Source organism: Rhopalosiphum maidis, chromosome 1 (genome assembly GCF_003676215.2).
Source record: "Rhopalosiphum maidis isolate BTI-1 chromosome 1, ASM367621v3, whole genome shotgun sequence".
In the NCBI taxonomy this organism is placed as follows: domain Eukaryota; kingdom Metazoa; phylum Arthropoda; class Insecta; order Hemiptera; family Aphididae; genus Rhopalosiphum; species Rhopalosiphum maidis.
The window spans coordinates 78,972,615-79,044,703 of record NC_040877.1 but is presented as its reverse complement, the minus strand read 5'-3'; the positions used below and the strand labels follow the sequence as shown (position 1 = coordinate 79,044,703).

At 27.8% G+C, this 72,089-nt stretch overlaps 1 protein-coding gene, 1 long non-coding RNA gene and 1 pseudogene across 2 annotated transcripts; all 3 read left to right on the top strand.

The window, feature by feature from the left end:
- Window positions 1-8,621: 8,621 nt before the first annotated feature.
- On the top strand, window positions 8,622-11,114 carry LOC113556898 (annotated as a pseudogene).
- Window positions 11,115-28,563: 17,449 nt separating this feature from the next.
- LOC114253644 lies at window positions 28,564-63,847 on the top strand. The gene is made up of 3 exons (XR_003625196.1): window positions 28,564-28,861; window positions 30,864-30,951; window positions 63,669-63,847. It is a non-coding gene; the product is annotated as an uncharacterized LOC114253644 (long non-coding RNA).
- LOC113557731 lies at window positions 58,844-59,502 on the top strand. Its single transcript, XM_028188581.1, has one exon. The coding sequence runs from the start codon at window positions 59,105-59,107 to the stop codon at window positions 59,297-59,299; it is 195 nt and encodes a 64-aa protein (XP_028044382.1). The 5' UTR covers window positions 58,844-59,104; the 3' UTR covers window positions 59,300-59,502.
- Window positions 63,848-72,089: the final 8,242 nt, after the last annotated feature.

The window sequence follows — 72,089 nt, the reverse complement described above, 5'->3', positions numbered from 1 at the left end:
ACGTTTGTCTATATTCTAAATGATGTTAGTATTATATACTTATATACAGGCAATGAAATGAATGAACAGCTGAAAATGTATTTAACGCTAAAACACATCTCTTAATCACGAAATGTGTTTTTATTGACTCAATTTGTGTATGTGTGTATATATTTATACATTCTTACTTCTTAGGTAGGAAAATCGATGTAAGATATCATGTTCCATCTATCATAGAATTATACATCGTACATTATGTATATCTAATACATAAAATATCTATTCACATACACTTAAAAAAATTGTTGCAAAGTTGTAATTATTTTAACTTACTAAAATTATGTATATTTATGAATTCCAAAATAAATATAATATAATATTATTGACTATTGTACCTATATGTGTCAAAAATTAATTTTCCGCTTTAATACGTACCTACGCTGTTATATAATATAAAAATACCTATAATTACTAGCATCTCTCATTATAATACCATATGTGCATATATATTATAAACAAGCTGTATAAAACCTACTCGACTGTACCGAGTTGGGTTTAAAATTTTCGAATTTATAATGAGCGTCGAGATAAATAAACAATATTATCAAAAGTTTAGTGGATTTTACATGAATACTATATAATACCTTTGTTATCGGAATACAATCCCCCGAATATCGAATGGTCAACAAAACGACTGCAGTCCTACATATAGTTAATAGAAAACTAAAATAATAATAATAAATTGTCTAGCGTCAAATGGTCCTAGATAACGCGCATTCTATTGACTCTCCGTGATTAAATAAATATGAAAGAAATATATTTTTAAGTGTTCTTAAATCATTATAGGTACACATTTTTGATAGATTTAGTTAATTAACAATAGTGTTTTTTCATTCATAAATGTATTACAGTTGTGAATGAAGTAGATTGACTGAATGAGTATAAAATTATCATTATTGAACATAATACGTTATACATAATAAATGATAATATAAAATATTTGATATTATGCCTAGTGCACCAAATACATTAAATTAAAATTGAACATTTTATATTTTTAAAATTAATACTATGAATTTTATAGTAGATTATCAAAATATGTATTTAATTAAATACATTCGAGATACGATGAAAATAAAATTATATTACTACAATTAATAGTAAATAAATACAATTTAAGTGCAAATAAAATCATTAATTTATAATAAATGCAAAATATTTGTCATCAAATTTTCGAACCTCAAAAACAGACCAGTGCTTTAACCTATAATCCTATTGAACAAAATGGATGTATAACAAAAATAATTTGATGTTGCACTGCATTTTTCACTTTTATGTATTTTTTATTTACATTTCGTGTTTTGTATATTTAAAATAATTTTTATTTAAAAAAAAAATACTTAAATACTAAATGTATTATTATTAATAGACTACAAACAAAAAAAAAAAAAATATTGTAATTAATCTACAGTCAATATAATTTAATAATTATATTAACATTATACAATACCCGACTTTAATAATAACTTGATAAATAATAATCAATAAGTAACTCTCTACTGTCACGGCGAGCATATTTAGGAGGTGAATGATTCTTATTTACATTCGTTATTACATAATGATTAATGAGTACAATAATATACTTGCTATTAAGACATTGAACTAACTGTTAAAAATATATGTTAGAATGCGTAAAAAAAATTATGATAATACCATGTATTATTAATTAAAATTAATTTACGGATGGTCATATCAAATCGAGTATACTTCACTGTTTTAATCTTAACTAGTGAACATAATTTTAATGTATAATATTAAATAGTTTTGTAGTAATAAGACTGCAAGGGTGCGTTATCCGTTTATTATACCACACGCGGTAGCTATAACATAAATTACATTTTATAATATATAAGGTCGTATCGTCGCGTTACAATGGAAATAATCTTAGGAACTTATCTTGGCCCTAATGCGTCGCATGTGCTGTTGTATACGTATACATGTGTGGGGTGGGGGTGAGCGATCGATATCATTGCTGAACACAAAAGGACCCCGAAGGTTTTATCGCGTTCTAAAAGGGGTGGTGGCAGCGTTGGCGGCGGTGTCCGGTGTGATGGCGAAGTTGGTCATGTCCGAAAAAGGAACAACAAAATCCTTCGGCCCTCTCCCCCTTCGTCTGCCGTCCGCAAATGTCCTCCTCCTTTCGTACGTGGCCCATACCAAGAGGGAAGCCATTTTCCTAATCTGTTTCGCTTCACTCTCAGGACTTTCAACCCCACACCCTCACCCATCACCACTAACACTACAATAACGTGCCAGACGCACACACACACACGAACGCACGTTTGTCCTCGTGTATTGTGTACGTGTGCTGCAAAGTATGTATACACCTATTAGTATTACATATATATGTATATATACCTATAGTGTGAGAATGTGTGTTTACGTGCAGTGCGGTATGGTTAAGTTAGGTATATACCAAACTATTATTATATATGTGTGCAGTATACCCTTCACTCGTTTACCCACCAATAGCGTCGTTTCATGGCGGCGAGCAAAACTAAAACTTTTTGATTAATTTCCGCGTAGTAAACGTGTTGGAATTTCGTTTCAGTATATTTCGAGAACATATTATGTATAATTTACAACAAATATAATTATTACTGTTTTGATTAAATATTTTTGTCGACTCATTAAAATGAAAATTATAATGATAAAACATACTTAAAAGAAAAAAATAACTCATAGAAATAATATCTATCATAATGTATATTTTATATTTGAATATAATATAGTATAATATTTAATTTAAATGAGCCAATCGTTTTAATACATACAAAATTATTATATAGTATTTGAATGAAATAAAATGTTTTATGTTATTAAAAATTATTATTTGATCAATTTACATGAACAAATATTTTATAAAAACGCGTATGTTTTCCTAATTTAATAGTTTGATCTCATAAGCACGGAAACTTTAAAATTTGATATTTCATAGAACCAATAATTTTTTCGTTTTAATCTAGCCCACATTTTATTCAAAATATCTAATGTATTTTTATAGTATATTTGAGAAGAGGTAGTCAGTAGGTATTACTATACTATTAATATTAATATCTAAAGAAGTTCGAACAAATACTGTACCGCAATATTAACCGCGAAAATTTATATGCAAATTATTTTTATGAAAGTATTAAAAAAAAAAATAGAGAATTTATTACACTGATTTTTTAACGTGGTTATACGGAAACGAAGATGTTTGCAGACGTTTTAATATAATACGTAATACCTTGGTACAAGATATTGTTGCTGTGTGCATATACAGAGCGATGTGTAACCAAAAATGGTATATAATTAAAGCAACAAATGCAAATGGAAAAAAAAACTTTCGCTTGAAAAAAACCAACAAGTTTTCATTAATCCCGTGTTGGTCGTTCATGTCTGACTCTGTAAACGACCCCGGCCGGGGATTACACCGTAGACGGCGCCGGACAATAAATACGTACACAGTAATAATAATGATAAAAAAAAAAAACAAAACAATAATACCCGCGATTTTATTTTTATTATTTTTTTTTTTTTGAAAAATGATAATCGTCATACTTCTTATTATATTATAATATGTATAACAACAATTTGATTTTATTACTATCTGGCGTATCGATTTATTTATATTTTTGTATATTGTATCATAAAAAACTTGGAAAATTCTAATCATATAATTAGTCTAATAACAATAATATAATATACCTACGATCGATGATTATAATATATTTTATTGTTTACGTTTTATTTACATACGCGATAATAACCTTTTAATTGTATTATACCGTTAGTCTGTCTTTGGTTGTTGGAGCAAAAATTTGGAATATTAGCAATTTGTTATGTATAGAACCAATTGGAATGTATACATTTTATACCAAACGTAGATTAGGTAAGCACATTAATGGACGTTCACGTGATAGAACTAAAATAACTAAAATTTCAAAAATATTCCAAATGACTAACTTTCCGTCTAATGGTCTTAAACCACAAAAAAATTCACCTCCCAGCTGCCGTCACTCTACGTTCAAACATCATAGGCAAACTGGTAGTTACGTCAACACTTTTAAAGTACCTCTAAATGTGGATAATTTATTATATTTAATAAAGGTTTAATAATGAAATATGATTATTATGGAATTACATCATATTTGCGGACGAAAACATATTATACTCGTATTATACCATCACTACACACACATACACGATGCGCGCTGAGTTCAAATCATCATAATAATTTTATAATTTTATTAATTAATATTTCTTTCTCAGTTCATACTCTTTTCCTCTCTCTATCTTTCTTTCTCTCTATTTATTATTATATTATATCTATCTATGTTGTTTATAAATGTTTACTACTTCGTCTATATTATATATAGGTTGTTTAAAAGTTACGCATACCTATTATTAATATTATCATGCTATAGGTGAGCAGAATAGGCGGTCCGAAAAACGGTTTCGACGATTTCAAACTTTTGGAGAACCAATGGAAATATTGCAATCGACGTACTCTGCACCACCTGTTTGTGTGAAGGCCGTATTCCTATTTTATATAGGCGTCCAAATAGAAATAAGCAGATTATTCGCCACAATACGTATGCAAATGTTAAAGTCTGCACCTACCAGCAAATGAACACGTAAGCTTGCATTTTAATCCGCATTACGTGTATTTTACATATTATAATGTATTGGCATTGTTGTCGCGATTGAAAAAGCAGTAATTTTTTTCATGTTATTTAAAATTGTTTGTGATTTACTCACGATTACGTGAGTGATTTTCATTTTCCGGATGAAGTTTTTTTATTATTATTATTATTATTATTATTTAAAGAAAACTCATGACGTCACATTTATGTTCTGGTATATCGTGCTGCAGCTGTATCATTTATAAAATAGTTTTGAAAAATCTTTGGAATAACGGACAGAGTAATAATATAGCAGAAATATAAAATATAATATAGTATTTGACGAAATTGTATTAACGCACTGGCCGCTGACACTTAATATTATTATAATTATTTATTAAAATCATAAAAGGTAAGAAATAGTAGAGGAAAAAATTATCATAATAAAACTGACAAGTTGTTAAAGTTTTAAAAATGTTACTCAACAATCCGCTGTTTAAAAATATTTTAACACAGCAACGTAATAATTGATAATATTTTAATTTCATTAAAAATTTAAAAATTTATACTAGCTGTACATAATAATTATATAGTACAAATCAATAATTTAAAAAACTGAGCTTCCATAACATTACATAATTTTGAAATGAAACGTCTCACAAACCGGATAAAATAATTAACAATTTATTAATTTATAGGCACAAGAAATCATAAATAGTAATTTAGACAATTTTTTAAGAATACCTACAACGTTAATTTTGTGTTATATTTTAATATATAAAATGGCTTCCTGTACCTATTAGTACAATTGTACGACGTTGTAATAAAATAATTGTATTTTATTATAAAAATGAAAACTAGATCGTTTATATATATATACAGTGTATTAGTATACCTTCGAGTAACGTATCTTTTAATTTAGGCTGAGAACATAGCTTAATGTTATAATTATTGTGGTTCTTTTTGAAATCCACTATGTACAGTGATGAGCAATAACTAAATATAGTTTATGCGAGAGCATTTTTTTTACTCTAAGCTTTTTATATAATTAACTGGTGCAGTAAATATTTTAATACAAACGATAAAATGCCGTACTTGAAACAAACTTATAAGAGTTATTATGCGTTTTATGTACGCACGCCAACATTATCTAAAGGGATTTCGACCTTAAAATTGCGTTTTTCACGTCTACGGTCACTGCTACGAACAAAATACGATATATTCAAAATACACTATACATGCGTATTACCGGCGGCTACGAAGGTATGCACATAAACTTGCGTGTAGCGTAGTAGTTATTACGAAAAACAAAATAAGCGCGCTTAGGTATATACCTACAATAATATTATAAATACAATATAAATATACTGCTGCATATGGCGCTGAAGCGCGTGTCACGCGAATATACACGGCAATTATTATGCACGACAGTGTGGCAGAAAAGTGGGCAGGATTCGTGCCGCGTTTTGTATAAATAACGTGTTTTTCGCTAAGTCCCCGGGCAGGTCGTTTTCACGGGTCCAAGATAAATAATTAACAATGCTTTTTCAAGCTGAAAAACAAGGGATTTCACTTAATCCTCGCAAAAAGCCGGGGCCGGCGGCGACTGCCAACAAAAAGGGTCGACAAAAAGACGGTAAATTTTCTTTACCATAGCCTGCGATGCGCGAGTCGGACGAGGGGTAGGTATACCAAACGAGGGGTAGCAACGACGGCTCAGCGGTAGCGGTGGGCGCAAGATTAAGCCCCGGGCCGACGCGCGTATAACGATGGGAGGGCGGTTTTTTGTTAAATAATATTCGCTAATTTGGGTCCGAAGAAAAAGGGTAAACTTTAATGAGATCTCCGTGGGGCCTTGTGTTTGCGTATTATATATCCCTTTTGCTCGTACAGCGCGGCAATGGCAGCGCTTATACTGCTACTACAACTACTATATTCTACCAAGTTTAATACACACATACAAACACACACATATATATACACATGAACACGGCTATATATATTTATAGTATACATTTCGTGCGAGGATCGCGAGATGGTGGGTGTGTTGGTGCTGAGGAAAGGGGTGGTCGGGCGAGGACTATCTAATTTCCTTCTCTTTGTTTTTCATGTCGGCCGAGGCCGTTGGCTGGACGACGATTGCGCAGAGGGTGTGTGGTTCAGAAAACGCGGGGACGAAGGACCGAAGGGACATTGTTCTAGCAATTTATATATACCAGTCACCCGCACACACATCCACACAAGCTCGGGCGTGTATAATATATATATATATATATGCAAATGTAACGCACAGCTCGTTATTTTCTTGGGTTGACGCGATTACGGACGGGAAATTCGTATCGCACGGTGTGGAGGAGGGTCGTATACTATACTATAACATACTATATATATTATATATATATATATATATACACACCATACTAATATAAGCGAAAGGGATTTTAGCGGAGAAGGGTTTCCCGGTTTTGGTCGCGCACATGCGCTGTGCCACTCCTCCGCGGTGCGGGTACAACATACATACACACACTCATATATGTATACAGACGCACACTGACGCAATTATATTACACACACATACACATACGCAGCACCACAGGGGCATACAAGGTTCCTTTTCGGACCGGAAGCGCGTGCGGTAGCCCGGAAGACGCGCGCGCGGGATGATATTGGCGGTGGCGTCCCGCGATGGATCCGGTTCAACGTGCGGCGTATATTCATATTATAATATATTATATACAAGTAGTAAGGTGTTATTTCTACCCCAATAATAATATTATGTAACATTTATAATAACGGTTTAATAATAATATTATATACACGTCCCGCAAAAGAAGAGGTTCGTATTTTTTCCATACCTGTTGCGCTTACGAGTCCACTCCGCTTACCATGTACTGCAGTGGTGTGTATACAAATACGATGTATTATAATTACATAAACTCGTACATGTCTTCTGAGGTTTTGCGACGTTGACTGCTACTTCACCTATAAAAGCCAACATGAAAACATTACACAGTATCTATTAATAAAGTAAACTGACTAATATAAACATATTTTATTTATATAGATATATTTCAGTGATTATTAATTTTATTACGATTTTATTTTTAATTGTTCAAATTGTGTACATTTAAATTACTAGATTTACTATACCATAGAATACTAGATTTAATTGATAGTCATCACTAACAGATATTAAATTTGAGATAAATTATAAGTTTACTAATAACCATTATGATATAATAACGTGTACTCGTAAATGGCGAGGTAAATAGAATTGGTTCACATAACCGTTGTATAATTGTATAGACAACATTAGCGTGCGTCACCTGAAATATAATATGATCTACAGTAGAAAAAAACTAACGGACATTAGTACATAACGCAGTGTGCAACATAAATAGTGCCGCGTGTCAGAATATTAATATAGCGAAGGCCTTTTCTGTAATAAATTCGTTAACATTTTTAATGTGAGAATAACCGTAGGTTGTATAATGGTAAAAAACTACCCTTGAAAAAAAATCGAAATTAAAATGTACACAATCGTTACACGATATATAAAATAAGTTATATATGACGTATATTATATTCATACGTCATAAACACTGTTTTATATAAGACGAACGTCTGGTCGATATATAATGTAAATCGCCTATAAGATTTTATATTATACGGTAGGTATAACTGGCGAGGAGACTAGTCGGTACGTGTTACAGGGGGAGTATGTGGGGTCACTTAGGGGATGGAGATGCGAGACCGGTTTGGCCTGGGAATGTAATGATAATTTATAATAGTGTACCTACAATATTATAAGAACTCTCGAACTCTCGGAGGAACTGGTTCGCGCGGTCATCGCAGATGCCCCGTTTTCCCACGGTCTCCCACTCCGATGCGAAATTTGTCGACATAATTTTCCAAACAAGAGCAATTTCGTAACCGAAAATCTCACACGATGTCATATACCTACATAATAATATTATGATTGTACTACATCCGCTCTATAGCCACTTCCGTTCATCATACACGATATGGTCCACAGTCGACGATAAATCGTCGTCGCATGTCCGTTCGGCGGTACGCAAGTATACCTTTGCAAATCGAACTAAATCTCCGAGTCACGCGCGTGTTCGACGACCGGGAAAGGATAAAAAAAAAAAACGCTAATAATAATAATAAGCGGTGCCATACTGGGACTACGAGTTTACAGGTGGCGCGTGCCGACGACAGGGTCCCACCATGAATGGTTAGGAAAAAAAGGGTCCCGGAGGGGAATATCCCGAAAAGGGACACACGCACTGCTACTACCACCAGTTATTCCATCCGGTCTTCGTTGGATTTTATTTTCATCATCACGCGGCAACCACAAAATACACAGGTATTTGATTTTATTCATTTTATATAAACTATATATAAATATATTACTCTGTAGTATATTATTACTCTTTTCTACCCGAGAAACATGTATTGATAGATAGAAGGGTGACAAAAAATGTTTATGTCTAGTCAGCTTAAAAACAATGTAATATAATATTAAAATACAAGTACAGTACAAAATTACAAATATTACAATTAAATCTATATATTTTTAAATATGATTTAAAATACATTCTGACAGGTTGGCCAATACCTATAATAAATTATGCATGTCCAAGCGAAAAAAAATGTTTAATAATATATATATTACTCTGATTCAACCATTGAATTTATACCAGTTATTACTGTTGTTTTTATTTTTCATTAGTGGTTGCAGTCGAGTCCATGGAGGATATAATCAAAAATTTTTTTAAATATGATAGGCGAAAACAATCCTACAGATTTGTCGGATATACGACACCGTTCGGAAAAAAGCACACGCGGTCAACCGGTTGGCCCGTGTCGGAGGTATGCTGCCGTGTCCCGTGACCGGATCTGCGACCGGGTCAGGGGTTACAAACAGGGGGCACACGACGATTACCGCACACGGGTGGGTCACAGGGGTCAAGAGCGCGTGCTCACTACCCCGTACGGGAATAATAATATCATCGCGATGATATATTATAATGTTATGTATATTTTTTATGGGACGGTCAGGTGGCGGCCGGTGGAGTAAACAACGGGAAAAAATTAAACAAGTGTTTTATTATTTTTTTTCGCGTACACACCGCACTAATGCCATTCGTTTTTTTTTTAAAAGGATAAGCAATTATTACACGACCGACGATAGTTATTGGTTTTTTTACGTATATAATATATATTTAACGCGGTTTTAATGGACAAACAAATGGTTCATCGGTCGTTTTATATGATATTAAAATAAGTTATTATAAACATTTTCTGACAGTTTTAAAGAGAAAATGTTCATTTTCGTCTTATTCGTTAAACTTATCATATATAAAAAATACGTATACGATTATATAGACATGAATTAAATCGTCATTATTTATTCAATAGTAGCAGGAGGTATATTTCTTACTGTTTAAAACAAAGTTGTAGTAGATATCGGAAAAATCAAACATGGATAACGTGTATAGCATACCATTTTAATATTTGTATGATACATTGTAAATGCTGTATTTTTTTTACTAAATTATATGACTATCATAATGATATAATATTGTATAGCTATGAAATATACAAATTATCAAAATTCATAAAATTTAAAAATTAAATTCACAGAATTCTACTAATTCATTTATTCTGGTAATAATACCTACTTTAGTTTATCACATTTACTATGCGCTATATTTGTTTTGTAATTTCTTATAGATCATTAAGATTATTATTCGCATATTTTCTCCCATTAGATTATTAACATACAATTGTTTAAAATGAAAAGTGTTTTTTTAATTTATATATGTCCTGGTATAATAAGTAGTTGACAATTTTCTCTCACGTACCAGGTAAAAAGAAAAATAATAATAAATACATGCATAATAATAAGATTTTATTTATTACAAGATAATTATTGTTATAAAAAAGTATATAAAAATAATTATTAGAATATATTTAAAATTGAATAAACTTAAAAATTCTAGATATATTATTAGTTATTACCATTAATTTTGTTTAATTTATATACCTACATGCTACTTTTATTTATTTGTATTACAACAAAAATATTTTAAGTTTATGCTGTTATACTATTTGGACAGCAATATCATTTTTTAATAATAAGATGATTTTATTAATACTTACCTATCTGTTAAATGAATATAAATATTTAAGCATACTATTCTCAAATTTCTGCTGTATTTTTATTGTTTAGAAATTTGCTTTAGAATGTATTAATTAAATAATTGTATTTTTCAGGACCTTTTATAGCAAACAACTGAGTCAAGTTCAATATTTGGATTAGAATAATTTGCAGCGTTGTATAGATTTAATTAATTTTAAATTTTAGAAATATTATTATACATGAATGTGAATGTGCTTGCTTTTGATAAAACTATTTAATTTATTGTACTATATTATAATAATAATACGTTGCTTGAAAATGTAAATATCACTTTTGTTATTAAAATAGTCTTAGATTAGTAAAATTATATGAATATAAATCTTTAAATTATTGATCTAGTGTAGAATACTAGAATACACAACAATGTAAACTGTATAACATCATAATTTGTGAAATAAAATGACAATATGAGCTTTTAATTAATTAATTATTTTGCTTTATTTTGTGGTTTAGTTTAATAAAATATATACATATAGAAACAAAATAATTTGTAGTTGTTTTGTTTTAGTTCACTTTAATTGCCTTAAAAACAATGAACAAGTTATTGAACAAAAAAAAAAAAAAACCCCGTCCAAAGGTGTCGCGTAAATAAAAAAAAATGTTCCCACAATTAATCGATTTCAAAAGAGATTAAACATATAAGGTACAAACGACCTTTTATTACAGTACGCGTTTTCCGCCATATCCTCATAATAAACAGAGCTTGTAGCAGAGAAGAAATTTAACTGATGCATTTATTTCCCTTTTACAAACAATATTATAGTGCAATTATCGGAGAATGAAAATTTTATTGTATTAAACGTATCAGTTTATCGACGGTCAACGTTTGGTAATATTATTATTTTATAAAATAATAAATTTTATATATTCATAACTCATAACACGATACAGTCACAAAGATTCGATCATTTTACCGTAATTAAATCGTGTGTTCGTTATTAATGAATTATAAAATTTGGTAACTAAGGAGTCCATGCGACGAATCTGGTGTAAATAATTCGATATATGTAAAGCCATTTAGCATTTTAAGTTACATAATATTATGAGCTATTAAATAGACGTAAATAATATTAAAATTTATGAACTACACTAAAAAACTTGTTTATATAGTTTCTTGATAAGTAAAATCACTATACAAAAAAAAAAAACGTATAAATTTATTTATTAGGATCACATTATTTTGCAATTAACTATATGTTAATAATATGTTTATTGGTATATAATAGTAAAAATCAATTTCGCATAAACTATAACCGAAATAGCAAATTGTGCTGAGACTGAAGGCGAATGGAGATTGTGAACGGAGTGGTCATTGCCCTCGTGGAAAAAAAGTCATCTCAGTGTTGAAACGGAAAACAAATCAAAAAACATACACAACTTAACAAAATGGCTGGCATTTCATTAGAATAGTCAGAATTTAAAATGAATATATAACCCTGCCCGAATTTCGTCTTCATGCCTTGCCTGAGTTAATATAATTATTGCATTTTTATTGATTCGCGTCTATTTTTACTGTCTATTTGGTACAATTATTATTATAATTTTTAATCATTATATACTCGTACATCTTAGGATAAATACAAAATATATATAATATTATATTAGGTATGAGTAGGTAAGCACGCTAACTAATGTATTTTATTGAAGTCAAGTAAGCAAAACAAAAAATGTGTAAAAACTAGAATTATTATTTTGAATTAGTTTCTTATGTTGTAATTTTTTATTTATTCTTTTAAATCATTCATAGTATGGAAAACAAAAATCATTAATTTTAACTTATAAGTTATAACCTTATATTAACATCAAAATAACAACGATATAATGATAAGTATTGTAGTAGGTAATAATAATAAATATACAAATTACAAAAATATTCACCATTCATTATTTTAGAGAAAAAGCTATTCTGGTAGACCTCGAAAATCAATAATATAATTATTAGCCTAACCTAAAAAATAATTTCACACCATTACGTGCTATTTGTTGAAGACTTGAAGTACGAATCTAAATATTTAATTAGAACATTATTTTTTAAATAATGTCTATGTACAAACATTTTTCCATTAAAGAATTTATTCTAATATTTAATTTATAAATAAATTTTGATATAAAGTATTTTTACAAAAAAAAAAAAATATGCAATGAGAAACCAATTACCGCAAATTTATACTAAAGTATACAATTTTTAAAATAAATGGAATGTAAATAAAATTGGATACATAAATAAAAATAATCAATATATTATATTATCATATTGTATTAATAGTGTTGGGTAAAATAGAATAATACTAGTTATAATAGCACATATAATAGATGCAACTACACTATATTTAAATTTACACAAAAATAGTTTTTTTGATAATATTGCATAAAAACATTATTAAAAAACATATTATACGACAAGAAATACTACAACAGTTAAAATTTAAAATTTCCTTTTTTTAAGTTATGAAACTGCTTTGATTACTGAAATGTATTTAATATATTTTATTAATTTTACATAATATATACTGAAAACTTAATACGGTTATTGGATCATTTAATTTTGAAACAACCACTAGGATATTGTTTAAAACTTTTTTTTTCATTCATCCCATATTGAACAATGTTTAGTTTTTTAAATCATTTGACAACAATAAACTGCAAACAACGAGTTTTTTTAATTGAAATATATTACTCACAATACAAATATGTTATATAGCGGCCTCTAGTGAATCGAGGGAAAACTATTGAAGGGTTGAAGCGCTACATATAACTTAGTATAAATGTGGTATAGTTGTAAATTTCACCCCTATAACAACGTTTTTTAATTTAAACCGCACAATCGCTAGTTGTACTAATTTTACATTCTGAATTTTAACATTTCCATAATCACAGAAAGAATATAATATAACAATACGATTATCATTCTATGTATTTCAGACTTATAGGTCTATTGTACTAAAATAAAATCAATAGTAAAAATCCCCCAAAAATATAAATTCAAGCTTTACTTATTACTGGGTGCATTGTAATATAATATAATGTAAATAATAGATTTAATATAATTTTATAAAATTATAACAATTAATACATTTTAAAATAATTTCGTTAAAAACTTTCTATACTTATTGACTTTCAATATCATAATAATCATAAATTCTTAAAAAATGTATTTTAGATGATAAAGTTGTTAAAACATTTTCACATATTTTGCTTGTATGGAGTCGTACAAAATAAAATAGCCGTAGAATGTAGAACAATAAATTTTTTTGTTTATAGAGATTATAACTTAATTTACGTTTTGTTGGAGGTTTTTTTTTTTTTTGTTATCATACTTATTCTATTATTTACATTTTTCTATTCACAATTGGAAATGTGATTGTATTTAAACATAAATTATATAGGATACAACAACAAAAACAAAAATCACTGCTAGATTAGGTGACAACGACAACGACAAAAGACAGATAAAGTTCTTTTATTTTTAATATATTATTTTAATACAAAGCAAGTTTTATTTACTGTTGTAGTAATATGATTGCGAACAATATTACAGACGAAATACTAAATCAGGTTTTTGAGCACATTGTATTATTCCCTACGTAACGTATAGAATGTACACACACTGATGTGAAATTATTTATGAGTTACTTAAAATATCATAACTTTATAAAATTAGATCTTAATATAATCATGATTGCTGTAGTTAATTCATAAAAAGCTAAAAGTATTTAAGTTAACTGGAAATTTAAAATTTAACAAATGGATAATAAATTACATAAACGTTTATGGTTGATAAAAAAAAATAAATAATAATAATAAAAAAAATATAACCAAGCTTTAAAATAATCATAATCTATAAATTTGTCGGCGTTGAGTGTGTTAATTGTTATTTAAATGCAACCATATTATTATTGTATCACCGTAAATCGTGATAGTAAGCGAAGTATCGCGTATAATTGGGCGATTTATTGCAACCCACGTCGAATATAGAAGTATGACGCGGCGTACCGTTTAGGCAGTTTAACCTGCGTCAATGTGTTGAAACATCGATTGGTGAAGCTGCAGTGGCCTGGTTATCGGTAAATATTAATACGAACACATGTATTTTGTTTTAATAATTATAACAAAAAAAAAAAAAAAAAAAAAATAGTAATAATAAAAGTAAAAAGGAGGGCGTTTTATGCGATTTCCATTAGCCATAATTAACCATTCACATTTTTATACCAATGTCACCCTCTACCAGAATTTGAGGAACGACGGAAAGAATTATTATGGTTTTCATTGTACAATGCATAATATTATACTCACACTTCGATAATAAAAAACTTGTTGATTTAATCGACTAAATAATAATAATACATTTTAGATTGATTCTAATGAAACGGTGTTGCCAGAAATTATTGGCATCTGTCACCGATTTGACCGTATTTAATTCGACGTTTTTGAAACACTAATATTTTAGCTTCATTGCGCATCTATAATCGGATAAATATAACATATTCTATAATAATAATAATCATTATTCTTTATTACGGAAAAAATTTTTCAATTAAAAATTTATTTTCAAATACACGTAAATAGTACAACAATATATAATATAGATCATAAATAAATTATACGATAAAGGTAATGTATCTTACAATGTGTAATGTAATACAACTATTTTTGTGCAGGTTTGTTCCTATGACCAATATACTACGTAATATATGCTCATGAATTAATTTCAGATACCTACAGGTCACATTCATCATTGATTCAACATCAATAGGTAGATAGGAATTTTTTTTTTTTTTAAATCAACAATAATCATGATATTTTTTTATAAGCTTTATTATGAAAAAAATAAATTAAACAAATAAATTAATAGGAGGTAAATTTATATTTAGTATAAAATGTTTAAACCAACGATCTAACCGGTGTAATGAAGTTTAATATTATTAAAACACATATAATTACATTTTTTATTTTTTTAGTTGTTTCATTTGAGTACATATGTACTATTACATAATATTATTATGTCAATTGTAAACATTAAAATTGTTATTCATTTATAATCAAATCGAAAAAATAAAATAACTTTCTTTATTATGTAAAGTCTAAAATTATTGTCTATCAATGTATTTAATGTAATCAATACTTTATACTTCGAGTTATTTAAATCTACTAAACTACTGTTATAAAATAACTAATTTTTTATGAATATTATAAACTAGCTGTTTTTGTGCACTTTGTTACTCGTAATAATTTCCATCTCTTATTATAGGACTTATTAAAACTTATTTCATCATTAATTGACATTGTAGTCTGTTGATATTACCCACCGTGTCGCATCGACGGCCCACGCTATTACTTTGTTTTTTCCGATAATGATAACATCATTCAATGGTACTAAAATAAACATTGAATTATTTTATAATTTCACAGTTTCTCCAGGTATCAATTGCCGCTAATTAAAATAAAATAAAAAACAGTAATTGTGTAAACGCTGTAGAAATAAATACGAATATTCGTTATGGCCCCCAGGTTAGTTGCAAGATATGTTAATTTCTTAATACATTTTTCTAATTATCAAAAAATAAATTTTATATAAATACCTATCTTTTAGTTTGAAATATAAGTGTTATTTAGAAGATATAAGAGTGATTTTTAAGTATTTACTTATCGTTATGATTTCTTAGGGACTCCAGTTTTTTTTACAACTTATATATTTTGAATTTTAAAAATGTAAAAATCACTAACAAATGGTAACTATTGTTTTGTAAAATTATTAAAATTATAAAAGTAATTAAAATTGTATAATAACATTTCTTATCAAATTCACAAATTCTAAGTTGTTATAAATGTACTGTAATCATAATAAAATAGATCACAAACTACCTACCTACTATATGATATTATAAATATTATTGTACAGATATTCTTAGTCGGGTATATAATGTAAGCGGATCCGCTCAAGCAAAAGAAATTATACTTAGCTACGCGATATTTGTGTTGAAAAAAAACTTTTACAAAATACAACTCAAGAGTCCATACTTGTATGGGTTGACTAAAAAATCCTACACAGGATGACCAACGCGAGACCCTTGCAATACATATTATATTCATATGGTATAATATGGGTCGTCGACCTTTGCGGGCGATTATTTTTGCGCGTTAATGTCACGTGCGAACGCTTAAACGCAGCGAATGCGTCTCGGTCGACCCGGCGCGTGCCATTATACGATGTACAATATTATGCATGTATATTTTAATAGGAGGGACGACGGACGAGTTCCAGTTCGGTTGAAAACGAGTCCGGTCCCGAGACGGTGCTTCGTCGCACGAGGATCGTTACAGTCTACACAGAGGGGCGAGAAGGTGAACACATAATATATCATATATATACGTAAAATAGTGAGAAATAGAAATATACATCCCACACACACCCACAAGAAAAAGAAAATCCTTCGACTACTGAAACGTGTGCTAAAAATCCGTTTCCAGTTGTAGTATTGATAAAATATAATCTAATACATAATTATACTCAATTGATATAATATAGGTATTAGTGTATTACATTATTATTATTATGTATTGTAGTTCGTATTAATAGCCCTATAGGTATACTTGAGGTCTCAGTGGTCGACGACGTATGTTATGGCTTTACCTGTGTATTGTAATACATTAGATAGAATTATTACATTTGAAACGCTTTTATACAGAATTACAGAATGATTCACTAAGTAGGCTCTATTTATTTTTTCTTCAATAAAGCAGTTGTTTAAAATCTAATTTTTGGAATTATTTAATTTATTTAAAATATTTTTAAATTCTTGAGATTTTTTGTATTATTCAAGGAGTAACCTGTAGAGATACAAACTTCTGTTTTTCAATTAACAATCCCCTTTTAAACAATAAATAATTTAGTGAAAAGCCAGGAATCACTCAAATCTAACCTAACCTAAAAAGTCTCTAGACAAATTTCAAAGAAACTGGTCCAAAACCTTTAGTCAACTAAAAAAGGGCACTGTCAATAAGTTTCTTTCTCTATCCTGTTTCATCAAGTAAATAAATTATTATCTTTGACGCGTGTTTGAATTTGATCGATTTATTATAAATTTAGAGAAACTCAAATGAATAATTTTATTTTAAAACATTGGGAAAGTCGTTTTCAAATAAATATAACAAAAAATTCTTATCAGTTTTAAAAAATTCTACCACTTGATCAGTTACAACATATTATAACTGTTATTCCCTTAAGGTCTTAATAAGCACACGAATTTTAATCAAATAATACATTTTTAATAATAATAAAAAAAAATATTAACTCTAACATAGCATATCGCAATACGCATATAAACGCATATACATATATAAATATATTTCACGTCTATATTTATTATATACATTGTACATATATAATATATAGTTTATTAGGTACGTCATTAGTTGATAACTGGTATACATTAAGTTATATGAAGCTATACTGAACTGTTTCGTTTGAAATGTGTATACATATTCCCGACATGTCACATGACTACACTTGTTGATATCGAATGTTATATTAATTTCTATAGTATATTTAATATAGAATATAGATGAAATTATATTAATAGAATTGTTTTAAATAAAGAATGTTTATTATTTTTACAGAGTTAAGAGGCTAAGTAGAATCACGGATAAACCGTTATTTTTTTCTATTTAGGGCGCAGCCATACTATATTGCGAAAGAGCTATGTTATATGTTTGTGTATATATGTATATATATATATATATATTATAGTATAATACAGTATTATCGAGATTAATGTGCAACAATAGAGAATTAATAAGTGATCATAAAATAAATTGTTATCGTACTTATTCTATAAATTTATTTCAAAATGAGAATTATCAATGTAAATTAATGTAAAAATGAGATGTATTTTTAATATAAACTATTAATATACCTAATCTATGTAGTTAAAACATAATATTACATTTATATATACATAATGACCAAATTCGAAAAATGCTTTGTATTGTTTTTTTCACATGTTGGACATATCAATTATTTGTATGGTATAAACACTTTATTTAGTTATCAAATACATATTATAATAAAACTAAACACAAAGAATTATTATTACAATTATTAAATTACCTAGGTTTTTAAGGTTTTACGATTGAAAAAAAAAACTAAAAATGTAATAAATTAAATTTAAAAAGTAGAACTGTTATGAAATAATTAATTGAATGCATACTTTATTGTTGGTTTAATAATATACGCGACAGTAAATAAATTTAAATGGATTTTAAAAACTGTGTAAACTATGGAATACATAATACAATATTTATTTTCTGATTTCTATCATAATTTGTATGATATATTTTTGATTTTATACATTTCTGATATTTAAAAAAAATTTAAATAACAGATAAAATAATTAAAATAATTTATAAGCATTTACTATTAAATCATAGATTTATCTAAACAAAAGTATGTGTATGAATACCTAAATTTTAATTTGATTTCACTCTATGAAAATGTGTACTTGACAAATGTCATGAGTAATTAGGAAATAAATGGAGAATTAATTTGATTAAAAAATATATATATTAACAACGGATAACTAATGACAATTAAAAAAGGGTGATTGATTTATAACATTTACTAAGCACTGTTTGACCATTGTAAAATATTTTAATACCTATAGTGTTTTCTCCTCTTTTCTTAATATTAATAAACGAACATGTTTTTTGTATATTCAATAATAATTGTATATAGTAACAGAAATTAAGTTAAATTAACTAGTAAGTTAATAAATACAATTATTAAAAAAAATCAACATTCGGTAAAAACAAATATTTTTTCAACTGAATGGTATTATGATTCAATAATAAAATAATGTATTTGAAGTACCTAATATTAAATTCGAATTAATTATTTACCACCTAATATTAAATTCGAATCAATTATTTATTGATTGATTAACTATTTAATGAAATATAAGATAAATGTAAGTATAATAGGGTAGAGAGATTTTCGCAATTTTTTAGTCATACTTAAATTTATTACTTAATAGTCTTTATATGTATGAAATACATATTTATTTAACTATAAATTAAAATAGAATTATTTTATAAAATTGAATTGAAATGAAATTTCAGTATCTACAATATATTATATAATCGCACGATGAATAATAAAATGATGAACATTTTTAATGTAACAATTTCTATGGCCTAATTAATAGTAATAAATTAGTAATTACAAATAATGTGCTTTAGTATTTTCAAATAATATTATAGATTATATAGTTCCGGTCATAGTATAAGTAAAAATGTGTTTACTTTTGCGCTAGAACCACCAGTTAGGTACACTTATTATACAATATAAATTAATAGTATTATGTATTAATTATCAGAATTTACGATAAAATGCAATTCTTATAATACGTGCGAGTATTTTCTAGAAAATAAATTCAACTTAAAATTATACAAAGGCTTGAAACAAAAACTAGTGTTATATTTTTGTCGTTTTAATCATAACTCATAATATAAATCCTAGTCCGAGAATGAAATAATTAAACAAAAGAGAAACTATCATACATGCTCGTATACAGAAAAGTGAATAATAATTATTTAAAAAATTAAATGTGAAAGCGCCATTGTTTCAAAGGTAAAATATTATACTAACTTTGGAAACGGTGTACTGATCTGCGTATTTGTAGTAGGCAACATTTTTTTTATCATCCAAACTGTATACTGCCGGGAGTTCAAAAGAGGATTCGAAAAAAAAATGTGAAACCCAGTTTCAAAAACGACCTTTTTTTAAATAAAACACAAGTTAAAAAAAAATGATCAATGATATTATAAGTAAGTTATAATGTATGATTCAGTGAAGAACGGTGGTAAAAATTGCTTATAGAATTATATCTGCCGCAAAAGCAAAAATAAAAAGATCATATTATAGTTTACGAGGAGCAGAATAAAATGAATTAATAGAATAAACATTTTTTTTTAAAGTAATAATATACAATATAAGTTATAACTACAAACCAAATATTCATACAAATCCAACGTTAGATTTTATTTGGTTGCTTCAGAGCCGGCGAGAGGGTGGGGCAGAAGGGGCCAGAGCTTCGGAACCCGGACCTCTAGGGGGGACCCGGTTAGGTTAGGTATAAAATAAGTATATATAAGTAAAAAGGCCCGGAATTGATCAGCCCTGGGGCCCACCAAAGTTCTCGCCGGCCCTGGGTTGCTTGGAATTGTATGGATATTTATCTACAACTTGTTTTTTTAGTGTCTCTTGAATGTTTGCAATAAACAGCCATTAAGTACACTACGAGTACTTATAGTTAATATAATCGTGACAATATTGTTGCTGAATAATTGAAAATTCTTTGACGCAACCACTCTTAATGAATCATTCTGAATATATACAATTTATATGTAAATGTTTTCAATGTTGACTGTCATTGTAGAATGAATGTATAATATTCTATCTATTTTATATGCATAATGCATATATACATATGTACAAATAATAAATTATCTATTTCAATTACAGTTCATGAATTTCAATCTTATTTTGACAGTACGCATATTATATTATAAGATATGTTCATTAGATATTAATATAATTCTTAGATACCTGTAATTATAGGATCTTAAAGATCAATAATTAAATACAAATAATAAATAAAGAATATTAAATATAACATAAAATAATAATTAATTAAATAATTAATATCAATATCCTTAAATCATGGTTAACAATTATAGTTTACAATATATAAATAGTACATAAGTAATTTACTTTTTATATACTTAAATTCAATAAAATACTTAAAACATTAAAACTTAAAAGCCAGATTCACATTGGCGTAAGACACAGTACATCACAAGCCTTTAAGGCTTTTTGATGGTATAGCATTTGAAATATAAAAAAGAACAGTATGCAGTATACACTGAACCGAAAGGAAAGCTAAGGTACCTTAAAATATTTTAGCAATAATATAGTATAGATAATTATTTAATTTTATCACTCAACATCTCAAGAAACTATCATAAAGTTGTAGACTGTCATAAATATAATTGTATAATATATTTTATATGCCTAAATTATACTAGATTATTAAGTTGGTAAAAATGTTCTGGACCAAAAATTTTATTTTAGTGTCTTTGTAACTGTTTGACGTTTTTAACTTTTACGAAAAAATGCCGGGAAAAGATAATCGTAAGTATAGCGTGTGTCACTCAATTACAACTACAGAACTATTAGAGTATTAACTAGCAGTCCACCTAAGTTCAACCAAAGAAAATAGGTCATAAGTATATTAGTAACTGCATGGGACATAATTATATGGTGTACAAGGAATTTTAAGAACATATAATTGGCAAAGCGTAAAAAAATTGGCTAAAATCACATCTCAAACAACATCTTATTATTCAATAACTACGAGTATAAGGGCATCACAAAAAAATTAATGTTATACATATCAGGCACGTATACAAAATAATAATTTTTTTTTTTGGTGGGGGAGAGGTTTACAAAATATAGCGATACAAATTGTATCGCAACATAATAAAACAATTTCTTCCTCGTTACTCGAAATTATCTCGATGGGGGGGGGGATCTGATATGTATGAATGTATACATATTTATTTCAGGACCAAAAATATGACAAATTGCGAGTGCAGTTGAAGAAATAAAATACTCCAGTTAAAAACATAATATACATATATTATAGGCACCTACATCTGACTGATAAAATAATTTAATTTAGTATTTCTACGAGATATAAACGCTTTTTAATTAATTCATTTTTTAACCATGAAAAGTAGTAGGTATGTTATACAAGTCATATCAATATAATACATATTTATTGTACACGAATATATTTTTGTATACGCTTTAACTGCTACACGGTTATTGACGTTTCTATAATTGCCTATAATTATCTATATCACGAAAGTAATGGATATAATTAGGTACTCTATAAATGTATTTGTTATTGTGGTATATCGGTCGTTCGTCGTTTCATATAACATAAATACATTGAAAAATAGAAACATTTATAAGTATGAATCTTAGAGAAATTATACCATATGGTTGTAAGACTATATATATATATATTATGAAATATATATAATTTATTTATTTTATATCTTATGACTTATAGAGATGACAATAACATATGTACAAACATTATTGCAATTATCGAACTAATCACTTATTAGAACAACCTAAAATCTATTGTATAAATAATAAATAGACAGTGAATATAATATAATATAATAAATGACACGTATTTTGCAATGGTACATAAGTATAGATATATTCCAAGTATGAGTATAAGCCAGTTTACCTTTATTTTCTACGCGTGCGAAACGATCGTGATTGACTCACTGTTTGTCGCCGGTAGCGGCAGTGTTAAAATTTTTAAATGATAATATTAATATACGAATATAACATTATACGGTACAGTAAATTATATGATATTCGTCGGATGGTTGATGAAGGAGGGGAGAATCGACGGTGGTGACAGGGTGTTAAAAAAAAAATAATAATAATAAAAAAAAACTTTTTAGGGATTTGAAATTGAATATCCGGTCACCGCCACAGCCACCGCCACCGCCGTATTTAATCCATCATTTATGCGACGGCAAACGGCATACGTTTAAGTGTCGATATGTCCCCATCATCGAGTAATTTTTTCTCTCTCTCTCTCTCTCTCTCTCTCTTTCTATTGCTCCCTCTCTTTCTCTTTCTCTCTATTTTTTTTACCCCCGCACCACTCCTCGCTACATCACTATCGTCGACGGTCCTTCGGGTGCAATGGCTGCTGCCACCGCTGTTGTTGACCGCCGCCGCCGCAGCAGTATACGAGCCTTTCGTCGAGCAAAATGGCCGACCGACTCACACACGCACGCACGCACAAACTCGAACGCATACACTATACACAGCTAGTATACGCCTCTCCGCCATCACCCCTACGTGTCCTTACCTACACGTCAACATCAGCGGTAGCAGAATTTTACCCCTACTTTTATTTTTTTATTGACGCCTTTTTCGCTTGCGCTCTACAAGCCAATTGTTTCCCTACATAATTATTTATTATATATATATATATAAGCCTCTACCACCGTCGTCACTATCACTACCTATGTGTATAATGTATATAATATATATATATATATATATATATATATGCATACGTTCAGAGTTTTGGGTCTCCGGGTATATAAAGACTATTTACCATTAAAAATTCTATACGGTTATATATTATATACACATACGAATATAAGCGCCTGGCTGATGCACCACTATTATATACCATATACGAACGTAGTCCAATTGCGTATATTCACCTCTTTTTTTTCACTTTATCGTCGCCCCTTATATAACTATGCATATAGAGGTACCTGTGCTACTTTATCTATATGTAAATGCGAGTGTGAAATAAACCTACGTGCACGTATATGTTGTAGAAATGTGTGTGTATGAAAATATGGTAATTCGCGCTGTAACAGCGGCACACACGGTGTGTATGTATATATATATATTGCGACTTGTGTAAATGAACTCGAAAAAAATCGTATACGACGCGCAAATATATATGTATATATTATATATTATGTGTGAGCGCGCGCGCGTATTTAATAATTGTCTGCAAAAACCTTCCGGGTCCATCGAGTGCGGAAATATTACTCTGCAGTTTTAATAACTACCACGTCATCAATACACAGTAAAAAAATAAATAAATCATCAGTCTCGGGTTAGGGAGTGAAATACCAAGTGGGAAAGAACATGGTATTTTTATTTTATGTTTATGTGTTATATTTAAAAAAAAAAATGTAAATCGTAATAATGAATTTAAATAACAATACAATTAGATTATTAACGAGAATAAGTCTTACGATACCGTTATAACAAAAACTAATTGAATATTTTACCTTAAGAAAACTGTTATACGGAAACATTATTATAAAAAGCTTAATATAATTATAATATAATTAGTTACGCTAATTATTTCAGAAATGACTAACCCTTTTGAATATTTTTTGTTGTCTATCATTTCAAGTGGTAACAAATCAACGTTTTTGAAAAAAGAAAAAAGTTTTACTATTTTTTTTAAAGTTTTTACTCTTTTGAATTACATTATATATTTTTAATAAAATTTTCCGAAATAAAAAATTATTCAAAGACTCAGAGAATTTTGAATTTTTAGAATCGAATTTCGAACAAGTTTTGTATAGAGTTATATAATTATTTAAACTTTAGATAAGGGTAATAATAGATCTATATTTTGAGGTAGGTTTACAAACATATACGTTTATAATTCATTAACTATACTGAGTAAAAACGTTAATTTTCATGTATAGAAATAATCCAAAAATATTCAGCTTTGAAATAAGAAATTTAAATTGCTTGTCATTAAAATATTTAAAAATATTTTTAAAAAAAATGAAACTTTTTGAAATAATGGTTGTACATATTTTGATAAATCACTTTTTATAAGCAATGCACTATCAAGGTTTATAGCTTACAAAAAAATGTAAACACCAAAACAATTCTATATATAATTTCTAAATTATGATAAATTTAAAATGCATATAATGTCTACCCTTATTCAATATCTTTTTAATCGAACTTGACTTGATTATGATGTAAACGAAATTTATTTTAATAAAATTCACATAGTTAATACAAGTAACAAAGTCAAAATTTAAAGGAAATTATTAGTCTTTAGAAATAAAATCATAGTTAAATTTATATGCGATAAAACAAAAGAAAATTTAATATATGCCGATATCTAGCTGCAAACAATATATATACATATGAAGAAAATACAATTGAAATATCATTAATGTATACATTTTTATATTTATGTTATAATAACCATTACAAATATACTATTGTCTATTACATATTATGTTCATACTATGTAAAGGTACTTTCTAGATTAAATATATAATACAGGAAATGTGCACACGATGTCGGATTGACGATAAACATTTCGAGTAAAATTATATAGGTAATACTCAAACTTTATTTACATATATACATGACGTAAGCTACGCACTTGAATGTAATCCATTGGCACTGTGTTCTAAATTCGCGATGAGTATTATAATATATATATATGTACACAAATACCTACATTGAAGTATATTATAACCGATTAGCTTTAGGTTGCTTCCCGTCAAACATACTTCTAATCCACATCCGTATAACCGCACTACATTGTGTACACCACGGAAGGAAGGTGTTGATGGTGGTGAGGGGGTGTAGGATATATAGGTAGGTAAACTGTAGTGTATACTCACGTACTAATTATACATGGCTCGTCGATTCAAAAGGGCGCAAATTGTAGGGTAACGCAACGACGTTTTATGTATATGTTTTGTGTGTGTTTGTGCATGCGTATGTGTGTGAGTGCATAAGTATTATATGTGTATATGCGTATATAGGAACGCGTAGTTGAAACTCAATCAAGAAGTTAATTTAAAATCAAGTACCAAACCTACAATAAATTGACGGGTTTAGTGTTGCAGCACTGTCTACCAGTTGTAATTGTGTATTGCAGTTAATTACGTTATAGATGTAAATACTAATTGAAAAAAATGGTAAATTTAAAAATATTATGTCTAGGTTATATATTTTACTAAATGATAATATTTATAATGACAATTGGACAACGAGCGTTTACCGAATTGGATATAAAAGTATAATATGACTTTAGAATGTTTAAATCACAGTGCGCAATAATGTATATTTTATAAGGAAGGAATTTAGCCGATAAAAAGCAGTGAACAAGAAAAGAAAATATATATTAGAGATAAACAAATAAAGTATATATACCTATAAATGTATAGAGTGTAGATACAAAATATTCTGTAAACGACTTAAAAAATAATAATAAATTGTAATAATGGTTGTTTTTAATTGTTAATATTTTTTAGTTCCGTTAAAAAATAACAAGCAAATGTGTATTAATTAATTTAACACATTCAAATAAACTAAGTATTTTTATTTTAATTTGTAGCTAAAATGAAATTTACTTAAAAAAAAAAAATACATTGCAACACTATAACAGTAAATAATAACTTAGATATCTATATTTAAAATTATATAATAAATTTTTAGCGTTCTAAAAAATAAAATTTGTGATTTCAAACAAATATTGTGTTTAACTTAAGTAAGTATAAAAATTAATATTTAATAATCCAAATGTTGTTATTGATATAATATTATTAAATATATATATATTATACACCACGTCTTGTTTTATACATAATATTATCGTTTGTTCATAAATTTTCTATTAAGAAAAAACAATACTTACAGTACATCTATTATAGAAATATGCAGAGTATCTCTCGATCTTTGAGTGAACAAGTGAACCTAAATAATAAATTGATCACAAATATCCACGATCAGAATTATTATTAAATTAATCACCTCCTGTGTTTTAACGGGATTTCCAACAAATTGCAGTACATCGAGTATTTTAATATACCTCGATCAAATATAAAAACTTTAATAAATTATTAATAAAAGCATTATGAAAATTTGTCCTCGGTGTTCTTATAAAACCCATATATTATAATAAACTGTAAATAAATTCTTGATCACGGTAAAATAAAATATAGAACATTTGGTATATATTATTATCATAAAATCAATGGCATTGTATTACATAAAAATTGAATGTTTTACAATCAAATAATTATTACAATACATAGAATGACGATTAAAATTTAAACCTATGACCCGATTAAAGTTTGTCATGATTTCAAATGCATGGAATCGCGAGTTTGCAAAACAGCGCTTTTAATATACTCGTATATAATATCGTATTTCAAAAATAATCTGTATATACATAATACATACTAAAAAAATTTATAACATATCTATATAGAAATGAGATGATTTTGATTTTTTTTTACATTTTTATTAAAACATATATTGTTTTTGTTGTATAGAAAATTTCAACTCTAATATTAATTTAGTTTAAGCCACTAATCAATGCTAATAAATATTAAATAATTTAAATAATCATACACATTTATCTAGATAGCTACAATATTTCTATTTCAGACTTGATTAGTATCAATTCTGTAATTTTTTTTACAGATAAATAATAATAAGATTCGATGAATTTATATTTAGATAAATTTATCCCACTAAATTTAGCTATTGTACAGCATAAGATCGGTATAGCAACAATATAACACGTCTTGAGTGTTTTGACCGTTGCATTAATATGCTGCAACATGTACGAGTATTCATTGCAATTTTTGTGCGAACTCTCCCCCTGCGAATACGCAGGTAGAAGTAATAACAATATTATGTACACAATAATAATATTATAATACGCAATATATAGCTAGTGAATCGTAACAAAAGGCGTCTACCCGAGGTATCTCCACGACGTTCTCACCGCCCCCGACCCCTTGAATTAATAAACACGCACATAATATATGTGTATATAAATGTACGCATTACACACATACGTTCTATTCTCCTGGCTCTCACCTACACACACTCCCACGCCGGTTCTATACTTACCCACACCTACAATTTATATGTACATATCACCTACAGCCATAACAACCGGCTCTCCGTTTCGTGGGAAGATGTGTTCTATCAGCTCGTCGTTACGAGTATACGCCGGTGAGTCTCCCCCGCAACTGGTCTGCGTCTTTGACGCACAATACCTATCCGTGCATAAATTAAAAGAAACAAAACACCGAAACCATGTGAATCTACATACATGCGACTGTACCCTTATTAACTGCAACTCTATATTGCGCGTTATAATACATAATACCTATTATTGTCATTTCATTCGCCTACGCGACTACGCCGTTAACGCACGTACACAAATTCCTCGTCTCCATCAGTTCGATTTTCGTTCTCGTATCGTTATAATATTACCATGTACCATAAAACATTAGTACATCGTCGCGATGTTGTATATAAGAATTGAGCATCCGGCCGACATTATCTTATAATATGTTATGGAATTTACATCTTATAACAGAGGTGAGCAAAATATATTATGTACATACAATAAAATTATAAGTAATAAGTATAGGTACATTTCGATCAATATCAATATAAGGATAGTTTCTATTAATAAGTTTCCGATCTCCTATTCCTCATGCTGAACTGGTTCCCGTTTCAAAAAGGTATTTTATTAAGGGAGCAGAGTTGATTATCATTTCTGTTCAGTTATGTAAGTAAACTAATATTTATAAAAATTGTTAAAATTTTAATTTTTAAGCAATCTTTTTCAATATAAAATCATATTTATATACAGGTAATTATTACAAAATATAAATTAGGTACTATAAAATATAAATGTTAATTATAGTTTACTGTATTTAATATATTTCGTAGTAGGTATTAGTAGTATTACAAAGAAACTTATCAATAAACAATAAAAACACCAATACTTAGAAAACTATATGATTGACTAAATCGAAAGTTTGCTTCAAATTTTCACCTTTAGAAGCATACATTTTAAATTATTATTATTATTTTTTTTTACAAATGATGACCGTTTAGCTTTAAATTCAACAATCGGAAACTCACATTTTTAAAGATACTTATTTTACTTCTAAGTTGTTAAATTTAATCCTGTAAACTTTTAAAGGGAAATTTGCATGCTTGATCATCTTACGACCATAAACGTGGGGACCAATTCGATCATTAGAGCGGTACAATCGCTACATCACAAACTTAAATGGGAATCAATTCAGTTCACTTTTAAAATCCCATAGATTTCAACGATTAATTACCTAATAATAAATTAAGTTAATAGTAGATGATTTTATAAAATATAAAATAGATAGATTTTCAAAATCATCATTATTTATACCCAATAAAAAACTTTAAAATAATTTTAATATTGTAATATTTGGTCCATTTTAACAGTAAAATCATAATATTAAAATAATCACATACATAAATTAATAATTTATAACAATAATAAAATATAATACTTTTTTTTATTTGAAAAATCAAACATAATAATATGTGATCTTATCATTTTCCCCTTCAAGGACGATTATAAAAAATAACAAAAAACCCGTCCTAATACACTTACCTATATACTATTATATTACGGAAGTCCTGCGGCCGATTCCGGGAGGGTTCTTCATGTAAACCAGTTGGCGGGACGGCACGCGTTCACCTATGACTCCGTGGCCCGCGACCAGTGGGTCGCTGCGTATGACACGCGTATATTGTACTATATTGTAATCGGTTGTCCAGTTCGTACCCTTGGACCCCAGAGTCCGGTTTTTGACAATCTGTCACACCATTAATGACGTTTTGTTTTTACTATTTGAATACGAAAACTTCAATACCATAAATGTTTTCATATTATTTTAAAAACAATAAAACACATTAAAGTTATCAATGCATCGTATATTAAAAGTACAATGTAACGATTCTGAAACTGTAGTACGTAATCTACCGGCTACCACTTAATAATAAATTTATTCTTAAGATAGTAAGCAAGCAGACACTATAAGAAAAATATATTTTTATTAATATAAAAATTAATTTAAGGATATAAACAGAAAAATATATTCACCTAAATGTACGTTTGTATTATAACAAATACCTAAAATGAACCATGATTTCTCCTTAATGTATAGTTTCGAACCATTTTCCTCATAAATTTATTAGACTTATGAAAAAAAAATGTAATCAAATATATAATACTAACCTATTTTTTTTTTTAAATAATTCGACTAAATATTCTTTTATAAAAAAAAATAATAGATTCTTTTAAATTTAAGATAATTTATTGCATTCACTTTTTCTACCTTATTTTATATATCATCATGTATACTTATACATTACATATTATAAATTAAAAATGTTATACAAGAATATTTCATTATGTATGAGTAATTGCTTTATTCTTTTAACATACTATATGTGTAAGCATTATATGTCTTAAGATATACATATAAATAATTTATTGAATTTATAGATTTTTTTATTTATATACAAATAATAATTTTATTTCCAGGAATTATAATTCTTAAATGACGTACAGCGGAGAAAAAACGTACAACAAAAAACGTGCATCCATAATTGAACTAAAACAATATATTGCGGTAAGTTTTAATAATATTCTTAATTACTTAATAGAATTTGTATGCTTTGATTAATATTGAAATGTATTAAAAACACGAATGCGATAACACTACGGTATCATTTTGAAATTGTATCATACATTTTTCATGATATTATATTGAAAATAAACAACTTGTTTTTAGTAATCCAATATTAAAAGTATTATGAAGTAGGTATAATAAAACATTTAACGGTTATTATTTTTTTTTTCAAAAGTACTAAATTTCAATGGCTCAATCATTGTTAAAATATGAGCGATTTATTATTCCAAAAACATTCAGAAACATTGCATGGAATATTCATTAAGCATTATTTAGAACAAACAAGTATCGTGATCCGTATCGAATAATTTTAGGACAATCGGGATGATGATAAAATATATCGAATTCGTTATGCAAAACAAAACATAATAATGATAATACATATATTATATATAAAAAAAAATTAATTCCGTCAACGTGTCAGTGTAAAATCTTATATTATCTACCAATATAAATACAATACATAATATACATATTGATAAAAAATAACTGATAATTTATTTCTATGTTAATAATATAATATGGTATATCTTAGTATATTAAATATTAACTTAAATCGTATTACATTGTGTCCAGAATATATACATTAGTTAAGTTTTTATAATAATATTGAATGTGCAATGTTTGATGTATACTAAATAATACATTACATAGCACTATATTTATGTATTTTAATCCGCACTGATCTTAAAAATCGGAAATATATACATCTACAGTAGAAAGCAACGGTTGAGACGAGCGACAAAACAAAATTAATTTCAGGATGTTGTTAATCGTATACATCTATAAATGTATAGATGGAGGGATGAATTTATACTGCAGTAGGCCAAAAAGTAATTATTTATAATAGGGGTTTTTCGACGTGTTTAGTTATATTATGCAGCTTATTCCGGATTTCTGAGAGGAATAAATAACGGGCGGTGCCTCGGAGGTTTTTCCGGTTGAATAATGTGTTTCGCCTAGTTTTGCCGCGAGTTGAATTAGAGACGCATAAAGAAACGGCAGGACGTTTTTGTTGAACAATAATTCTGCTGGGGCCAACGAGCTTTTACCCGGGGTTTCTCGCAATAAATTAAACGGAAGTGAGCTGAAAAAAACCGCTCGGAGCAGAAAAAAAATCGCATATTAAAAAATCCTGCTTACTGTAGCGTTACGTTAATGACTGCCGGGTTGAAATTCTTGCGCACAAGTGGCGAGTAGGGAGGAGTGGACCCTTTTTTTCTGCTAACGGGGCAGGGTCGACTGTGCAAACATTACGGCGTTATCTTCTGGTCCGGGCAAAAATAAATCGCTTTGGACTGGACCGAAAAAAAAATGAAAACGAAACGAAAAAGGGTAGGAAAAAAAGCCCTTAGTTTAGCGATCCTTTGGAGAGGGACCTCGGTCGACATTGAGGAAGGGGAAGAGAGAAAGGTAGGAGTGTGGCGGCATTATGCCCTTGTCCCTTAACAACACAAGGGTAGTTTTTAGGGTAAAGCTGCCGTAGTGTCCGCCATCTTTTAGTCGATAACGTGGGCTGCGCGCGGGAGCTGTCTGCGCAGACTCGCTTAAAGCGCTTGCGAAAAAAAGTTTTTCTGGCAGCGAAGAAGTATGATACCACCCTACCGATCTCTCCGGTGTGTGTATTTTTATAATATACATATATACGTATAATGTAGCTGTATAGTGCGCGTGTACGGTGAAATTCCCCGAGTCTTATATTATAATATCACAGTAACGGGTGGATTGTAATAATATTTTATGCACATTTGGTCCTTAGAGGGGTTTTTTTTTGAATATGTATAATATTCTGTATAAATGATATGTATATTATATGTGTGTGTTTTCATTGCGCTTGATAATAATTGCGATTATGATAATGTCTGCGTCCGTCGCATTTCCCTATATTACGTAGGTATATAGCATATATACATTATATACACACGCATATCGTTCTCTATCTTTCTCGCACCCGCTATCTGTATATATATAAATACATAAATGTGAGCATGCATACCGTTTCCCATACTCCAAACACCCTGGATTATATTATCTGGCCAGCAGCAAAATGAAAATATACCCATCACGTTTACGCGCGCGCTAGATCGAGAGCCCTTAAAAATATGCTAAAATCGTTCAAAAATGGCCTCGTGGATTTAAGAGGGTCAGTCCATGTATTATACATGAATACATATAAATTATACATAGATATTTAAAATGTACATTATATAGATACAATATCTACGGATAAAAATTATAGTCCAGTGTGAGTATCCAATGCCGCCATGAAATCTCCAATAACTTTCAATATAAATATAAACTACCTATATTTTTAAAACAAGTCCTAATATTTCAATTTATAGAATTAAAATACTCAATTATAATACGCCTATTATATTTATAATTTAAATATTTTAAAAAATGAGTCTTTAATAGATATTTTATATTATATTAAAACGCAAATAACCTGAATAGGTAATTTTTGATTGAAACTCACTTCGATATCTTAAAATAAACTATAAAGTTTTATATAGGTACGGGTAACAAAACAAAATAGATTATAATCTTTTATTCAATTGTTACAAAAACAGTTTCTATATTAAATAATATTATTAGTATTGTATTTTTTTTATTATAACGTAGCTTGAAAATTGATACCAAACAAAAATAATCACATCAGACGTACATAATTATCTCTAATAACACATCATAAAATGATTGCAATAACTTTATTAGGTTCTAAATAATAATTTTATTGAGTCAGAGTTTGATATGTATGTTTATATAATGAGTATTCCGATAAAAAAAAATGATAATATAGGTACAATAATACGTATGTAACAATAATTTTAATAATTGTATATGTAGTCACATATATAATGCACACAATATATTACGACTAATGCGATTTTTTTCACAATAATTTAACAAATGAATCTAACGTTATAAAAATGTATTAATTTTGTAATTTATTGGAATATTTGGTTTTTAAATCATTTGAAGAATGATTACCTAGTCATATAAATCACACACTATACATTAAAAATGCGAACATCCGTACTTAATATTGTTATGTTTTTTTAATTTAATAAAAATAATACTGTGCTATATTTTTAAGTAAAAATGTATAGAGAATACACATAAGTAGGTAAATGATAAAAAATAATAATGTACGCATACATATTCAAATAAATAGAGTTAATTGTATTTGTTTGTATAGGTATTCATGATAGTATAAACTATAATTAAAAAATATTATATTCATTTTTATGAGGGCTTAAAAAAAAATCGAATAAACCAATCGATTAATGATACGCCTTTGATAATTAAAAACAAACTATACAACATTATGTTCTCTACATTAAACATTTTGTTGCATAAGATCGCTGCGTTTGATTGAGTTTATGGCTAGGTATCTATATTATAATACAGGACTATCAATAACAATAACAATCGAAATTAAAATATCTTAACTGAACCAGAGAGCCGTAATCGTGGAAATATGGAGCATCTTTGTTCCTATATTATGTGGGAAATAGACAGAGAAAACAAATGCTGGTGTAGCAGCCTTAATAGATTCCATCATATTCAAAATATAAATAAATAATTTATAATTGCTTATTAATAATCGTAGAAACTTTATAATTATTTACACCACTTAAGTCTTTTTAAGTAAATATTTTAGTTAAAAATAAAACACTATTACTTTCAGAAGTTAGCATGAACAATAATTTATTATTGTGCCAGTTATTATTATAGTATACCAACAATGTTATATTAACTTTATTATGTTTGATATTTTATAAATAAATACTTTAAGTATTAAACGAATAATAAAAATATCGTTACTGACGGTATAAATATTATTAAAAAATATTTTAAACATTACGAATTTCAAATTTACGTATCGTATTATCAAATATATTAATTTAAAATGTAAAATATTTCATCAATTAATGTAATGCAATAAAATGAATATTTTATTCCAAATATTTCTAGTACAACGAATATTAAGTAGCTATATAGTGGTAATCATTAAAATACTATAGTATAGTATAAAATTAAACAAATATAATATGACAAAGTTATTGCTATATAAAAACAGCAGCTTAGTTCGAGATGTTTTGTATTAAATTATATTATAATTATAAATAAATTTAACGAGAAAACCTTTAAATAATTATAAAAACCTAATTTTTTTTTTTTAAACGATCTAGCTTTCATCACTACTCAATATTCCGTATACCTACTACAAATCAGCTATAGGGTATGCGAAATGCAAATACTCAACCAGCCGAATCCATTAGTAATATATTAATCGGCTGAACAACATCCCAAGAGAATAAAAAGGGAAAAAAGCGCTTAAATTGTCGATAATTGACCACTATATATATTATATAATAAATAAATTCTTTTAAAATAAATGTATAACTTTAGTCTTTAATATAACATTAAAATAGTGTATAACTGTTCTTCAGTTTATAAGCTTACACCAGTTTACACGACAATTAAGACTAAAATGTGAAGTAATTATAACATGATAAAATATAATGCAATCATATAATACAAAGAGTATGTCAACTTTAATTATATTATTTAGTAGTGTACCTATATATTATATGATATATAGTTTTGCAAAAGTTAAAGTTGTATTAGGATTAAAAATTAATCGTTCTATTGTATAGTAAGTTTCGAGTGTACCATCTTATTGTTCCTTGAGTATAATTTACTATACTGGATGTGTATAATTTGAATTATTCAATGTTAAGTCATTACATGAAAAACGATTCAAGGTGGAGATATTATTAAATACTTTACTATTTTTATTTAAATACATTAGAGTTTATCTGAATCCTATAGTAATTTAATTTTACAGTAAAATGTATAATATAATATAATATAATATAAACACATTTTCAAATTTATTATGTAAATAAAATAATTATTATAGAATAATTTATAAATACAAATAAATAAAATAATATGACTATTACGATAGGAAAATAGTAAAGTACTTATATATATATATATATATGCTACACAATTATACATTTATTAAAAAAAAAAAAATTTTTTTCTATAGTCTAATGGAAATTGTTACATATAATAATTAGGTATAATTTTATATTATTATAGCCGTTATTGTTGTAGAACTAATAACCATTATATATGTACATAAAAAAAAAGTAATACATAATGTTTCTGTTATGAAATGCTGTAAAATACGAAAACTAACTCTCGATAATGTCACATGTACTAATTTGTTATAAAATTTAAATTATTTGTGTTATAATAAAATACCTCTATGAAATATTTCATGTATACAATAAAACTTAATATTCGTTTAATTTTTAAGCATAATACATACTGTGTATTTAATCAATCATGTTAAATCAAAAAAAATAAAATTGAAGTTATTGCATTCTAAAAACGATTTCTATTTGCAAACAAATAAACAGTAATGTATTATTTTTAAACTGTGATGCTCAAGAGAATTGCGAAGACTTTATAATTGTATAAAGTAGATATAAGTATTTATTAACTATATAGTAACAGTGATTACTTAAAGATACCTTATAAAGTTATACTGTAACTTGATAATAGTAAAAGTAATTATTAAACATATGTATATTTTATTTACATAATTAATACAAAGGATATAAAAATTACATAATTTTATGGAACTATTTAATACACAATTCTAAGCAAATTATAAAAAATATTTTTTTTTTTACAAATATTTCTAAAATATTTAAGATTTAGTAATTATATAGTTGAGATATAATAATTTTGATTTTGTATTACACGTAATTTGACAATTTTACAGATACAGTAAAGAAGTATAAATCATCCAAATTTACCATATAATTATAAACTTCTGTATTTTTTTATTTATTTTATGTTTGGACACTAATAAAACCTATTTAAAAATTTCATGTAAATATCTAGAACATCTAAACATTTATAAAATTATGTAAAATTATGTTAAAATGTTAAATACATTGTATTTATACAAAATAAACATGTATCCAATATTAACAATTTTATATATTCCTGGAAAACCCCCTCTTTACATATGCAGTATTAAATAGTCTAAATTACATACTTTGTATCTTATCTAAAAATCTACAATCTACTTCAGAAAATTCTACATTGCTATTTTTTTAATTTAAAATCGTTTTGCCAATATATTTTCTAATAATTCCAATTTTAAAAACCTTTAAGTTATGAATATAATATCTCTCATGAAATACTAATATTGATCCAAAATATAATGATTATCAAATAAGAAAGAAGTTTAAAGCCTCATCATTGAACGCCAACATTTTTTATAAATACTAGTCTGACAGAATACAACATAAAAGAAATGGATAACTATTTATAAAAACTTACTTAATAACATTTTGAATTCTTCACCATTTAGTTTACAAATCTATACCAGTTGCTTCCAAAATCAATACAAGTGTTTGGATTATAATCATAAATGATTTAATAATGTCTAACAGAGTATTAAACTATGATAGTATTTACAAAGAGGAATAAATAACCTTCCTCGAAGGTCGAAGAAATCCACGTGGCCACTCACGATAATAAATAACAATACGATACCTGATCGTATTTTTAACGTTTGTACATATTTGATCAGTTATCTTAACAATCACAAGCATAACTTCCATTCAAGCACCCTAGCTATTAAAATAAGTAATATAATTTCTTAAGCTACTTAGAACATGCGGTTTATAGTTAATAGTTAATACGGACTCCGGGTAATAGTGAAATTGTTGGCAATAAGAAAGTCGACAAAGTAGCTCGATAACTCCATTAGCCATTACATAAATACGCTCCCACTTCTCAATCATTGTCATTCATAGGAATGTTAACACCTATTGTACTAACTTATGATAACCTGAATACACTTAACTTCGAGAAATTAAAAATACTACCATATATTATATTAAATATTAATTATTATTTAATCTCAAAAATTAATTAATCATTAACAGATTATTAATAGGGCATTTAAAAATGTTCTGTAGTCATCTTATGAGGAGAAAAGAGCCAATACTATATATGATTTGTAGTGAACCTTTTACAGTAAACACTTTTTGTTTATTATCAGAACAACACGGAGACCAGAAGATAACTAAAAATTACAGATAACTTTTTTGAAACTCTCAGCTAATTTGAAAACTATAAGAATAAAATCATTTTATTTATCAAACACACTAATATGCGTATGTATATAACTTAATTTAGAAAAATCTATGTATTTATTCGTATTGTGTGGTATTAATATTTAAAAAAAAAATAAGCATGCATAACTACAATAACTGCATATACCATTATAATTATGGGTTAACGCTTTTTTTTTTATTTGAAATTTAAATATATTTAGTTACATTATTATCATTCTGCCTTTGATGATATTTAAAATATCTATCGGATTTTTTGCAAATTTCTATTGATTATTATTTCAAAACATATTTTTTATACTGCATACTTTTATTTTTTTTAATTACATAACTATTATAATATAACGTGATAAGTCATGTGGAAAAAATGAATGTTAAACTAAATGAAAAATATGTATATATTGTTATAATTTTTGCAACCGATGAAGTTGAAAATAAAAGTATATGCTTTATATACTTACAGATATTTTGTATTTATCTAACAAATTATGCTGCAAAAAATTATGTTTTAAAGTTCTATCTACTACAAGCGACTATTTTACCACTTCATTAAAATGTTTATCAAATGCAGTAAAACACGATGAAAAGACCTGACTTGACAATATGAACGGGTATCTTTTTTTGTGCATAAAATCATTGATGTGTTAATGAAGTAGGGGATTGAGGGAACTTTTTCGCTGTACCAAAAGCCAAAAGGCATAATATAAAATATATAGCTGATGAAATCTTGAAAGAGTGTTAAATATTACCAACCTATAGCGTGCTAGCGTGTCAGCGTCATAATTTGTTTCAAAAGTGCATAATAACAGCGCTGTATAATAAATACCAACAAAATATTTTATTTTCATTTTAAATTTACTATGTAAACGTATGTATTAGGTACCTGAATATACTAATACAATTCATGTCGTTGAATGCACGTTCATTAAACAACCACATTTGTTAAAAACGCAAATTAATTTACTTGTTTTTCTTGATTGTATGTAACTTAAATTTTAACTTCTTTTTTTTATAAAAATATATAATAGTTAAATATTTATAATATAATGTGAAAACATCCAAACTATTTATATGTAATATAAGTATCTACTCACTATGTAATATTATAATTTTATAACATTTTAAATTAGTTGTTGTACATTCAAAGTAAATTTTTGTGTTAATTTTTATTATGTATAAATAACGCCATACAAAATGCAATCAAGTTATTAAAATACGAAATAAAACTCAAAATGTTATTATTTTCAATCAGTAAAATTGTATTTTATTAACAATTTATTAATAATACACAGTTTGATCCATAGAACTTAATAAAATACATATTGAATTGACTTATATGAATTAATAACGACGCTTCAGTAATAATTATCTTTTAACATGGTAATATACGTCATACCTGCTATTTCAGTATATATTATATTATACATTATACAAAATAAGTCAATTACAAAAAAAATTGAAAACGAGTTTTCATGTTTATTAATTTAATCTAAATATACCGCCCATAATAATTAATAAAATTGTTGTTGTTTAACATTGTTTAAAATTATGCTAGCCTATAATTTAAAACAAAATTAACACGCAAATAAAATAAATGTGTTCATTAATATTGAATTTTAAGTTACCTCTAATGCGTTTAGCATAATATAGAAAAATTAAATTTATTGCGCTTACTGTGACCTATTTCCATGTTGTTCAGAATTTAATGTTCTAAATAAATCAATAAAACACTGTAGTAATGTAGTCGTATAGGTTAGTATTTAACGTCTTCCTATGAGTTATAAGTTATGACATTTAACTTTAAATATCTAAATGATAAGTGATTGACTATAGGTATATCAGTACCTAGCACATACGTCATATAGTAAGTAATACGAGTAGGTATCATGTCACCCTTCAAATGTCTTCTATAAAATTTATTTCTATAAACAGACTGTTTCTTTTTAAATATATATATATTTAATAATATTAATAAGTATTTATTTTTAATTATGTAGGTAAATGTATACAATATACATAATATTATCAATTAGGTATTAAAACTAATTAAATATGACATAATTTCGATACTATAAATATATACTTTTAATTTCAATATTCAAAACTATAAACCATGCTTAATGGTAGGCATAGGTTTAATTACCTATACTAAATTTACCGTACATGTTATAAAAATAATATTATTAAACGTAATATATGTACCTACGTACCTAGTAAAATATATTTCTTTGGTTTTTCAATATTAGTTTATGCTTCATAATAATTGACTGAGTAACTTCAATATATTATTTATTATTTATTAACCAGGCAGCGCGACAGGCGCGTAAAACGTTTCAATTGCGAATAGAACACGGAGCAAATGGCCGGCGAGACTGATCAAAAGAAAATATCGGCTCTAACTTATTGTCAATCGCGACAGTCAGGTTACACATAACATTATATCTATTATGAACCACGGTTGTTTCGAGTGTTTGGACCGAGTATATCGTGGTCAGATGACAGTAAACTTAGAACTTCTTTGGAGTTCTCCACGCGCACCTTTGTTCTAAAAGTAGCTTCCCCGACGAGAATAAAATTAGAATTAATATGATTCAACGGTACGGTTTATCCGCCATGAAATTTACCAATAAGTATATGTTTATACTAGTACAAGTAAATTCTTATAACTTATTTTCTCGAAAATTGTTTTAGGTGGACGCTCCATAATAACAAGTTATGACACAACAGCAAACGCGATATATCAGTTTTAAAAACACACTAGTCCAACACTTGCAAGTCTGCAAAAGTAAATTAATTAAAACTAATTAACAAAGCTGAGATTAAGACATACGTTTCCCGAATTCCTAGATATGTAGAATGTAGATAAAGGTAAACGATATAACTATTTTCCGTACACATAATTATTTTACTTGAGGTTTCCTTCCGATTACCCGTTCGACACGATATTCTCACGGAAAATAGTCATGACGAACAACGCTTTGCGGTGCGCCGATACGGTACCTATTGGCGGATTGGCTTAGGTACGAGTGTACGACCACATATTAGTCTAATAATCTTTTTTTCGTATAATTTTTTTATAATATGGTAGGTGTATAACAACGTTACGAAAAACAACTCAAATCGTGTCCGTGGTTTTTGAAATATATGTATAGACGTTTGCGACCGGACTGAAAAAATTACTTATCATTTTTCAAACGCGTTATGAAAAATGATACGCGTAATAAAAAGAAAACCTCCCGCTACCCGCTCGCTTTATTGCCGTTGTCGTTTTTAGATATATTTTTTTTATTTTTAAATTCTACACAACGCAGCCCAAGTTTGTTTCGTATATACAGTAGTCCGGTATATATATGTATATACATATTATTATAATATGCACATATATATAATATATATAATATTTTCCGCACCGCGCTCGTCCCGAGTAATTAGTATTTCGTGACCAGCGTCCGGGGGCTTTGTAATTAGACCCTCACAAGAGGGACGCCTCTCTCAGAATCCCCGAGAGAGGGAAACATGGCAACTCGTTTTTCAACCTTTTCCCGACACTTTTCCCGGGGTCTTTTTTTCCACGTACGTATAGTATATATTATATATAATATATGCTTCCGTGCGCGCGTGCGAATGTGTACGCGCATTTTCGAGCTCGCCTGTACAGTGTGTGTGTGTGTATGTGTGTGTGTGTGTGTCTGTGTGTATGTGTATACCCCAGACCGGCCACGCCCAAGCGGTTCCCGCCTGCCTGTTACCATCGCCGCCGACCGATCCCTTTTTTTTCATTTTACCTCCCCTCCTCGGTTGCCACCGCCGCGCCCCTAGGATTTTTCTCTGTAATTTTTTTCATACTCAGTATCCCTCCTACGCGGGGTGGCAGACTGCGGCGTGCACAATATATACCTTCTCCGGTCCGAGTTTTTTAATAGGGGAAAACTTTCTGTTGGATTAGTGACGCTGCCAGTATTCGACCCGTCTGCAAAAAAAAAATAAAAATAAAAATAAAAAATAAAAACCTCTCTGTAACTTGCGCGCACACACCACACACTCGCATGCACGCGGGCGTGGAGAAAAAAAATTGTATGTAAAGGGAAAATGTTTCTCTCAACTTTTTACCCTCTGCCTTTGCGCGGGGCTAGCATACTCTCTCCCACGCATACCTACACATATATAATGCATATACAATGTGTATATAATATATATAGAATAATACGACTATATGTATACGCGTGTGTATGGACGGTCGCGATTTCGAGGGATTTAACGATATTATAAATCTTTGTTGTGACCACGAACACTGCGGCGGCAACTGTTATAGGCAGTAGCGGTTGCCGATGGGCGGTGGACAAAATTTTTTTTAAAAAAGAAAGAAAAACCAAAAAAAAAAAATCTGACCGCAATAAAACCTTCTACGCGAAGTATAGTCGGAAGTACATAATATAATATAATATAATAATAATTAATAATAATACAACATATATATTGTTTGTATATATCGTCGAGTCACAATGAATTTCTAGGGGTTGAATCGTATTATTTATGGTAACACGGTTGTGTAGTATAAATAGCGTATACATGTGCATATTTTATTTTATATACGTGTGAATACGCTCTCAGAGCAAACCAAAGCTGTTTTCAATGAATACTTAAAATATAAAAATAAAAACGCAAGCACACATACACGTACACACACACATACAAGTTACTGACATGACTATAATATTATATAGTGTATGCCGTGTGCGCTCGTGCGCGTATTTTTTCTGGAACCATCGTATACTTAGCGCCGGTTATTCTGCACTCGTTGTTTATACCCGGATCGTAGTCCTATTATATATATATATATATATTCTGTTATACGAGTTCACACAATTCGGGAAAAACCTTTTGTGTTCATACACACACACACACACACTCACACACACACACATTTTCGCATCCTCATATATATTATGTATATTATCCTCGATAACATTAATGCGCGGACTATGATTGTTTTAAAGTCGTATGCAGCTTTATATGTGATATTTATATAAAATATAAGCACACGTTCGAGTTGAAATCCTACCACACCGCGTATATAAAATATATTTTTTATTGTTGTATAAAACCCAGCTTGCGCAATAAAGAATTTCAAATAAAATAATTCTCAAACGTAATAACAATAATAATATATATGTTTAGTGGTCAAACAAAACGAAATTTTAATATTCAAATCAGATCTAAACTTTATAATGCTACAAAAAAGAATTTTATTGAAAAACTTAAATTAAATTATTAAATATTATTTTTTTTAAACTTTAAGCTTTGCATAGTTTTTACCTACATATTTGTCTAAAGTTCAATATTCTTTTTTATTTTTTATTTATAACTAATATTCACTAGTGTTAAAATTATGATGACTTAACAATTATTACAAAAGTTGAAAACAAAGAATATTAATTATAGTAAATTATATAATAATTAATAAAGCCACCCAATATAAAAGAAATTACGATTTTAATAGCAGTTATGGATTTTGTATATGAGTATAGAGTAGGGATTAAAAGAAATATTGAGAGTTTCAAATGAATTTATTAAAATTAGGCATTTAGCCTACAGAAAAAATGCAATGTATTATTCTATCAGTTACTTTAATTTGATTTTATTTGTTTATATTAATATTTAATATACACACATTTTATTCCATTTCCCGTGGAAATTTATTTTCTCAATATGACAATATAGGATTAATGATAGTATAATATAAGTACTTAGTGTTAACAGTACACTGCACGAAATCTCTCACAAATCCATGATACTCCATGATTTTTCAATGTAAATATTATAACCACTTGTACATATCATATAATCACTTTTGAATCGACATTTAAATTTTAAATACTAAATGGAAATTAATATCTTGATTATCCTATAAATTTACAAAATTAGCTTTGACACTGATTTTCAGAAACGAGACCATCATTTTAGTTTTTGATTTAATTGTAGATAAGTTAAAAAACACTAATATGTATCTAGCTACATAATATAATAGTAGTGTCATTATAGTTCAGAAATTATTTTCTTAAAATATATTTCAAAAGTAAAGATTAGAAAAGTGTGTACTGATGGAGAAAAAGATAGATGCCAGGCTATCTAAAATACGTAGAATCTACATTATAATTCGTAGATATATTATTATTATATTATACTTATTATAGAAATCATTTACTTCATTATAAATATCTACTAAATGCAAATTCTTGTGTAGTTATACTCGTATTCCATTAAATCACAGTACTCAGTAATATTTGAATGTTGGACTAAAACCACATTATATTGCTGTATTCTAATCAATATCTACGTCATACATAGACAAGAAACAACTTTGTGTGCATTCAGCTTGCTAATTAGAAATGTCAAACAGTAGACAGTATTTCAAATGCATTTATGTTATGTAAAGTGACTAGAGAGAAATGTTTGTGATATAGGTAAATTCAAGATATTTGTCAAAACGTTTACAACGAACATATTACTATTGACCAAATATCGATAAACCTCATAATATTGTTGTTATTCTACCTTTGGACACAGGACAGTAGTGGTAATACTATCGATTGACGCAGGCAGAATCATATAGGCACATCCCTATAAATGTTTGAGATTGAGAATCAGTTTAGTATTAAAACAAATTTTCATCGGGGATATTTTCTGTCAAAAACGATTTTTCATAACACAAAAAAGTTTAATATTATTTCATCTTCTGTAAGTTTGGATAGTATTTTTTCACCAGAATTTTCTTTTTTTATCCACTTCCGCAATTCTATCGTCGGTAGGTAATTCATAAACAGTAATATCTTCATCGATTTTCGAATAATATTGTAAAATAACATTATCACAGTAGACTAACTCCCATTATTGTAATTTCATATTTTCATTCTTAAATCCAGCTTTGGAGAAACGTATTCGTTTACGTCAATATTGGAACTGTAGTACTGATGTAAAATTAACCAGCTTGTCTACTTTCGGTGTCTTATCTTTATCGGATAAAATAAAATTATAAATATTTAGGTAATTTTAGAACAATATTTAATATTTGATAATGATAATATTTACAAAAATAGGTTTGTTATCGAATAGTTTATTCGTTGTACAGAAATATCAGATTCTTTATTTAGAGATAAATGTACATATAATTAATAATAAAGATCATAGTTTTTGTAAATATTTCGTTAAACAGAAATTTTCATTAGATGTAAGTTCATATATGAAATTTTCGCTACATTTCCATATTAACATTTATTTAGAAGTATGGAACAAACTATGTATCATATTAAATATTCTTGTTGTATCTCTATAATTTATATAATATCATACATGAATCATTTGTCTATCAATCTTTAATTATTTAAACAAACATATGGAATAAATGACGTTTATAATTTATATGATTATATTTTTCTATAAATTTAGTTTACGTTTTTAATGTTTTTTATGAAGGGTTAAAAAATAATATAATTTTTATATAATTATACCTAACTCAAAATCTCAGGATTATCTATATAGTAGTTTGTCACTATAATATTATAATATAAACTGGTACAGAAATATGCAAATATTGTGTATATCTACCTATATATATTCAATGTTGTTAATTAATGAAAACAATGTTAAAATCGAAAACAAAGACGATTTTTTAATAAAATATAAATACTAATTTCGTCAAATATTCTGTGACTCTATTAATAATTTTAATGAAACTATGAATAAATTTACTTTGGATATACATTATTATGAATATATTAACTCTCTATTATATATATATATATATATATATATCAAACATGAAACATTTTAAAACAATGTGTTATACAGTTCTTAAAAATTAATAATAAACGCAATCTTTGAAAAGTTGCAACATACACCACAGCTAGAAATTTTATTTTGCACCTACACATTCTTTTAGTTAATTCATTTATTCAACAATTGTTATTATTATAAAATACAATTATCAATAATAAAGTAACAATTTTATTTTATTTGTCTACAACTCGATATTTCTACAACTGTAAATTATTATAAAAATGTGGTTAAATTTGAATTATTAAAATATTACGAAATAAGTATTAAGAAATAATGAATTTTAGACTAATTATAATGATTGATTAGAACAATTAAAATGTTAAATTTAAACTTCAATTTCGTTCGTGTACGCTGATTGAGATACTGAAAATATTAAATTAGTGTTTACTATAATATAACACTAATTTGTTTTATTAAAAGTGAATAAATAGAATAAATGAAACAGAAAAATACACTTTTTCCTTTTACATTATATATACATACATGTGCATTTTATTTACCACGTAATGCACATGTGTATACGAAGCAAACAATTCAAAACGTTGTAATTAACTAAATGTTAGCGTTAGGTATTGTGACGTCGACGTATATAAAAGAACAAAACAATCATTTCCCCGTGTCCAATAAGTGGTCCGTAAAATCAGTACGAAATCCGATTTTTAAATATTTAATCAAATAAAAATGCCGGAAAGTTTCAGCCGTAGAGAGTTTGAAAATTACTGAGAATCCTTTTTTTTAATTAAAAACAACCTGAACAATTTATACAGAATACATACGTATTATATATATATTTATATATATAAATATGTATGTGTATTTATTTTTTGGCTGGGTATCGAAATAACTTTAATGTGGTATATAATGTATTTAGTAAGTATAATAATATATAATATATTATACTTATAATTAATAAAGTTCTATACAGTGTGTATATATATGTAGGTATATTACATAAAACAGCTACAGCAGCATAGTCTCAGTAGTATGCGTCACTCGATATCGCGATTAGCAATGATTAAAAACTATTCACGGATAACGATATTTTGCGCGTTTATAAATAATGGGTTTTTTGACAGTAATATTACCTATCTCACCTACGGTAAAATTAAAAATAACGCGTATAGGACTACCTAAAAATGATCAACATTTGAAAGGTGACAAAATTATACAATTTTATTAAATAATATCACTTTTCTGTTTGACTGTTTGAATATTAAAATAATATATTATATTATATATATTATAATCTCACTATAATTGTATATCTGTAAACATTTCAAATGATTTAAAAACCATACCTATAATTAATATTGTCACATTAATATTATAATTCGAATAATTCTAACGTATCAAATTTAAAATATATGTATGTACAAATTGTAGTTATTATAACTAATGACCATAGATGGCAAGTTTATTAAGATCAGTAAAAAAAAAAAATTACTCGTATCTATTTATCTTACGCAAGTGTCGACTGTTACTTAGTTTAGTCAAGGTCGAAGCAAAAATAGTTTATATAATTACAATACAATATAAAAATATAACACGTCTCGTACCTAACTTCTTAAAATATATTTCTATTGATCATAAAGGTGTTCGTCCTCTCGACACGAGCTCTGTATTCACGATAACAAAAAAGATGGTATTTAGAAATTATGATAATCTAAAATATTTCAAAAAAATCATTTTCAAAATAAAATATTACAGAAAAAAGAATTCGATATACATTAAGACTGATTGCCTTTTTTCTCTTTATCAGATCTTCACAAAATAAATAATGCGTATCTATATTATAATATTATACTTACGCCACGTTAACAGTGAACAGACTATACATATTTATATATATGCGTTTATTGTATGTGTCACATACAAACGCAAGCTCACGTGTTATCTAAAGGGTTTAATAATAATGTTCTTCCAAATCGTTATTTTAATAAACCATGTTGAAATTGTATCACTAGATAGTATGGAAACCAACTTACTACTACCAACCGTGTCCCAACATATTCAGTTATTACCCAATATGCACTTATTACGATTTCTTATAACAATATTCTTTGTATAATAGAATGTTATTTGTAAAAATAAATGTAAAAAAAAATAAAATAAAAAATTATTATTTAATTTACCAAATCTTCTAACTATATTCTGTATATACGCGTTTTTCAGTAATACTTATATATTTAATGTTATATTTTCGACATCCGTAAATATCTTATTTATAATGCACGCGCGCACGATCATAAACTCATAACTACGATACCAAAGCCTGAAAACGATTCAATTATTTATTGTTAATTTGATCTCTATCGATTCTACACATAATATTAACCACTCATTCTATGTATATATATATATATATATATATATTTATTATGTATTATATGGTCATACCCCATATATATCTAAAATAGGCTATAAAACGCAAATTACACATTTTTGAAAATTCCTTTAACCAACTTATTCTTTCGCTCTTCAGGTAGAAACGTGATAAGACTATAGTTTTAGTACCGTTTGTACAATGATGGTTATTATTGTTATTAATAATTACTAATAAGAGTAATAACAGTACAGTGTAATATTCCTATGAAACTAGGTTTATATTTATAGGTAAAGTGTATAGAAATTTATATAAATAAATATGTGCTTTTGTTAATTGAGTATCAATTATTTTAAATATCTATTTTATTAATAATTTTGTGAATCATGATTTAAAATTGCAATTGATCATTATACAGTTATTTTGTTACTGTGTTATTTATTATGATTTAAAAAAAAAGTTATTTGGATTGTGTAGATGCAAATGACGAATGAAACATTTCAAACAAATAAAGTCATATATTAACAAAAAATAATATATTATAAAAAAAAACTGAGTGCAATTTAAATGTTTAATTTAAAATTTAAATATATTCTAAAAAATCTTTGTAACATGCCTAATTGTTTATCTAACCGCAGTCTATCATTGGACCGGTATACAAGTAATTATTGCAAATAAGTCATAATGGATAATTTTTATTCCGACGCTAATGTCTAATGTGGAAAAATATTCTACGTATAGTTTTCACCATAAATATATTTTATTTTTGTATATAATTTTTTCTTAAACCAAAAAAAATAAAAAAAACTTGAAAACTTATTATGACTATAATGAGATTATTAGGAGATTATTATAAGAATATTAAAAAGTAGTGGTATACTTTTTTACCAACACTGCACCAGTACATTATTATAAAATAAGTTTGCATATGTAATTTAGGTACACTGTGGTCTGTAGGTAGCAATTTATGGCTAAATATTAGCATCCTACTCGTAAATTAACGTTGCTTGTATAGTGTAGACGTTTTACGTTTAGGAGTTTAGGACTAGACAAGATGGATAGGCGTTTGCTGCGGGGTGCAGTATATTATATAATGTAGACAATTTGTGTATCTCGCCCGGTTCGCTCCACGTGACGATTACGATGAGTCGGACGAGGGATCGGCACGAACGCCGAACGGAGAACTTTTGCTAAATTAAATTAATAATCCCGAAATGTAATTTAATAATAGCCCAAAGCGTTGTTGTATTTTCCGATTATTGCGCCAACAAAACGTGCGCATAGTTTGGCTCTATATGTACGTAATAATATATTGCTACGCCGCTGACAGAATATGCACGTAAAATACTAATTAACTTTTTTGGCGAATATTGTTTTATTCATATTATACGATTTCATTTTAAAAATTATAACAATATTACATATAATTAATGCAATATTGGTACACTACTTTTGAACAACTCATCTTCCTCTGTCATTTACTTTCAAGCCCTACGCGTAACTTAAAAATACGAAAGTAATATACATACATTATATATCATACATAAATACTGTTTAATTTATAGAGAGTAATTATTTTATCATAATAACGACGGAAATATTATAGAATTATTTTATTATTTTTAATGTTGATATATTCATATAAGTTACATATTTTATACTTACACTTTTCTATGATTATCGGTACTTATATTTCTTCTTATTTTTAATAATAATATCATAACACGTATTTATTACCCATAAGGATAATAAAACAAAACAAAAATTTTCTATTTAATTCAATATTTCATTGTTGTATTAAAAATAAATATAAAAACGCTCATCACTTATAATGTCCTGACTTCCTAAGTAAATATTTCAATTTGCATTGCTCTTCTAAGACCCATATGGTACTATGGATTATACTATTTAACTTTGGGGTTCAACTAAACCATACAATACTGAAACAATACAGGCATGTCAATCTATATGCCTATACGTCATATTAGGAGCTACTTAGCACATTACTAATGACTTACTTATAACTTTATAAGATATGACATAAAAGTAGTTGCATTTCAACTTTTAATGCACTTACTATACTCACCTCCAAAGAAACATATAGAACTTACAATACTTACACAAATCCAGTTATGACTTATCTAATATCTTTCATCCAAACAAATTTCAGGTAATTCACCCAAGGTGCCTTAAAAGGAACTAGTGTTGGGACCTACTATCTGCCTAAAAACATACTCCATGAGATGCTGCCAATGGATGACTGCCCTTTCCCATTACTTAAATATAATCTAATTTACTTTATTGTATAATGTGTGAAACCAAATCGTAAATATAAATCTTTGTTTCAATAAAAAAAAAGTAAATATTTATGACAAAAAAAGTGTTTAAACTTATTATATATACTTCATTATTCGAATCGTTATATTAGGATATCTTATATTTCCAAATTTTGATTTATTCAGTAAAATAAGTTCAAATTGTTGATCCAAATTTGGAATAAATACAACAATTAATATTTAAATATCATAATATTCATAAATACATAGTTTATAACCATATTTACTTTTCCAAATACTGTAAAAATAATGTTTACTAGAAGGGGATTTTTATCTGTATAATAATCATCATGCAAATTTTATTTTTTGAACAGTATTAAATCTTGTATTTATATATCATGACTTTTTCAAAGTTGTTTGGTTTTTATTAAATAATATCACATAGAAAGCACATTGTTTAAATGTTCTGCTGAAATACAACACGTATACATATTATATATATATATATATATTTATTTAATAGGTACATAAATATCATATATTCACATGTGTACTACACAAATTTACTTGTTCTATCTAAATGTATTGTATTTTCATAATGTATAAATATATAATACATATTGTCCATACTTATACTAATTATACCTTATATTCATACAGAACAATTATAGGTTGATTTTTAAGAACAATATTTTCAAGTACTATTTTTAATCAACAGTGTCCTGTGGCTATACCAATCTGCAATTTATTTTTGTTGAATGATAATTATCTTTTATTCATAATAATTGTTAATCATATGAATTTTATGAATATATTGATACAACTAAATCGGAATTTGAACGAATAGTTTTTTATTTATTTAACATTGTATGTTAAATTGTTCTTTTATTCTTATATTTACAAGGGCAATTGGTCCATGGGCCATGATGTTTGGAAGATATAGGAACAAATATGATTCAAAATTTATAGTAATCAATCAATATTAATCTATCAGCATTTTATAACATCAAAAAATTGACCAAGTAAATACTAAATTCAATATTACATTTATTTTATATTATTGTAAAATGTAAAGCCATTGTTTAAGGAAAATAATTATCCTCGGCGTATACATTTTAATTTATAACTAAGCAACGCTTATTTGAATTTTTATTTAGATACTTACATCAACAAAAATCATCTGCTTAGTAAAATTAGTTCTTATTTGAAAAAAAAGAAGTTTCACTGGACACTTCGAAGAATAAAATCAAAATATTTGAAAATTTGTTCTTTCTGTAAATTAAAATTAAACATGTTTAGTAAATTATCATGAATAATTTGTTATAAATTCGAGTGAATTAAATTAATATAAGTACCTTTTCATATCAAATCAAACACCATATTACAATATAATATTTATAAAATATTATGTAATTATCTTGTATTAAAAGTGTATGGCTCGTTGTTAATTGTTATAAATGTGAATGATTTGATGTAGTATTGTTAACAGACAATATTTCTGTATAGTGTAGTGAACTATGCGCACGATGGATAAGGTTCATTAGGTAGTTGATTTGGTTAGAGAAATGTACAAGCGTACAACATGCAACAGCTGACTGTCAATAATTATCGATAAGCAATGTTGAGTTCTACTATGTTATATTTTAGTTGTCTGTGATGCGTATACATAGTTAGGTATTGTATTCATGTAAAAATATTTGAATGGACGTATAATGAACCATATAACGGTTGACGAAGATATGTGTAAATATTTAGTCTAAAATATTAAAGCGTGTTATTACGTCTGGTATTGAAAAAATATCCTAAGATTAATTGGACATATTTATTTAAGAAATAAAAGTAATATTTAATTTGAAAATTATTCAATATAAAAACTCTATGTGAATTCTAAAAATAATGTAAGACCTGAAGTCACCCTATCGCTCTTAACTAATACATTTTTTTTAGATATGCCATCTTATTTCAAATCATTCATTCGATTTATTTGATAATCGATATTGAAAACATAATAATAATTCGTAAATAAGACAATATTAAAATAATATTTAAGATTTTTAGATACGAATCCTATCATCTGCACACAAATGTATTTCTAATCTTTTTTTTGCTTTTTTTTTACTATCATGATATAATACACAATCGATACATGATCATAGTTAGTTTATATAATTTAAGATTAGTTCAACAACAATAGTTTTAATACATTATTGCATTAATGATTTCCCTGTGAGTCAAGTTTATATTATGTTAAAATGTAAAAGCTAGTCGGCTCCAACACCCTTAAAATTCCAATACTTAATCCCTAAAACAATAATTTAAATTTTTTAAGTAATTTTACGTTTATTGCCATTTAGATAATTCTAAATATATTTATTTGAAAATAAGAATAAACAAATATTGTACTGTTAATAAAAAGGAGGACTGTATAGGCAACACATCTTACATAATAATTTTTTATCACGTAAAATAAGATTCTTAATAAAGATTTATATTGTATTTAATTTACCATGGTTGTATTAATGAATATTATTAGATTATTATTAATTATTTTTTCAAACTTACTATTTTATTAACATCGTTTAACAAATTGGTTTATACGGAGAAAATTGGAACGAATCCATTTCGTATTGTTATTGTTTGACAGAGTAATGGTTGAATAGCAGATCTAGCGCGATCTGTTGACTCATGCTATTGTTTATTTGGTATGAAAACTGATGATAAACACAGGAATAAAATAATATTCTAAAGTAGATCCCAACCACTTAAGTTCAAGTACACAAACTAAAAACCATATTATATTGTCGGATGACGCTGAAAACAAAAAAAAAAAAAGTAATTGAATGACGATTATTATATTATTATAACATTAATATTATTATGCCTTAAATTCGATCAAAACGATAATATTATTGTTTATATTTTCTGTTATACAGTTTTTATTATTATACTATTATACGGTTTGTTTATAATAATTTTAACGAATTTGAATTAAATTTTTGTTATTAACTCTACCGGCAGAGTTAATCGAACCAAATCTAGCGTGGTGTGTATTAAACTCAAATCACGTACAAATTACAGAGAAATCAAAACTGTAGGCTTAATAGATAATGCAGACGAATCAGAATAAATTGATTATGGTTACTTATCGTAAAAGTGTGTATAAAATAATGCTGTTGATACATTTTCTGTTTTCTTAAAAATTACTTTTCGAAATCAAGTATAACACAGTAATTGTAGACATTTTAGTACATATTATACAGTTGCGTAACGTTTTAAGACCGAATAAAATAACTCGTGTATTTAAAAATGTCATAATAAGATACCTACCTATGTGTCATAATGTTTCAAGAAAAGATGTAACAAAGCTAATATCATTGATTATAAATATTATTATTTATTAATGATAATATACAAAGTTAATGAATGAATCATCATTGACCATCTGAGCATGGGAACACTAGAGGGTTACATAGATTGTAGGTTTGTATCCTTCCTTGTACCTCAAATTAAAATAAATTATTGTCGTTACTAATTACTTAGTGGTTTCTTACCTATTTAGTGGTATATTTTTAAACTTAATTCTAATATATCCACATATTAACTTAATCGTCATAAGTTAGTAAGACTTTATTTTTTTTTTCTAAAACGACGTTATTTTTTTATACATATTATTAAAAAAATATAATAATTAATAACATTAACAAAACAAACTTGAAGCTAGTATAAATAACTAATAAATATAATATTATAAAAGTATTTTAACTTCATCATCAACACACAATTATATACTGAAATATAAAATTCATTAAAAGATATATTTTTAATCTTATACTCGTAATATTACAAAAAAGCTGTACCTACACAGTATAATCAAAAATTGTAGTTTTAGTGTTCTCGAATTTTCCAATTGAAATATGTACCTACCATTACAAAATTTTTTAAAAATCGTATAGAGTTAAATCAAAAACTACTACTCTCTATTATATTAATTTTATTAAGTTCATACACATTGTATTTTATTAATTAAATAAAATTAATTTAAATGATAGATTTTTGAAATGTATACCTAGGTACAACATAAATATTTTAAAGAGATATAATCGACTCCTAATTCATTGAGCCTCAAAATTGAGCCACCTTATTTCCCCTCTCCTATTATATTTGAAGTAGACTAAATTATAACTGTAGATGATATTTTTCATTATGATAGAAAGTTGAAGATTACAATAAAATAATATTTTTCGTCCCCTTATATAAACAATGAAGTTTCAATTTTTATTTTGATCAAGTTGGGTCGCAATGTTTTTTAATCATCCACAAACGTGTGTAGACGGTGCCTTTTTCGTATAAATAAAAAAACGTGTTAATCTTAGGAAATTATAAATGAATATACAAACGATCTTTTAATCATATCCAAGTACCCACACGTCTTAAGATTTAGATGATCGACTACAGTACACATAAAATAATTATACTTTAAATAAAACTGATTTCGTTTTATAAAAGTTGAATATTTATTTATTTTGATACAACATTTTTTGTATTTTATCATTAAGGACGCTTAATTAATGGACGGTTAAATTAATATACTTAATATATATGTACATATTCTTCAAGCCATAATCATAATATTTTAAAAGTTAATTCTCCGTGGGACACCTTGTACATCAAAATATTTTAAAACATAAATTTAAAGTTAAACTGTACAAAAAAAAAAATCTATTAATTATATATCAAAATCTAAACAAATTATTCAAATATTATACAGGTATACTTAATAAATTTTTATATTAAGACATACCTTTGATTTAAAATACTTTGGTATGAACAAAATATTATAGATCATGTTGTTATTTATACGATATTTCATCATTAATTACTTTCCTATATTATATTATTGAATTATTCATGGAAAACAATAGTGCTCTATAAACATTAACTACTGACGCGCAATCTCTGGAGATCGAAATAAATAAAAACAGAATTAACCATCTTCTTTTATTCAAAATAAAATACGTAGGCAATAATCATTATCGATGCTATAAACAATATTATATGCACATATATTATATTTTTCAATTAAAATTTGTAGCCAATAAGATGGAATAAATAAATAAAACTTTTATTTAGTATATATTTTACTTGACAATGTTTTTATGTACCTATAGTATCTAGTATAGTATTGTATTAAAAATAGTGATTAATGGAAAATTTAATATTCTGCTATTCTATAATAACTAATATTCAGTTGGTTGTACTTTGATTTCAATTTTAGGTAGATATTTATTATGATAGATAATTATTAGCTGTCATGAAATGAAATGAAAATTAATCATTAAGTTTATTATGATATACATTTTAACATTGCATATCTTATTAGAAGCTGTTTTTTCTATGTCAAATCTGTAACCAAAGTCAATTACCTAGGTATATGAATTAATTTTGTAATTTTTTATATTTGTCAAATCGAACACGAAGTAGGTACTTATAGAATAATGATGAATAATGATAATCATAGTAAAATATAAATTAGCTGTGCCACTCATTCGCAAACGCATAATTAATGTAGGAAAGTGCTAATGACAGCGTATAGCGTTGTATCGTTCTATGTTGCACAGTAGGTACATATAATATACATAGCTAGGTAACTCATTACGCAAGCGTTTTATAATATTATTATTTTATACAATTATATTAACCGATAGTTACAATGACGTCACAAAAAGGAACGGTTTTCGTAATAATATTATATTAACGTGTTGATATTATAGTCGTCATAAACGGTATACAATCATGAACGCAGAAATAGAAAATATTATACCTATTGTCAGTACACAACAATGCGTGATAGTGTTTGGTAATTCGAAAAATTGATAATATATTCCACTTGTGCAGCAACACTTTCGAGAGTGTGTCTACAGAGACCGGCAGAGACCTAACCGAAACAGCGAAAGAGTGAGAGAGTGAGTGGGAAAATATACAATATTTCGTTGCCAGCAACTTTAAAAACAAAAAAAAAAGTAATTAAGCCGGTCCGGGTGGTATATAGGAGGAGCAGAAGAGGACTAACAAAAAAAAAAAAAAGATAAACGATATATATTTTTTCGTAGTGAAAATAAATAAAAACAAAAATAAAATACAACTTTTTTTGCGGTCTTCGACTGCGTGCGGTTCTTAAATTCATCCAAGAGATTAAACACACGGGTTCCCCTGCCGACTTGGGCTAACAAAGATTAATTCTTTCGCGACCATCGCCTCCCCCGCCAAAGCGCGCGCGCAGACCCCTTCGGAGCCCCTTAATTAATCATATATACGCGTATAGTGAGCGCCCGCGCGCGCGTGTGTGTGTGTGTGTGTGTGTGCGTACGCGAAAAACGAAAATGTTTTCGTCCGTCGTGTTGTAATGGGTTTTTATCCGAGCGCGCGTGTGTGCTCGCGCGTTATGCGGCGGCGGCTCCAACATGCCGCCATAGGGCGTTACGTACACACTCACAAACTATATACTTTTATACAGGGTGATTTACCGATATCCCCTTATGCTTTTACATTAGAATTACGGCATTTGAAATTTACAACTTATACTCGACGAAGATAAGATGTGTGTATTTATTTTTCTTTTGTTAAGAATTTATTCTTGTATCGTAGTTTATATTATCATGTAGGCACACGCGTCCTCCGACGATGTAGGAATCAAAACTAATATGGAAAATATTTCTAAAAATATAGACGATTTTGTATACTAAGTATATTATTCAATATTCCTTGATATAAAAATGATACTAAACAAAATACCTAACAGTTGTAATATAATTGGTATATCGTCTTGATACGATTTTTACTTGAGTTTTGAAAATTAGAAAATTAACATAAACTTTGCTGTTTACATTTTGTATATTGGTTAATAAACTTAACACTTGTCTATACAGACGTTATTTTCAGTAATTAAAAATTGATTGAATAACTAATTATTAAATAATTTACAGGAATATTTATTAAATTATTTATATTCTTAAATTAAATCTATATATTGTATGTAATATTTTCTACCGCTGTTAAAATAACGAGTTCTAATAAACATATTGTTATTATTGTATTTGATTTAGTTATTATTAGTATACAATGAAAATGATTACAAATGTAAAAATGTTAAAAGATCAATATTAACTAGTACTATAATTGTTTAATCGTCAAATCATTCAACCCTATTGTCATATAGACCAGCGCGGATCCAAGGGTGGGGGCAAGTGGCCATGCCCCCCGTAGACTCTGTTATGCAGGTAAATTTTAGGATGTCTGTTTTTGGCAGCCGATAAAATACGATACGCAAATAGTATTGCCCCCCTCCCGTAAATTTAGTCTGGATCCGCGCCTGATATAGACATTTTATTCTTATTGAACTTGCTTAACTCTGAAACTATATACTTATTCAATATGTTTTTTATTTATGTACGTCAAAATTGTTCCGCCTGCAGTAAAAATTAACAGTTTAATGTTGAAACAAAAGTGTCTAAGCTATAACAGGACATTCTTTGTATAGGTAATATAACTGAAATAAAAAAAATCTAAACAACTGCAGAAAATAAGATCTTAATGTCTAACATATTATACATGAAAATTCCAAAACTTTTGAACAAATTCGAGATCGAAGGGAAACACGCAGTGGCCGAATCACACGCTTGGCAAATCACCCTGTATACGCATGCGTATGGTATATGTGTATAAGCGATGGGAAAGTCGAAGCTCGAAAATGGTAATTTTGGTTGGGTATACCGAGTATAATATACGCGTATTATAATAATATATACGTACGTACCTATGCCGTTGTGTTATTATTATATGCCCTCTGGTCTTACGCCACCGCACACACATCGTTACGTATATAATATATTCTTTAACTCCGAAAACTCGACCACCGTGCAGTACCTCTACCCCCTCTTTGCATACCGATATCATTGTCGTATGCGTTACGGTCGCCCGGGCGGCCCCGTAGGTACCACAATATATAGCTATATAGTAATATAATACATTGTATAATAGGTGTACGATTCCCTCGTGTAATTTTCGACTTGAATCGTAAAAAACGAGCGGTTATATTATATAATATCTAATATGTTACCATCGATGACGCAGTAATTTAGGTAATAACAAAAATGGCTATCCAATATCAGCATTAAATGGCCAACACTAGTAGTTGGTATAGTCGATGATTATATATGTTACGGTAAATGATGTAAACGAGGTAAAAGACGTCATTCCCCGGTAAATGACATCATTTACCTAAAAATTGGTAAACGTTGTAAATGCAGACATTCTCCGGTTATTGTCGTCAATCACCAGTTTAATTGGAGAATGATGTTCAATATTTTTATGTCGATGTGAACGATCAGCGATAAGCGTGTAGGTGCTGAATAAGCTTCGTTAGTTGAAAATATACACGAGCACAAATTTCTCCGTGTAAAGAAAAATTTCTAGAGCTAGATGAAGCCATGAAAAAAATTAAAGACAGGGAAATAACATTAAGAGAAGCCGCAGGACACGGAATAGCTGGTCATCAAGGATTTAATCGATGCAACTGCAAAACTGGTTGTGGTACTAAAAAATGTGCTTGCAATGCAGCGGAAATGTTGTGCAGTTCAAAATGTCATGGAAACCAAAATTGTCACAATAAATCATTATTATAAATAGTACCTATAGTAAAACAATCAGTGTATTATTTGAGATTTATCATCATTTACCACTAGTTTTGGTAAATGACATCAATGACCGGTGAAAGATGTACATTTGAATTTAAAATCTGGTTTTTTACATCATTTACCTATATAATCGAATCATTTTGGTAAAAGACGTCATCCACCGGAGAATGACGACATTCACCAATATTCATCTTTCACCGTAACATATACATTATAGCAGATAATATAGGAAGTGTTATAAAAATCAATTATTTTTAGACAATGTTGATAATTTTGTTTAAAGTTATATTTAAATTAGGTTAGAAGTTTCAAATGATCCTATACGACGTACATAAAAGTCGGTAAATTATTTAGGCAAGTATATATTATAATATGATGTTATGTTATACGCGAGTACGTGTGTAAGAAATAATATAACAAGTAGATACCTATAAATTCAAAAAATATTGAACCGTTTTAAATAAAAGTTATATCAATTGATTCCTTGGGACTTAGAGAGTATATTTTATATTTTATTGTTTAATCCTTATTCCTTATGCATTTTTATAGGGTGGTTCACACAGTCACACATGAATTTAGTTTTGGCTCACGACATTTTTGTTTTTTTTTTTTTTACTTTGTAGAAATATTGAAAAAAATTGTGAATAGATTTTTAAAACAGATCGAATATTTATGATGAACGCAATTATAATAATTACTTTTATGAATTGCTTTCTTATTATAGACGTATTTCTTATGTGAACACATAAAGACGAATATCAATCTAAAGATATTAGAGTTATGTTTGTTTTTAAGCATTATTCGAATCTGTAATCTCCAAATTCTTGTGTTTCCGTTAAAAATATATCCAAAATTAAAAAATGGAAAATCATAAAATTAATCATTGTTACTGTGTTTGTATTATACATTTCAATTGAAGAAAAACAAAAACAAAAACAATAAAAATATTAATTTAGAGATTAATTTTAATCCAGACGGAGTAATACAGTAATACATCTAATATATACGATAATCGTACAAAATATTATATTTACAATATATTATATATTGTTTGTAGACTGTGACTTTAAAAATTCGATTCAACATATTTTTTTCCCTACAAACAAACTAAAATGTTATTGTTACTTGACATTATACTTTAATATATACATTAGATCTTTTACTGATTTTTTTTAAACTCACAGTCTATGTCTGTACCTAGGTAAGTATAGCTGAAATACAATAAATTTACAATTATGTTGATAAACGAATAAACACTGAATGACGTTTTTATTTAATTTTTCTTTATATGCTTTATAATTATTATTTTTATTGGTTGTACAATTTGTTCATCTTAATATTTTACTAGTACTAATTTATCGGTATAAGTACTCATTCTCTAATTTCGCTTATTCTAACTACAATATACTATACCTTATGTACTTATATCACTTGAAATCATAAACTTTGTTTTTCTTCATTATTTGAAATGAAAAATCAGTAGAAATCGTAGACAATACGTCATATTAAGCAATGCTCTAGTAAACAAGTATAATTATAGTCATTGGTAACGTATTAGTAAAAAGCCACTCATTAGTGACACTAATTTAGTCTGGTCATTAAAATACCTATAATTATAGTGCCTTTAACAAATGAAACGTCGGCTTTATTTAAATTGACTTTATACAATACATAATATTATATAATCTATACGCGTATTATAAGTAATAACCTATTTCGTTTTGATGTCTCTCACGCCTTAAAATAAATAACAAAAATATGATTCGATGAAAAGTACCACTATTTGTGTATGTGTGTGTGTGTGTTGGTGGGTGGGTATGTAGTACTCCCCATAATTATATATCGTATGCAATATGTGTATATAATATATATATATTTATTATATTAGGGTCTGTGTCGTCGCCGGTCGAAAATCCACTCTCGATTTTTCCTGTCTTCCACGACCCTTATATTATAACCATAGTACTTTTCCCCACAACCCCTCGTTTCTTCCATTTATATAAAGCTCACATTTTCCCCGAAACTCGTCTCCACATCCGCATCGCATCCCACGATTTGCATAATGCTCTATGAATAATAATTCAATTACACGTCAGCCGGTATTCTCTCTTTACATTCGCATTGCCATCCCCGTTTCATTTTAATTTCAATTTTTTTTTACGGTATTCTATTTAATTTGGTCAATACCACAGTACCGCACTGACTGGTCCCCAGAAATTCGGTTTGTACTTCTGATATAAATTAACGGGGAAAAACAAAACAAAAAAAAACCTATGGAAAAAGGATCCACTCAATTTTGCCAGAAGTGCCTCAAGATAACCCGGTCGGTTTTGTTTCGTAGCCAACAAAAAGGGTTTTTATCTGTCTCCCTTTCTCTTTTGCTCTCTTTTTCCACTCGTGCGTTTTTTCGCTTCCCTGAAGCCTTTTTCGGTTTCATATAATCATGTACCCTTTTTTTTATTTTATTTTATTTTTTATTTGACTGTACCACCCCCGCGGGCCAATGAGGGTCGGCGAAGTGCCTTGGAGGGGTTTAGAAAAATCGAAGACACGGACCCGGCAGATAACGACATTCATTAATTCCCAGCAGGGCTTCAGACCGCATCGCCAAACGTAAATCGACTCTGCACAACTTTGACCATTACGTGTGGAATTCTGGTGGGCCTGAGGAGTGGAGAACGGTATTATATATATGTATATTTTTTTTGTTGGCCGGGTCTTCTCGTCCCCCGCGTCTCGTATTTATCAGGCAACATTTTAATGTTTTTTTTTTTTTTAACTCCCCCGCGACATAAATCTCGGAACTCAAAAGAGTAAAAACAAAAACTAAACTTTGTTTATTTCTCATACGTAAACACGACTGACTGACCACATTACCTCGCGTTTAAAAATTTAACTACGAATCGAACACCATACTACACATTTCTTGAATATTAATTATCATGATATCTTTATACCGTGGATATAAATCAGGTAGAATTTTAAATCAAGAAAGTTAACCTATACAATTATACACTATATTTTATGTTTGAGTATTATTATAAATTATAATATACTACTAGGCTATCATTTTAAAGTTAAACACTTATTTTTTTTCAAAACTTTATAATTTTTACTATTATTAAGGTTTAAAATTTTTGATCACATGAATATTATACTTCATATTCTGAATCAGAATATTTTTTTAAGAATTTCGCTTTTAAGTTTAAATGAGCGACGTAGAGTAGCTTTATTTTATGAAATTAAAATATTTTCAAAAAACTAAAGAGTAAAGAGTATTTTGTAAATTCATTAACATTTTTTGAGAAAATACAGAATATCTCAGTTAAAAGTATCGCCTTGTGTATTATACACACACACACATATATATATATAGTTATTATTGGTTTTTGAACCATAATATTACTGTTTTCGACAACTAATAGTTTTAAACGTTGATATTATCTATTTGGTATTACTCTGATATATACGTATATAATTAGTCTTAAGCAAATAAACAATAAATTCGTTTCAGTCGTTGTGACCATTATTACTCGTTATTACCTTTATTATAGTTTTAAAAATGGATGTGTAAGTATGTATATATATAGGTACATACTACTAATGACAAAAATATGAATTATAAAGAATCATTTTTGTCCAGTTATATATTGGCCTAATGAAAATTAAACGGTATGACTACATCATAAAATCGTCATGTCGAAACTTATTCTGTCGATTAACCGGGTAAAGTAAACACTAAATTATAAGGCGATAATGGGACTTGACCGCCAAAAGTCCCTCGATAAATAATTCCACAGGATTTTCGTTGAACATTATTTATATACAGACCATGCGGCGATTAATACACACGGTGTTTCGCTTTTTTTGTTTTTTTTTTTTATAATTTTTTATAGGGATGGGAGCGAGAGAGGCTTACAAAACGAACAGCACGCACCGTACCTATGCAATTGTGGTGCTGATAAATATTAATCATTTCATCGTACCTACATGTAAATTACTCGATTAACATCTCACGCGTGTATTATGACTACTGCTGTAACGCGCAGTTGTTGCGCGCAGAAAAAAATAGAATACAGAATGTCTAGTGTAAAATAAAATGTTAAACAGAACGTGTGCTATAAAAAAAAAAAAAAAAACTATATACATACAAATTCAATGTTATTCTTTTTCATTTTACTCTACACTATAATATCGTGTTTTAGACAACACGTTTTATCGTTTCGGTCAAATTCAATATTTACGTGGTTCTAAGACTCCTAATTTGATTATAATATATATTATTATATTAAATGTAGACGTACGACTATAATAAATCAGAAAATTATTATATAATAAAATAATATTTTTGTTACAGGTTTTATGTAAGCTCTTCAAATGTTCATTCCCGGGTCAGATTTAAACGCAACAAGACAACAAAATATTTATATGAACATTGAACATATAATATATATCATATTATGTGTTAAAAAATTGTAAGATTATTTTATAACATATAAATATTTACATAATATATAATTACATTTATAAAAATCTTAATGATTTACTTTAAATTTATTTTGCTATTATATCCTTCGTAAGAAATTTTTAATAAATTGATTTATATTTTATACTATGTGGTAAGAACGGGAAGTTGCAGAGCAATTTAGTAATAAAACATAACTATATATATAGTAAAATAGTAGTAACCTCTTGTAAAATTATATACATATTTTATAAGTTTTTAACACGAAGTCGTAGGTATAAGAATTGTATTTAATTATTATTTTATGAATCTGAATTACTGTATTCCTGTCAACGATGTGTATAGAAAGCCATAAAATACTGAATTTTAAGTCTTCCGTAAAATTTTAGTGGTCGTCGCATTGTAAACGCTTATATTGTTATAATTTGTGCATCTAATTTATAAGGTAATATAATACTTATCGTGTTTATTTAAATTAAATATTTGAGAACTTTGTTTTTTTGTATATATGTTTATTGTATATATTATGATAATACAACATTATCTTTTTGTGCCAAAGCGCACATAATATGTGTTTAGTTTTTTTAGGTTAAGATCTGAAAGCTAAGACAAATGTATAATGCTTAATTATTGCTTTTCAAAACTATAACATTGCCACTATAAAAGTAATTTCAGACGGCGTATAGATTATGAAAATGTATAATTACAAATATATGAATGGTTAGATTCAAATAATTACGTCTCCAATCTCCTTATTTTTCTCAAAAAATAAACACTGTATACCTATATTAAGTTTGATCCATTACCATATTGCCGTTGTTGTTAAATAAGTGCTATAGTTACCTATAACGACTGTATAGGGTAAACTTGATCATTTTAAAATATACAATATTAAGTTAATATATAAGTAAATCCGCTAATGTAGAATAACTATTATTATACAGTGATCCAAAAAGAACGCTTTTTTTTTAAGTAGGTAACCATTTTTATTTTTATCTTCACAACATTGTTCTCATCATTTTTTTAATCTATTATAATTCCGGTTTATTGTTGTGTAATCAGTTTTTGCTAAGTATCACCACGAATTGAATATAAATTGAAATACGTATATGTTAGTTGTTAAGATTTATAAAAATCTAACTATAGTGGTGCGGAGACTATGTGATGACTTCGTATCTTACTCGGACTCTCAATGTATTATCGATTCGTCGTCTATAAAAAAATTCGAAAAAACTGATTCATCTGTTGATCTCAAATTCCCGATTAAATTAAGACGTCCTCATGAAACTCACCAGAGAGAACCGAGAGACAGTTATTGTTAATTTTTTCGACCGGACTTCGGCCTGTCAACAAGCTATCAATAATCGAATAATATTATTTTTCATACATAAGCCGGATGTTATATTAAAACTATACAAATTTTTTTTTGCCTAATTTAGAAAAGCGTACTCTTTAGCACACACTATATTTTAGTTTAATGAAAATGCGCAAATTTGAACTTCACATATATTTATGTTAATAATTATTAAAACGAATTCAAAATGTTTATAGGTAGACCCTTCTTCTAATTTTTCTAGGTAGTCAAGATGAGCTTTAATAATTTTACCTCAAAAATGTGATAATATTAATAATTATTTAAGTATTCATTATCGATATAACGTCAATAAAATAAACCTAGGTATTACAATATAATATGTTAAAAATAGTTTCAAGATAACAATAATAATTGGGAAAAATGAATTCCTTTATAATATTAGTAATAATAATAAACAATTTACATATAATTATTATACGTTATGTATACAACGTCGAAAAAACGTTTACGAGTTACGACATAAAGTAAAATTATTAATTTTTTTTTTTAAACCAGCACAACACACCTAATGCATCGAAAAGAGCGCATAAATTCAAACTCTTTAACGTACAAATTTGTTGTTGGTCAATAGGTAAGTAGGTACTATGTAAACCCCGATTTTATAAGCTGGTTAACTGCCGTCGCGAGGAAATCGTTAAATAAAAAAAAAAAACAAATTATAATGATAATGTGTTCGTATGTATACACATGCGTGTGGAAACAGCCGTTGTCGTTAAATGCGTGGGCCCTACTTGCCGGAGGCAGACGCGCCAAAACCGACCAAATGTATATATACCTGTGTGTGTGTGTGTGTGTGTGTTTGTGTGTGTGTGTAGGACGTAGGTGTATATTTTAGCGGGAAATCCGTTAAGCGCACAGGACCTCTCAAAAGATCTCAGGGAACCGGTCCCCCTTCGGATGGACATTGCAAAATCTCCGTGAAATTTCCATACGGACACGTCGTAGTCGTATTATAATATTACATATAATAACGAATGCGCGCCAAAAGACGAGGTCCACCACCCGGTTATAGGGGGTGGTTGGCTCGAACGGGGTGAATTCCGACGCGCCGACTGTGCGGCGGGCGCACATAATAGGTAGATATAATGTGTGTATGTGGGTACCTACCGGCCGAGCGTGCATACATAATATCGTAATATTATAATTTGCGCAAGTGTGGCGGGTGCGCGTATAGGTAGGCATCGTGTGTGTGTGTGTGTGTGGGAAGAAGACACGCGTTCGCGCGGGAGGGTATACGATGTGCTTCGTGTATTATAATATATGCGGACAATGCGAACGCTGCACCGTGGGAGTCGTCGGGGCGTTTATGGACCGGGCGAACCGGTCCCCGGACCGCGCAGCATCCCGCCGAAAGGTAACACAAACATTTCGCACGGTGAGAGACCAAATATTACGGCCCTTGATGTACACCCCCTATTTATGTATATACATATACATTATTTGTCTGAGTATTAAATAGCATGCATGTATATATATATATATATATATATATATCATAAATATATGACGACGAAGACGACGGTTATTGCAATATTCGCAGTCCTATATAAACTATCGGGGCAGTTTGTTACCGTTTTTGTATCGGTGTCGATATCATTCCAACAACGTCTACTGCTGTTGCTGCTGCTGCTGCTGCTGCTGCTACCGCTGCTATACCACGCGTTATTGACCATCGAATAGGTAAGCCCTGTTTCACATAAAACATATACATTATAACACGTCAGTCGATTATTATACATTATAATAGTGTTAGATAAGCGGAAATTTTGAAAACACTCTATATTATAACTTATTATTATCGAAACAAGCATAAATATTTATAATAAATAAATAATTATTTTATATTATTTATTATCTCTCTATTCTATAGTAGACTATCAGAAACGAAAACACATGACGTCTTCTGATTGGAAATCGGTTCAATTTTTCCGTTGAGGCTATGTTGTCTTGATTTATTTTTTGTTCGTATTACATCTGTATTTCGTCATTTATTGTCTATAATATATTTCGTATAGATATCAATTACTATAGGATAGGATACTACACTATTTCAAATAACCCGCGTCATCTTATAAATCAAATTAAATGACTACAATGAGTAAATGTTGATCATTTATTAATTTTTTTCAAATAAATCGGTCATTTATTTTATATAGCTACGTTTTGCACAGTAATAATAGTACACTTAATTGTATCTTAATAATATTAAAGACAATTAATTGTAACTTAAAAAAAATAATATATTTACCTGCAGCATTGGATGAAACGATAAAGATGTAGAAATATTATTATGTTTAGTGTAATGTATTGTATAGATAAATACTTAAACTATAGGTTTGAAAATAAATAAATGCGAATTAGGAATTATCTTGCTCATATACTATAACATAATTACAAATTAATATAGGTAAGACTTTAAGAATTTTTTTAAAAATATAATACTTGAAAAATCATATTAATTTTCACTTATTAAAATAATAATCTATGAACCTTTATATATTTTATTTCAATGCAGTATAATAAAATATATAATACAATAATATACGACTTTTAAAAAGGGTGTTTCAGGATTTTCAATTAGTGTAGTGATATTTATGAAAAATTAATTATACTATCTATTATATTATATTATATACCCATATTATACTCGATCCTTTGAAAAAAATATTAATCATTCAGTGAATATTCATGATTAATATGTTGACACTTTTCTTACAACATTAATTTGAAATATGGATTAAAATAAAGGCTATATAAAGGTAACCATATATAACCATTAACCATACAATAATAAACACGAATCGACAATTGCAAAAACGATTTGGGTAGGATTTGTATACGATTTTGGTATAAGTAGAATTACACGATACATTTATATAAAGTTTCACTTTAACTCATCAGTTGAGCGTACAAACGACTTTAATAATTTATTATTTTACAAGTGTTATTTTGTAATATTTTTGTTTTATAAAAGTTTACATTATATAATACATGTGTTTAATTATACTATCTCAGAGTAATATTAACTATGATGGTTCATGAAACCATCAATTCATATGCATATATTTATATACTTGCAAATAATTTGAGACCGAGAAAAAGCTTTTGTACGTCATACAAACTAAAAAGTTCGTTGAAAAGATCAATACTACAAATTCGTTTGTCGTAAAATTTAAAAATAATTTTTAGTTCCTTACAAAATGTGTTGTATTACATAATAAATATATTTAAAACGGATGCTTAATGTATATATGTGTCTAGTACACTTATATTATAATAATTATACAACTTATAATATTTTAAAATATAAATTGATTAATATTTATTGCATAATATAATTTTCAAATAACTTAATAATCGTATTTTCTTCTAAACCGATTATCAATCTGTTACTTAGTACAAACAGTTTAAAAAAATAATCAATAGAAAATCATTAATCATTTTTTTATATTAGTTTTTAATTTTAATCATTTAATTATGTTTTTAAAATTATTTATTATTTATAAAAATAGTGTTAATATTATTAATCAGTTTTTAAACAGGTTATTTTAATTCTCAGATTTAATAATCTATATTTTTTTCTTATCTGCTGTTTTTTTCTAACCATTTATTTTTTATTCATTGGACATTTGGATTTGGTATTAATTTGAAATATATATTTTTTTACATAACCTTTTTAAGTGTATATTATCCTTGAAAATGGTTAAAATCAGAATTCAATTTACGAAATGAAAATCGGAGAGAAGGAGTGTTGAGCAACATGATTTGTGAATTCACCTTGTTTATATGATGTTATAGTATTGGTATGTTAGATGATAATCATTTTTTCTATTTTTGTAGTTTCAAATATAATTTTAAACCATATATTTTCAAATTTTTGAAATTTGTATACTACTTATACTACAAAACGTAGTGATTTCAGCTGTTGTTTTTCAAATGAGAACGCCACTTTTTTAGTGAAATTATTTAGCTGATAATTTTTCTCAAAAATTGATGTAATATCTAAGTAACTATTTAAAATTTATAAGAGTATTTTTTTATTTATTGAAATGCGTATGTAATAAGAATAACAGTTCATAAAAATTATTTATAACAAAATATAAAATACTTAGCTATAATATCAGATTAAGTATTTATTATATTTTTACATAATATTATAAATCTTATAGATTAGTATCAATTACTAAAATTTGAAAATTACCATAGTTCTCATATCTTCCAAATCCATATTATTCTCAGTACACAAATTTAAATAATTCAAAAATTTCCCATTTGAATTTTGATACTGCGAACTTTTCATAAAACTATATCCACAAAATAATTTACAGTAGAAAAAGGTAGTTATTGGCATTTGAAAAACAGAAGTTTGTACTTCTACACGACAGTAGTATATTAAGGTTTAAATACTACAAAAAAATCTGATTTTGAATAACTGTTTTTTCATATGAAGAACGAATGAGTCGAGAGCAACATGCTCGATGAATCATTATGTATATTGTATAAATCAATTCTTACAAACTATAAATGGCTAAATATAGTAAAAACCGTACACTGCACGTTGCAGTCATTGTCAATAATAATATAGGTAATTAATAAAATCAACTTTTCCCGACATCGGGATTACGAATTACTATTCTCGGCGCGCGCATTGCCGTCGTGTGTGCGAGTACTCGTGCATGTGCACTCGTGGGCGCACGTGTATATATTTATATACTACTATGTACAAGCGTGAATTTTACACAATCGTGTAGAAACGTTCTGCGTATATATACACATATGTACATGGTAATAATGATTAAACGTGTATAATATACACATACAGGTGAATTTATGATTATGATTTCTCAAATTTGTATACAGTATAGATTATATAGGTTGGGTGTGTTGCAGCAGTATATCCTTAAAAACTGATATACCTACCATAAATTCCAACCATAATATAAGCTAAATAGCCTTGTTATACCAATTTCTCAAATGTTCAACAACCACAGACGAATGCATACAACTATTTCATTAGAGATTCCATTCTCTAAATTGTTGCTCATCGCAATTGTTATGCCTAACACACCTACATTTCATTATTCTTAAACCTTTAAGTGCAAATCTATTATTTTAAATAACAAAAATAACGATAATGAAAAAAAATCTTTAACAACACGAACTATATTGGCTGTGGTTAAAAATTGAATTAGTCGTTATACGAGTATAACGACAAAACTGCAATTTAAAAAATATCATAACAAAAAGTACCTTAATAAAAAAAAATCTGATGCCGATAAACATGATATTACCGACGTACATAATATATTATATTATAGGTATATAATACCTATAACTACATGGTACGTATGTAGTGTATATAATATATACACACATATATATATATAAAGGTACTCTGAAATCGATGTTATAATGATATATTATGTCATTCGTTTCAAGAAAAAGAAATAGTCACCCTAACTCTGTATCGCTCTGTATATTATGCTTAGTGTTTGGCGGCGGCAGAAAGGCGGTAAAAGAAACTGAAAAAAAGTCCCAATAATAATAATAATAATAAAGTGTGATAGAGGGTTACGGCGGTGGCGAAGAAGCGGCTTTTGTGAGAAAGCAAAAATCGCGGCGACGCGATGTGAACCGAAGCGGGTGGGCGTGTCTGGCGACCAATAGACAACGGTCGCGGCGCCGCCCGATCTCGACGTTTCCCGCTGCTGACCGACACCGACTCGAACGGCCATTTTTCCGGCCCTCGCCGCCACCGCCGATTTTTTTCCACCCGTTTCTCGACAGGCAAATCAAAAAACACGTACACCGAAAACATCGCCGCCGTTTTACTCGCCCGCACAGTGTTTGACTACTCTGTACGTACGTTACAGATACGCGACGACGATGCGTGTTTTATACATGACCGAAAAACTTTAAAAATTTTACAACTTATCATACTTTTGCGAATGGTTTTCGTATAGGTACATATAGGTACAGGATAAAATGTTCGATACGAAAGTTTTTCTATTTAGAAAAATCTAAAACTTTTAGCCGTTTTTATATTTGTTTACAATATTTTATGGTGGTGGTGGATGAGGGGAGGGGATCAAATTAAGAAATTCAAATGAGAATCTATTATACATTTACGCAATCATGACGTGAAGAATTTTTTTTGAGTGTTTCGATACATATATAAATCGAAATTTGGGCAAGTAGTTTATGAGTATTACATAAGTATTTAAAGTTTTGTTAAGTAGAGTGAAGTGATAAGAGAATACTAGGATACATCATAAAATGTGGATTTTCACTACTCTGATCACCCAAACTTTAAATACTTATAACTCACTACTCGCCTGAATTTCGATTTTTGTCCATTTAATCCATTGTTCTTCACATTATGATTGAAGATAAGTATATTATTGATACTATATATTATGCATTTTTCAACTTGAACCCCAAAAACCGCTCTAAAGTATCGTAAATGTATATAAATTATTATGAATAAAAAAACTTTCGTATTAAAAGAGTTTCTCTATTATAAATAATAATATAATAAAATTCCTATATCGTAAATGTTGAATCGCTTTTCATACACATTGGTAATATATAGTTGATAAGTTTATAAGATGTCTGTGAAACGACGAATACATTATGTTCCACTTGGCACTTACTATACATGTACATAATTTATAGTATATATTTCATCATTATATCATCGGCTGCACTATACGCACGTACTTAGCTATATTACGTATATATATATTATATATCATCATTTTAATATATACGATGTCCTATTCGTCCATTATCAATATCGTGCATCATGATATAAATAATGTATAATTTATTAAAATTACATTATATTAACCTGAAACTGAATAATCTCATTATAATATTCAAACAACTCTTAACTCATTACTACCATAAACTATACGATAAAGATAGTCGATGAGAAG

Excerpts from the sequence above, each read along its gene's own strand:
- LOC113557731 (XM_028188581.1), top strand. The coding sequence starts at position 59,105 with ATGAAAAAAATTAAAGACAGGGAAATAACATTAAGAGAAGCCGCAGGA.